Genomic DNA, 72,089 nt, shown 5'->3' on the forward strand with positions numbered 1-72,089 from the left:
ATTTTGTTTTGTCTTGACTTATGGCCTCTAATCAACTTAAATTTCTATCCTGGAATGTCCGGGGGCTGAACGATAAAGTCAAGCATTCATTAGTGCTTCGTCACTTTAAACAATATGGTGCAGATATTATTTGCCTCATGGAGACCCATCTGGTGGGGACAAAAGTCCTGGCTCTTAAGAAACCCTGGGTGGGCTGGGCATACCACTCCATCCATACGTCGCATTCGCGGGGTGTGTCAATTCTAGTTCGAAGGTCGGTCCCGTTTGTCCTTGATCAGGTCCAATTGGACCAGTGGGGCAGATATGTTTTTCTAAATGTCAAGTTTATTCTATGTCTTTGCTTATCCTGGCTGTTTATATACCGCCCCCTTATTCCCCGGAGGTTCTCAGAAAGGCAGCCGAGTTTATTATGCTATATCCAAATGTTGCTATAGTTTGTCTTGGTGACTTTACTAACGTCATCGACCATGCTTTAGATAGAACTAGATGGTCCCCTGATGCTCCTGTGGTGCGCAGGAGGGACTTTGCACTGCTGGTGGACAGTCTGGGCTTGGTCGATGCGTGGAGGGTCCGTCATCCTGGCATACGACGTGTGTACATGCTTTTCTCCTACCTACTTATCCTTCTCCAGGATAGATTTGGCCCTCACCTCTAAAGGCTTGCTGCCAAGGTTGGTTGATGTTCAGTATGCTACCAGGGGCATATCAGATCATTCCCCGGTAATTCTCTGTTTAGACATGGGAGATGTTAGGGGGGCACGGTTTTGGAGATTTAATTCCTTTTGGCTGACTCAGATGGGCACCGGTGCGGAGTTGGTGGAGATGTGGGAGGCCTTTTTGCTGGAAAATCAGGGCTCGGTGTCTGACACAGTTTTATGGGATGCCTTTAAGGCATATGTCCGTGGCATCCTGATCAAAACAGTGGCTGTCTAGAAATCTGGTTATGCCCAGGGTGAGCGTGACCTTGAGGTAGGATGTAGGAGGCTGGAGCTTCAGTATATGGCCGATGGTCTTGACACTACGAGGGAGAGGTGGTTGCTTGCGCAGGCTGAATGGTGTGATTGCTTGGCTGATAAGGCTGAGTACCATCTACTTTATGCTTAACACACGTACTATGCAACGGGTGATGGGCCTGGTAGCTTAAGGTAACATTGGCGGGTGCGGACAGGGCATCTAATACGGTACCTGCAATTTGTACTAATGATAATGTGACTCATTTTAATACTCCCGATATTGTGGGGGACTTTGTATATTACTATAGATGGCTGTATAGTTCTAGGCTGACTCACACTGAGACGGAAATAGAGATGTACTTAGCTGATATTCCATTACCCATGCTGTCCCAGGATGCTATAACGTTTTTGGACTCCCCCTTAACGCTGACTGAGGTGGAATCCGCTGTTAACTCTTTTCTTGGAGGGAAGACCCCGGGTCTTGATGGAATGCCCCTGGAACTTTATAAAAAGCACTTACCTTTTTATGGCCCTAAACTCCTTGATATATATAATAATTTATTTGTGTAGGGTAGGTTGCCTGACTCTATGGCAGAGGCCCTAATTATAGTTCTCCTTAAGCCGGATAAAGACCCAACACGAGTCGAATCTTATCGTCCAATTTCCTTGTTAACAACTGAAGTTAAGATTTTAGCTAAAATACTAGCAACAAGGCTTAGCGCTGTGATTCTACAATTGATACATGAGGACCAATCAGGGTTCATGCCGGGCCGGTCCACTTTACCTAATCTACGTAGACTCTATACGCATCTCCAGGACCCTCGCGAGGGGTCCTGCTCCTCAGCTATAGTTTCCCTGGATGCTGCTAAGGCATTTGATTCTGTGGAGTGGGGCTTCTTGTGGGGAACATTGGACGGATATGGTATTGGACCTATTTTTAAAAAGTGGGTCCAGCTGCTTTATTCTGCACCCCGGGCTAGGGTTTCTGTTAACGGCCACATATCCTCCACTTTCTCTCTACAGAGAGGGACGAGACAGGGTTGTCCGTTGTCCCAGATCCTATTTGCTTTGGCCATAGAGCCTTTGGCCTGTATTGTTAGATCCTCCTCGCGGGTGGCGGGCTTCCGGTTGGGTGGCAGGACAGACAAAATTGCTATTTATGCAGTTGATAATAGGATTTTAATACCTACCGGTAAATCCCTTTCTCTAGTCCGTAGAGGATGCTGGGGACTCCAAAAGGACCATGGGGTATAGACAGGATCCGCAGGAGCTTGGGCACACTATAAAGACTTAAACTGGGTGTGAACTGGCTCCTCCCTCTATGCCCCTCCTCCATACCTCAATTATAGGAACTGTGCCCAGGAGAGACGGACATTTCGAGGAAAGGATTTTTGTTTAAACAAAGGGCGAGAAACATACCAGCCCACACCACAACATACCGTACAACTGGATTAGTATAAAACCAGATAACCGTATGAATTAACAACAGCAACAAGCTGAATAAACTAATATACAACCCATGTGTAAACAAATACAACAAGTAATACTACAACAGCAAGTAACAGTCCACACTGGGATGGGCGCCCAGCATCCTCTACGGACTAGGAGAAAAGGATTTACCGGTAGGTATTAAAATCCTATTTTCTCTTACGTCCTAGAGGATGCTGGGGACTCCAAAAGAACCATGGGGTCTATACCAAAGCTCCAGACCGGGCGGGAGAGTGTGGATGACTCTGCAGCACCGATTGAGCAAACATGAGGTCCTCATCAGCCAGGGTTTCAAACTTGTAAAACTTCGCAAAGGTGTTTGAACCCGACCACGTAGCGGCTTGGCAAAGTTGTAATGCCGAGACCCCCCGGGCAGCCGCCCAGGATGAGCCCACCTTTCTGGTAGAATGGGCCTTCACCGATTTCGGTAACGGCAATCCAGCCGTAGAATGAGCCTGCTGAATCGTATGACAGATCCAGCGCGCAATAGTCTGCTTGGAAGCAGGAGCCCCAATTTTGTTGTGAGCATACAGGACAAACAGAGCCTCCATTTTCCTAAACTGAGCCGTTCTGGCCACATAAATTTTCAAAGCTCTGACTACGTCGAGAAACTTCGATTCCAGTAAGGCGTCAGTAGCCACTGGCACCACAATAGGTTGGTTCAAGTGGAACGACTAAACCACTTACGGCAGAAACTGCTGACGAGTCCTCAACTCTGCTCTATCTTCATGGAAGATCAAACAAGGGCTCTTGTGAGACAGGGCCGCCAATTCAGACACCCGCCTGGCGGATGCCAAGTCCAACAGCATGACCACTTTCCAAGTGAGGAATTTCAACTCCACCTTTTGTAAAGGTTCAAACCAACGAGATTGAAGGAATTGCAACACCACGTTAAGATCCCACGGTGCCACAGGGGGCACAAAGGGAGGTTGGATGTGCAACATGCCTTTCACAAAAGTCTGAACTTCTGGAAGGGAGGCCAATTGTTTTTGGAAGAAAACCGATAAGGCTGAAATTTGTACTTTAATGGAGCCCAACTTTAGGCCCGCATCCACACCGGCTTGTAGAAAATGGAGAAAACGTCCTAACTGAAATTCTTCCGTTGGAGCCTTCTTGGATTCACACCAAGACACGTATTTTCTCCAAATACGGTGGTAATGTTTAGACGTTACTCCTTTCCTGGCCTGAATAAGAGTGGGGATGACTTCCTTGGGAATACCCTTTCAGGCTAGGATCCGGCGTTCAACCTCCAAGCCGTCAAACGAAGTCGCGGTAAGTCTTGGAACACGCGCGGCCCCTGCTGTAACAGATCCTCCCTCAGAGGAAGAGGCCAGGGATCTCCTATGAGTAATTCTTGAAGATCTGGATACCAAGCCCTCCTTGGCCAGTCTGGAACAAAGAGGATCGCTTGAACCTTTGTTCTTCTTATGATCTTTATCACTTTTGGAATGAGTGGAAGCGGGGGAAACACGTACACCGACTGAAACACCCACGGTGTCACTGGGGCGTCCACTGCTATTGCTTGAGGGTCTCTCGACCTGGAACAATATCTCTGAAGTTTCTTGTTGAGAATCTTGTCCGTCAATAGAATGGGGAAATTATTGATCAAGACCTTTTTTATTTTCCCAGAGGCACTATTATACTTAGAAAAGAAATGTGGTAAATCTTCTCTAAATGATGTGTTCCCAACCTTATAGCTGAGAAGCTGGGCCCGATCAAGTTTATTAACTTTTTCCAAAGCGGAATTAATTAGATCTAAGGGGTAACCTCTATCTCTAAGTGCACTTGTGAGTTTGAGAGCTTGTGTATTGAAATCCTCCTGGTTACTACAATTCCGCTGCAGTCGGCGCAATTGTCCTAATGGGGTTTGAAATGCATGCTTTCAAAATGGAGGAAGTTATAATTATCCACTTCCTTCCTAAAAGTCTTGGTTACTATGTTATCTTCCAATATGGAAATGGAAATATCGAGAAAGGAAACGGACTTCCTGTCCACTGTGCCCGTGAACTGTAAATTAAACGCGTTATTGTTGAGAAGTGAAGTGAAATTTGTGTATTGTGAGTAATCCCCGTCAAAAATAAAAAAACAAATCATCTATGTAACGGCCATAGAAGACAAGGTCCGCACCCAAGTCCCGCCCCCACACATGGGCGTCTTCAAAGGCGCCCATGTATAGGTTGGCGAAGCTGGGCGCAAACCTCGTCCCCATGGCCGTCCCCAGTGTCTGTAAATAATAAGTGTTGTCAAAGAAAAAATAATTGTGAGACAAAATAAACGTTATTGAATCCACAATAAATTTTTTGCAACCTTTCTGACAAGAAATCTGATTTATTCAAATATTGCTCAATAATGGCAACCCCCTTAGCATGGGGAATATTAGAATAAAGTGCACTAACGTCACATGTGACAAAAAAATATGTGTTTTTCCACTTGATTTTTGAAATTGAATTAAAAAAAGAAGTGGTATCTTTGATGTGAGAACGTAGTGAAGTGGCCTGTGATTGCAAAAAGAAATCAACAAAATGTGATAAATTAGCTGTGAGGGACCCAACACCTGAAATAATTGGTCTACCAGGGGGAGTGATAAGTGATTTGTGAATTTTGGGAAGGTGATAATAAGTGGGTGTGATGGGGTGTGAAGGAATCAAATAGTTTGTTTCCTCTCTCGTTAAAACACCATCATTGAATGCCAGGGCCGTAACTACGTGTGTGCCAAGTGGGCTTGGCACACAGCGCAGTTGCCCTGAGGGCGCACGGCCAACGGCATGTAATGAGTCAAATTGACTCATTACATGCCACCTCTGCTGTGTGCGCCGTGCGCCGCGCTGTGCAGGGAGGAGAGCTACAGCGCCGGGCAGGTGAGGAGGAGGAGGGAGGGGGACTGGAGCCGCAGCAGCGCTATGTCATTGGTAGTAAGCGCCGCTGCAGCATCCCCCTCTCCTTCCGTATTGGCTCCCCGGCGCTGCTGTGGATGCTGGGATGCGGTTCCTCCATCCCAGCATCCACAGCAGCGCCGGGCAGCCAATACGGAAGGAGAGGGGGATGCTGCAGCGGCGCTTACTACCAATGACATAGCGCTGCTGCGGCTGCACTCCCCCTCCCTCCTCCTCCTTCTCACCTGCCTGCACTGAGGGACTCGGAGATGCCAGCACGAGGAGCCTGTCAGCGGGGAGAAGGTAAGTATATCCCTCTCTCTCTCTCTCTCTCTCTCTCTCTCTTTCTCTCTCTCTCTCTCTCTCTGGGGGACACCGTCTGCCATAATGTGTAAAAAGGGGGCCTGGCTGCCGCAATGTGTAAAAAGGGTGCCTGGCTGCCACAATGTGTAAAAAGGGGGCCTGGCTGCCGCAATGTGTAAAAAGGGTGCCTGGCTGCCGCAATGTGTAAAAAGGGGGACTGGCTGCCGCAATGTGTAAAAAGGGGGACTGGCTGCCGCAATGTGTAAAAAGGGGGACTGGCTGCCGCAATGTGTAAAAAGGGGGCCTGGCTGCCGCAATGTGTAAAAAGGGGTCCTGGCTGCCGCAATGTGTAAAAAGGGGTCCTGGCTGCTGCAATGTGTTAAAAGGGGGCCTGGCTTCTGCAATGTGTAAAAAGGGGGACTGGCTGCCGCAATGTGTAAAAAGGGGGACTGTCTGCTGTAATGTATAAAAAGGGGGACGCTGTCAGCTGTAATGTATAAAAGGGGCTCTACCTGGTGTAGTGGCGCTACTGTGCAGCGTAATTTGAATAATGGAGACTGCTGTGCACCGTAGTATGAATTGCTATTATTTCTCTAACGTCCTAAGTGGATGCTGGGGACTCCGTAAGGACCATGGGGAATAGCGGCTCCGCAGGAGACTGGGCACAAAAGTAAAGCTTTAGAACTACCTGGTGTGCACTGGCTCCTCCCCCTATGACCCTCCTCCAAGCCTCAGTTAGATTTTTGTGCCCGAACGAGAAGGGTGCACACTAGGTGAATCTCCTGAGCTGCTTAGTGAAAAATTTAGTTTTCCTATGAAGCAATCCCATGCGGCAGATTCCACGCAAGAACTTTCCAGTGGGACCTGCTGGACAAATGGTCTGGCTCGCATCTTCAGATGCATCAGCGGATAACACTGTCACCAAGCACAAGGGTGTCTCTCCTGTGGTGGTTGCAGAGTGCTCATCTTCTAGAGGGCCGCACATTCAGGACTGGGTCCTGGTGACCACGGATGCCAGCCTGCGAGGCTGGGGAGCAGTCACACAGGGAAGGAATTTCCAGAGCTTATGGTCAAGCCTGGAGACATCACTTCACATAAATATCCTGAAGCTAAGGGCCATTTACAATGCTCTAAGCTCAGCAAGACCTCTGCTTCAAGGTCACCCAGAGTTGATCCATTCGGACAACATCACGGCAGTCACCCACGTAAACAGACAGGGTGACACAAGAAGCAGAAGGGCAATGGCAGAAGCTGCAAGGATTCTTCGCTGGGCGGAAAATCATGTGATAGCACTGTCAGCAGTATTCATTCCGGGAGTGGACAACTGGGAAGCAGACTTCCTCAGCAGACACGACCTCCACCCGGGAGAGTGGGGACTTCACCCAGAAGTCTTCCACATGTTTATAAAACTCGACAAGTATTGCGCCAGGTCAAGGGACCCTCAGGCAATAGCTGTAGACGCTCTGGTAACACAGTGGGTGTACCAGTCAGTGTATGTGTTCCGTCCTCTGCCTCTCATAACCAAGGTACTGAGAATTATAAGATGGAGAGGAGTAAGCACTATATTCGTGGCTCCGGATTGGCCAAGAAGGACTTGGTAACCGGAACTTCAAGAGATGCTCACGGAGGATCCGTGGCCTCTACCTCTAAGAAGGGACCTGCTCCAGCAAGGACCCTGTCTGTTCCAAGACTTACCGCGGCTGCGTTTAACGGCAGGGCGGTTGAACGCCGGATCCTGAAGGAAAAAGGCATTCCGGATGAAGTCATCCCTATCCTGATCAAAGCCAGGAAAGATATAACCGCAAAACATTATCACCGCATTTGGCGAAAATATGTTGCATGGTGCGAGGCCAGTAAGGCCCCGACGGAGGAATTTTCAACTAGGTCGATTCCTACATTTCCTGCAAACAGGAGTGTCTATGGGCCTGAAATGGGGGTCCATTAAGGTTCAAATTTCGGCCCTGTCAATTTTTCCCCAAATAGAACTAGCTTCAGTCCCTGAAGTTCAGACGTTTGTGAAAGGGGTACTGTATATACAGCCTCCTTTTGTGCCTCCAGTGGCACTTTGGGATCTAAATGTAGTTTTTGGGTTCCAAAAGTCACATTGGTTTGAACCACTTAAATATGTGGAGTTAAAATATCTCACATGGAAAGTGGTCATGCTGTTGGCCCTGGCCTGGGCCAGGTGCGTGTCAGAATTGGCGGCTTTATCCTGTAAAAGCCCTCATCTGATTTTCCATTCGGACAGGGCGGAATTAAGGACTTGTCCTCAGTTTCTCCCTAAGGTGGTTTTCAGCGTTTCACCTGAATCAACCTATTGTGGTGCCTGCGGCTACTAGGGACTTGGAGGACTCCAAGTTGCTAGACGTTGTCAGAGCCCTGGAAATATAGGTTTCCAGGACGGCTGGAGTCAGAAAATCTGACTCGTTGTTTATTCTGTATGCACCCAACAAGCTGGGTGCTCCTGCTTCTAAGCAGACTATTGCTCGTTGGATTTGTAGTACAATTCAGCTTGCACATTCTGTGGCAGGCCTGCCACAGCCAAAATCTGTAAAAGCCCATTCCACAAGGAAGGTGGGCTCATCTTGGGCGGCTGCCCGAGGGGTCTCGGCTTTACAACTTTGCCGAGCAGCTACTTGGTCAGGAGCAAATACGTTTGTAAAATTCTACAAATTTGATACCCTGGCTGAGGAGGACCGGGAGTTCTCTCATTTGGTGCTGCAGAGTCATCCGCACTCTCCCGCCCGTTTGGGAGCTTTGGTATAATCCCCATGGTCCTTACGGAGTCCCCAGCATCCACTTAGGACGTTAGAGAAAATAAGAATTTACTTACCGATAATTCTATTTCTCGTAGTCCGTAGTGGATGCTGGGCGCCCATCCCAAGTGCGGATTGTCTGCAATACTGGTACATAGTTATTGTTACCAAAAAAATCAGGTTATTGCTGTAGTGAGCCATCTTTTCTAGAGGCTCCTCTGTTATCATGCTGTTAACTGGGTTTAGATCACAAGTCATATGGTGTGATTGGTGTGGCTGGTATGAGTCTTACCCGGGATTCAAAATCCTTCCTTATTGTGTACGCTCGTCCGGGCACAGTATCCTGAGGCTTGGAGGAGGGTCATAGGGGGAGGAGCCAGTGCACACCAGGTAGTTCTAAAGCTTTACTTTTGTGCCCAGTCTCCTGCGGAGCCGCTATTCCCCATGGTCCTTACGGAGTCCCCAGCATCCACTGCGGACTACGAGAAATAGAATTATCGGTAAGTAAATTCTTATTTTGTGGCCACGCCCCTTCCCCATGAAGCCACGCCCCTATATATTTTTTGCGCGCCTACGGCACGCACTGACCCTATCTTGCAAGCGCTGGGGGGGGGGCAATGTCATTTCTTGCACACAGCGCTAAAATGCCTAGTTACGGCATTGTTGAATGCATCCTGTACCAATGTGGTAAGAGAGGCCAAATAGGCCTTAGTGGGGTTACCCGTCAATTTGGTGTAAAAGTTAGTGTCGCCCAATTGTCTATTGGCCTCTAAAAGATAATCAGCTGTATTCTGAATGACGATACCCCCTCCCTTGTCAGCTGGCTTAATGACAAGGGAGGGGTCTCTCATTAATTTCTGTAGTGACTTTCTTTCCCTTCTTTCCCTTCTGTTTGTATTTGACAATCTTCGCTTCCATAGAGGGGTTCACTACGGCTGGCCGGCGGTCGGGCTCCCGGCGACCAGCATCCCGGCGCCGGGAGCCCGACCGCCGGCTTACCGACAGCGTGGCGAGCGCAAATGAGCCCCTTGCGGGCTCGCTGCGCTCGCCGCGCTACGCGCGCCACACTATTTTATTCTCCCTCTATGGGGGTCGTGGACCCCCACGAGGGAAAATAAGTGTCGGTATGCCGGCTGTCGGGCTCCCGGCGCCGGTATACTGAGCGCCGGGAGCCCGACCGCCGGCATACAGAAGACCACCCCCATAGAGCATATATTATAAAAATCGTCTAAAGTCGGGGACGCTCGGGTTCACCAGCCCACATGGAGAGGTAATTTCTTTCACATACAACCTACATATGCCGATTATCCGCATTGAAGTTGCACATTTCAAACGTGCAGTAACTGTGTCTCACTCAGGAATTACATTCAGCAGCTGTGGCAACAGTGTTTCCCAAGGATTGTAACATATTGTTACATTTGAACTTTCAATCAGCCAGTTCAGTGAAGTTCTATCGTTATAACAATTATTGCAATAGCTTAGATAATTCATGTGTTTTTAAATTTATGCATGTGGTAAATCAGAAAGCTACGATTAATATTACCTATGAATTGTCTTTATTAAATGGTATTTTTATTAGATCATTGTGAATATTAAATACATATACTTTTTACAAATTCATTTGACTCTTTGGTTGTTATAGAACCTGTGAAATTATGGTGTTCGGATTTCATGAGCGCTTCTATTAATTTCTCTAGCTGGTTATGTTGATAGGAGTATCGCACAACTCCTTATAGTGGCGAACGTGCTCCTTACACTATCAGTTCCAGGTTCGTTTTATTTAGATTGATCAGTTAATAATTGTTAAACACAGGCGCAGCAAAAGATTTATTCTCTTTTTTGTTTGGTGGATGGAGATCGTGTCTGCTGAGGAAGTCTGCTTACCAGTTGTCCACTCCTGGAATGAAGATCGCTGACAGAGCGCTTGTATGCCTTTCCACCTAACGGAGAACCTTTGTGGCATCTGCCATAGCCGCTCTGCTCTTTGTTCCGCCCTGGTGGTTTATGTACGCTACTGCTGTTATGCTGTCCGACTGAATCAAGATGGACTGATTGCGAAGATGTTCCGCTTGCAGAAGGCCGTTGTGAATAGCCCTTAACTCCAGAACGTTTATGTGTAGACACATTTCCTGGCTTGACCATCTTCCCTGGATGCTTACCCCCTGCGTGACTGCTCTCCAGCCTTGGAGACTCGCATCTGTGGTCACTAAGATCCAGTCCTGGATCCCGAACCTGCGTCCCTCTAGGAGGTGAGAGCTGTGCAGCCACCACAGGTGTGAGATTCTGGTCTTGGAAGACAGGATTATCCTTCGGTGCATGTGCAGATGGGACCCGGACCACTTGTCCAACATGTCCCACTGAAACACTCTGGCATGGAATCTGCCAAACTGAATGGCCTCGTAGGCCGCCACCATCTTCCCCAGCAACCGAGTGCATTGATGGATCGATACTCTTGGCGGTTTCAGGATTTGTTTGACCAGGTTCTGAATTTCCAGAGCCTTTTCCACTGGAAGAAAAACTCTCTGTACTTCTGTGTCCAGAATCATTCCCAAAAATGACAGCTGTCTCGTCGGAACCAACTGTGATTTTGGCAAGTTTAGGAGCCAACCATGTTGCTGCAGAATTGTCATGGATAGCGTAATGTTCTGCAGCAATTGTTCCCTGGATCTTGCCTTTATCAGGAGATCGTCCAAGTACGGGATAATTGTGACTCCTTGTTTGCGCAGGAGAACCATCATTTCGGCCATTACCTTGGTGAAAACCCTCGGAGCCGTGGACAGACCAAACAGCAACTTCTGAAATTGGTAATGACAATTCTGAACTGCAAACCTCAGGTAAGCCTGATGTGGAGGATAAATGGGAACATGTAAGTAGGCATCCTTTATGTCTACCGACACCATAAAATCCCCCTCCTCCAGACTGGAGATCACTGCCCAGAGAGATTCCATCTTGAATTTGAATTTCTTTAGGTAGAAATTGAGGAATTTGAGGTTCAGGATTGGTCTGACTGAGCCGTCTGGCTTCGGGACCACGAACAGGCTCGAATAAAAGCCTTCTCCCTGTTGCGACGGGGGAACCCTGACAATGACTTGATTGAGACACAATTTTTGTATTGCGGCGCATACCACCTCCCTGTCCGGAAGAGAAGCTGGTAAGGCCGATTTGAAAAATCGGCGAGGGGGAACATCTTGAAACTCCAGTTTGTACCCCTGGGACACTATTTCTAAAACCCATGGGTCCAGGGCCGAACGAGCCCAGAACTAACTGAAGAACCTGAGACGTGCCCCCACCGGTGCGGACTTCCGCAGAGGAGCCCCAGCGTCATGCTGTGGATTTGGCAGAAGTCGGGGAGGACTTCTGCTCCTGGGAACCGGCCACGGCCGGTGACCGTTTACCTTTTCCCTTTCCTCTAGTAGCAAGGAAGGAAGACTGTCACGTTTAAATACAGAAAGGAGGATCACAAATTATATGTGATCTACGGTGTGGTGATTACCTGCAGGAATAATCACCAATAATGTTTTCAAGTGACTGTATATATATTATTTTGTATTATTTCAGCCTAGATGTGACAAAATGGCTGACATGCAATGTCCTGCACTTAACCTCAATCCATCCAGGCTGGGGGAGATCTGCAGACCATAAAGTTTGAGATGACATGTGCAAGGACCAGACCAGAGGTTATAAATACTGATAAGAGGGAGATGGCCAGATCAATTACCTGATGGAAGTAAAAGGAGTCCACATGTTTAGATAACGGAGCCGAAACTTCCTGGCTAGTCATAAAGCTGTCCAGGGTTGACAAGGTACAAATCCTCCCAGACCTCACTCTCTTTGAAGGAGATTTCAATGCCGTTGGGCTACACCCCCTCCTCCTCTCCTGTGCTTCTTTCTATCACCAACAAAATGTAAACCTGGTGTAGGTGTTTTGTCCAGCAGGAAAGTAGTTAAAAATACCAAGGGAGGGGGCCTGATGAAGCTGGAGACTATATCTGTCCCTCTCAGTGGTGATCTCTTGGGGACACAGCTAGTATATGCTGGAGATGACCTGAGTTATTCTGTGAAGTCCCCCATGGCAGAAATATCCAATATTCGTTAGCGTAAGTGAATTAGGGTTTCTGTAAGTTTTTTATTTCCTTTTCATTTATTGAGATTGCTGTATTCTGTGTGTTTTTAAAATATAATTAATAATCTTTGTAACCTTTTTGTAACCAAAGCTCTAGAGTATTCTTGAAATTAAAATCCTAATTTTAGTCCTGATTCTGTTGTTCTTATGCCTGTGTATGGCTCACGCCTACCTATTTTTCTAAGTATTGCAGTGTGTGTGTGACAGGTAAAGCTAAAGACGCCTGCAACGTCCGTAATACATTGAAAAGTCTTTGCTGGTGGCAGCTGAAAGTATTTACGTAATCCCATGTGTCAAAAGTGACCCCGTACGGCGCATGTGGCAGCTCTCAAATTGGCGTATTTGTGGAATTGGCCGGCAGTGTCGTCACAAAGCATTTTCTGTATTTATTGGACAGAAAGGACTGCATCTGATAGTGGTGTTTCTTTTGTGGTGCAGGCACATAAGGTAAAAATGATGACTTACCCGCAGTAGCCGTAGATACCAAATCAGCGAGGCCGTCACCAAACAATACATCACCTTCATACGGTAGAGACTCCATAGCTTTCTTAGAGTCAGCATCAGCGTTCCATTGATGAATCCACAATGCTCTCCTAGCTGAGACTGCCATGGCATTGGCCCTTGATCCCAAGAGGCCAATATCCCTTGCAGCTTCCTTTAGGTAGACTGCAGCATCCCTGATATAACCTAGTGTCAAAAGAACGCTATCCCTATCCAGGGTATCTATTTCAGATGACAAGTTATCTGCCCATCTTTCGATAGCACTACTCACCCACTCAGATGCAATGGCTGGTCTGAGTAGCGTACCCATGGTGATATAAATGGATTTCAATGTATTATCCTGCCTACGATCCGCAGGATCCTTTAGGGCTGCCGTGTCAGGGGACGGAAGAGCCACCTTTTTGGACAGCCGTGATAGAGCTTTGTCCACAATGAGGGGTGACTCCCATTTTTCCCTATCCCCAGAGGGAAACGGATACGCCACTGGAATCCTTTTGGGAATCTGAAACTTTTTGTCAGGATTTTCCCAACCTTTTCACAAAGCGCGTTCAGTTCATGAGAGGGAGGAAACGTTACCTCAGGTTTCTTTCCTTTATACATACAGACCCTAGTATCGGAACAGTTGGGTCCTCGGTGATATGTAATACGTCTTTTATAGCCACAATCATGTACTGAATGCTCTTTGCCAGTTTGGGATCTAATCTGGCATCACTATAGTCGACACTTGAGTCAGTGTCCATGTCGGTATCCGTGTCTGCCAGCTAGGTAAATGAACGTTTTTGTGACCCCGAGGGGGTCTGGACTTGTAATAACACATCCTCTACGGATTTCTTCCAAGCCTGGTTCTGAGACTCAGATTTATCCAATCTCTTATTTATCAGAGCCACATTAGCATTCAGAGCACTCAAAACATTCACCCAATCAGGTGTCGGCGGTGCCGACAGGGTCACTCCGACATCCGTTTGTGTCCCTAACATCATCTCCTCCCGAGAAGAGCCTTCAGCCTCAGACATGCCGACACACATGCACGCAGCACACTCAGACACACTGGGCATATAGGGGACAGACCCACAATAAAGCCTGTCAGAGAGACACAGAGGGAGTTTGCCAGCTCATACCCAGCGCTTATCCTGGTTCTGACGCAGTTACAGAATGTCCCAGACTTGCAGCGCTTTTATAATAACTTATATCGCACCAAAATTCACTGTGCCCCCCCCCCCCCGTTTTGCACCCTGTTACTTGTACAGCAGTGTGAGGAAGGACCAGCATCTCTGCAGCTTCTGTGAAGAGAAAATGGCGCTGATGTGAGCTGTGAGGACTAAGCCCCACCCCCAGAATGGCGCACTTCAGACCCGCTATTTTTCCAAAATCTTTATACTGGCGGGGGTTTGGACGGAGGTTTGGCACCTTGTCCCCTCTTGCCAGTCACTTTTTTAGAGGTTAACATGCTACCCCATCCCCCCCCCCGTGCCCTGCACTCTGTAGTGCCGCTGAGTGTGGGAGCATGGCGCGCAGCGCGCCTGCTGTGCGGTACCTCAGAAGCCGTCACTGAAGTCTTCTTTTCTTCTTCTACTCACCTTTCTTCTGACTTCTGGCTCTGCAAGGGGGATGACGGTGGGCTCTGGGAACGAGCATCTAGATCAGACCCTCAGGGGCTAATGGTGTCCTGTAGCCAAAGAAGCAGGGCCTTTAAACTCACAGAAGTAGGTCTGACTTCTCTCCCCTAAGTCCCACGAAGCAGGAAGACTGTTGCCAGCAGTCTCCCGGAAAATAAAAAACCTAACATAAGTCTTTTTCAGAGAAACTCACTAGAGCTCCTCAGAGTGCATCCAGTCTCACTGGGCACAGATTCTAAACTGGAGTCTGGAGGAGGGGCATAGAGGGAGGAGCCAGTTCACACCCCTTTGAAAGTCTTAAAGTGCCCATGTCTCCTGCGGATCCCGTCTTTACCCCATGGTTCTTGAAGTGACCCCAGCATCCTCTAGGACGTATGAGAAACAAGAGATGAGCGGGTTTGGTTTTAATTGGATTTACCAGAATCTCCTTATTAGCTATCGGACGTCACGTGTTTTTGTTAGCCAATAAGAAAAATCCAGAAAATAAGAAATGGCGATAATTCTGGCGTAAAGAACCGAGTAAAACCGAACCCGCTCATCTCTAATAAAAACCTGCTCCAGATCGCTCTTGACCTCAGACTGAGGCGACGGTTCTTCTTTCAGCAGGACAATGACCCTAAGCACACAGCCAATATATCAAAGGAGTGGCTTCAGGACAACTCTGTGAATGTCCTTGAGTGGCCCAGCCAGAGCCCAGACTTGAATCCAATTGAACATCTCTGGAGAGATCTGAAAATGGCTGTGCACCGACGCTTCCCATCCAACCTGATAGAGCTTGAGAGGTACTGCAAAGAGGAATGGACGAAACTGCCCGAAAATAGGTGTGCCAAGCTTGTGGCATCATATCCAAAAAGAATTGAGGCTCTAATTGCTGCCAAAGGTGCATCAACACAGTATTGAGCAAAGGTTGCGAATATTTATGTACATGTGATTTCTTAGTTTTTTTATTTTTAATAAATTTGCAAAAATCTCAAAAACACTTTTTTCACGTTGTAATTATGGGGTATTGTGTGAAGCATTTTAAGGGAAGAAAATTAATTTATTCCAGTTTGGAATAAGGCTGTGACAACAAAATGTGGAAAAAGTGAAGCGCTGTGAATACTTTCCGGATGCATCTCCTAAGCGCCTGGCATCAGCACACATAGGCCCTCATTCTGAATTGATCGCTCGCTAGCTACTTTTTGCAGCCGTGCAAACGCATAGTCCCCGCCAACAGGGGAGTGTATTTTCGCTTTGCAAGTGTGCGGTCGCCTGTGCAGCCGAGCGGTACAAAAACATTTTGTGCAAAACAAGACCAGCCCTGTAGTTACTTATCCTGTGCGATGATCCTAGCGACGGAGGTCCCAGAATTGACGTCAGATACCCGCCCTGCAAACGCCTGGTCACGCCTGCGTTTTTCCTACCACTCCCAGAAAATGGTCAGTTGACACCCATAAACGCCCTCTTCCTGTCAATCTCCTTGTGATCGGCTGTGCGAATGGAATCGTCGCTAGAAGCATTGCACAGCAACAATGCTGTTTGTACCCGTACGATGCATGTGCGAATTGCGGTGCATACGCAGTTTTTTTACCTGATCGCTGTGCTGCGAAAATCAGCAGCGAGCGATCAACTCGGAATGACCCCCATAGCTCTAAGAGTTTTGTTTGTGTATCTTCTATTCCTAGCAGAGTATAATACACTAGGTGATTCATCGTGCCCTACAGGCGCTCTTTACACCGTCGGAAGGGGCTACGCCCCCTTAACCCTTGCACTCCCTTTATTATATGGAGTATTGCCTCCAATCATAATTGTGTGAGTGGTTAAATATTGCAAGGACAAAGGGCGTGCAATGGTTAAGGGGTCGAAGGCCCTTGCAATGGGGTGAACAGCGCACGCAGGGCCTGATGAATCACCTAGTAGGTGCTTTGGTTGGCGGAGTGGCAGGTGCGGGGAGGACGCGGATGGGATCCGGGGTGCCACGGGAGGGGGAGGAGCGGTTGTGGTGGTGCCACAGGTGGGGGAGGGGCTGGTGCGGTGGTGCAGCAGGTGGGGATCCAGAGCCACTGCGGGTGGGGGAGGAGCAGTTGCGGGCGTATCCCGGGTGGGGGAGGGGTGGATGCAGTGGTGCAGCGGGAGGGGCGGGTGCGGGGTTGCTGCGGGTAGAGGAGGGGATCCGGAGCTACCGCGGGTGCTGGAGGGGGTGTGTGGGGGTGCCGCGGATGGGGCCCGGAGGTACTGCGAGTGGGGGAGGGGTGGGTAATTCTTCTCCTGCTTTTCCTCCTGTCAGCACCTAAGCTGCTGTCCTCCCTTTGGCAGTGGCTCTCCCAGAGACTCGCACAGCAGCCAGTCACTATTGTTAACGCCGGTGTCCCAACGTGCTGCATTACAGGGAAGAAGATGTACGCAATAAACTACAGCTCCCAGCAGCCCTAAGGGGCGTAATGCTTCGGCGCTAAGGGCTGCTGGGAGCTGTAGTTTATGTAGTGCGTCTACTTCCCTATAATGCGGCGCGTTGGGACACCGGCGCTAACAATAGTGACTGGTTGGCAGAAGTGAATGACAGGCTGAATCGGTGTAAAAGGTGACAGTGCTGTGTAGTGTCAGTGACACTGCACACAGGCCCCCCGCTAGCTGCTCAGCAAAGGGATGCAGTGCAGGGAGACACCAGGAAGGAGAGGCGTTCTCCCTGTTGCTGCTATCCCTGCTGCTGCTGCCGGCTGCTGTCACACATGCAGCGGCGCCAGCAGCACAAAACCTCCTCTCCCCCTTGGCGCCGGCAGCACAAAGCCTCCTCTTCCCCTCCCCTCCCCTGTGTGACATTCAGTGGCCGGGCGGGAGCCAAAGGGGGCGGAGCTAGATGGAAATAAGAGGTGGAGCTAGACGGGACCATGCTGCAGCAGGAGGATGAGCTGCTACAGCTTTGGCCAGCCAGACTTCATTAGGTAAGTGTCTGGAAAGAGAGTGAGTGTGTGTGTATATAGAGTGTCTGTGTATACTGTATATATGTGTGACTGTGTATGTGTGTAATGTATGTACAGTATGTATGTGTGTGTTTGTATATATATATATATATATATATATATGTGTCTGTTGTGTGTGTATGTGTGACTGCTGCATAACGTGTGTAAGCATCACTGGTACAGGGGGGGTTACGTGTGTAAGCGACACTGGTACAGGGGGCATTACGTGTGTAAGCGTCACTGCTACAGGGGGTGTTACGTGTGTAAGCGGCACTGCTACAGGGGGTGTTACGTGTGTAAGCGGCACTGCTACAGGGGGCATTACGTGTGTAAGCGTCACTGGTACAGGGGGGCGTTACGTGTCTAAGTGGCACTGGTACAGGGGGGACGTTACGTGTGTAAGAGTCACTGGTACAGGGGGGCGTTACGTGTGTAAGCGGCACTGCTACAGGGGGTGTTACGTGTGTAAGCGGCACTGCTACAGGGGGCGTTACGTGTCTAAGTGGCACTGCTACAGGGGACATTATGTGTGTAAGCGTCACTGGTACAGGGGGGCATTACGTGTGTAAGCGTCACTGCTACAGGGGGCATTACGTGTGTAAGCGTCACCGCTACAGGGGGCGTAAGTGTGTAAGCGTCACTGGTACAGGGGGCGTTACGTGTGTAAGCGTCACTGGTACAGGGGGGCGTTACGTGTGTAAGCGTCACTGGTACAGGGGGGGCGTTACGTGTCTAAGCGGCACTGGTACAGGGGGGCGTTACGTGTCTAAGCGGCACTGGTACAGGGGGCGTTACGTGTGTAAGCGTCACTGGTACAGGGGGGCGTTACATCTGTAAGCGTCAATAGTACAGGGGGGTGTTACGTGTGTAAGCGGCACTGGTACAGGGGGCGTTAGGTGTGTAAGCATCACCGGTACAGGGAGCGTTAGGTGTGTAAGCGTCACCGGTACAGGGAGCGTTACGTGTGTAAGCGACACTGGTACAGGGGGCATTACGTGTGTAAGCGTCACTGCTACAGGGGGTGTTACGTGTGTAAGCGGCACTGCTACAGGGGGTGTTACGTGTGTAAGCGGCACTGCTACAGGGGGCATTACGTGTGTAAGCGTCACTGGTACAGGGGGGCGTTACGTGTCTAAGTGGCACTGCTACAGGGGACATTATGTGTGTAAGCGTCACTGGTACAGGGGGGCATTACGTGTGTAAGCGTCACTGCTACAGGGGGCATTACGTGTGTAAGCGTCACCGCTACAGGGGGCGTAAGTGTGTAAGCGTCACTGGTACAGGGGGCGTTACGTGTGTAAGCGTCACTGGTACAGGGGGGCGTTACGTGTGTAAGCGTCACTGGTACAGGGGGGGCGTTACGTGTGTAAGCGTCACTGGTACAGGGGGGCGTTACGTGTGTAAGCGTCACTGGTACAGGGGGGCGTTACGTGTGTAAGCGACACTGGTACAGGGGGCATTACGTGTGTAAGCGGCACTGCTACAGGGGGTGTTACGTGTGTAAGCGGCACTGCTACAGGGGGCATTACGTGTCTAAGTGGCACTGCTACAGGGGACATTATGTGTGTAAGCGTCACTGGTACAGGGGGGCATTACGTGTGTAAGCGTCACTGCTACAGGGGGCATTACGTGTGTAAGCGTCACCGCTACAGGGGGCGTAAGTGTGTAAGCGTCACTGGTACAGGGGGCGTTACGTGTGTAAGCGTCACTGGTACAGGGGGGCGTTACGTGTGTAAGCGTCACTGGTACAGGGGGGGCGTTACGTGTGTAAGCGGCACTGGTACAGGGGGGCGTTACGTGTCTAAGCGGCACTGGTACAGGGGGCGTTACGTGTGTAAGCGTCACTGGTACAGGGGGGCGTTACATCTGTAAGCGTCAATAGTACAGGGGGGTGTTACGTGTGTAAGCGGCACTGGTACAGGGGGCGTTAGGTGTGTAAGCATCACCGGTACAGGGAGCGTTAGGTGTGTAAGCGTCACCGGTACAGGGAGCGTTAGGTGTGTAAGCGTCACCGGTACAGGAGGCGTTACGTGTGTAAGCGTCACTGCTACAGGTGGTTACTTGTGTAAGTGGCACTGGTAGAGGGGGCGTTACGGGTGTAAGCGGCACTGGAACAGGGGGGCATTATGTGTGTAAGCGGTACTGGTACAGGGGGCGTTACGTGTGTAAGCGGCACTGGTACAGGGGGTGCTACGTGTGTAAGCGTCACTGCTACAGGGGGCGTTACTTGTATAAGCGGAACTGATACAGGGGGCGTTACGTTTGTAAGTGGCACTGGAATAGTGGGCGTTACGTGTGTAAGCGTCACTGATACAGGGGGGCGTTACGTGTGTAAGCGGCACTGGTAAAGGGTGTTACGTGTCTAAGCGGCACTGCTACAGGGGGCGTTACGTGTCTAAGCGGCACTGCTGCAGGGGGCGTTACGTGTCTAAGCATCACTGGTACAGGGGGGGCGTTACATGTGTAAGCATCACTGGTACAGGGGGGCGTTACATGTGTAAGCGTCAATGGTACAGGGGGCGTTAGGTGTGTAAGCGTCACTGGTACAGGGAGCGTTAGGTGTATAAGCATCACCGGTACAGGAGGCGTTACGTGTGTAAGCGTCACTGCTACAGGGGGTGTTACTTGTGTAAGCGTCACTGGTACAGGGGGTGTTACTTGTGTAAGCGTCACTGGTACAGGGGGGCATGACATGTGTAAGCGTCACTGGTTCAGGGGGCATTACATGTGTGTCTCTACTACAGGGGGTATTATGTGCGCTGTGCCTTTGTAAAGTATGCAAGGGTGCAAATTTATAGTTTGCAGGGGGGCGCTGAACACCCTAGCACCGGCCCAGACTGCACACCCACTGCACTGCACAGCACTGTCACCTTTTACACTGATTCAGCGTCCAGACATTACCCTCCGCGATATCATCCACTCTACATTAGCCATCTTGGGGCTTCCAGGCCGGCAGCCCAGGTGCTGTGTTGCGGAGTGAGGGCCTCTGGGGATCTGGGTGTGGTGGGGAGGCACTTCTGTGACATCACGCGAAGAGGAGGCTCCAGGGCTCAGAGAGTATGCGGCGCAGGGAGGGCTATGAAAGCCTTCCGCTGCACCGCTTTCATACACATCTATGCCGGTGGCCACAGCAGCTTTTGTTCCACCTGCGCTGTGGCTAGGGAGTGGGGATTGTTGATGCCGGAGGGGGCAGGCAGACTGGCAGCAGGACATAGGACCCTGCAGTAAAAGGATTTTTTCCCCCTATCTACAGCGCAGAGACTTGCTGCAGATGCAGTGGCATACCCTCCAGCTGTACCTTTTTTTTATGGTCTGTACTGATTTTCGACTCTCCAAGCTTCCATTGAAAGTATATGAAAAGGGGCGTGGCCACACACCCTTTTCGAATGTGTATCAATGTTTACGTGTACATTGTTGGAGGGTATGTTGCTGCAGATGCAGTGGGACTATAGTGGTGTGTGGGGCTGGAGCTGCAGCTCCATCAGTGCCATTGCTAATCCTGCTCTGTGAAAACACAGCAGGCAAAGGGCAGAGCCTCCCATTGGATGCAACCTGTGTGGGAGGGAGTTTCTCGCCGAATCAGCTGTGGACTGGGTGTGATAGACCTGCTGCTAACCCAATGGCCCTCATTCCGAGTTGTTCACTCACTAGCAGATTTTAGCAGCATTGCACACGCTAGGCCGCTGCCCTCTGGGAGTGTATCTTAGTATAGCAGAATTGCGAATAGAAAATTCTTAGTTTCTGAGTAGCTTGAGACTTACTCCTACACTGCGATCAGCTCAGCCCGTTTCGTTCCTGGTTTGACGTCACAAACACGCCCTGCGTTCGGCCAACCACTCCCCCGTTTCTCCAGACACTCCCGCGTTTTATCCTGGCACGCCTGTGTTTTTCCGCACACTCCCAGGAAACGGTCAGTTTCCGCCCAGAAACACCCACTTCCTGTCAATCACACTCCGTTCACTTCAACGATGAAAATTCTTAGTTCGGACGTGAGTAAATCTACTAAGTTTTGTGCTAAAATACTTAGCGCATGCGCACCATGCGCATTTTCGCCTTAATCGCTCCGTTGCAAAAATCGGCAACGAGCGAACAACTCGAAATGACCCCCAATGAGAGCTCCTAGCCACGCCCAGCGTTAGAGCTCCAGGCACAGAGTCACAGGGCTATTATATAGGAGATAAGAAAATGTCAATGCTTAAGTTGAAATTACATGGTCTCAGATGTTGTTCAATGTTTGTTCAACTGTGAGTAACTTTTCTATAAAAAGGTTCAATATTCTTGTCTCCTTTCTTCTTTTCCTCTATACTCTGATACTCCTTTTAAATTGCTTTTTGATATTATTTTAATACCGAGTTTAACATGTTTCTTTGGAAGACTATACAATCTGCTCAAGTGTTTGAGTTACTTCATTGTTGGGTTGTTACCAGTCACGGAAGCTGACAGAACCTGAATCAAATTTGACATATTGTTCCTTTGAAATAGCTGTTTACTTGAAAGACAATCTGGCATTGTAAACGCTTTATTGTCTTTTTTGTATATGTCTATTTCGTACTTGTTTCATGTTTCAATAAACATATTTTGCACTAAAAATGTTCACTTTCATTTCAACATCAGCCAACTGCCCCCTTAACTGAATGCAGAGATATAGTAAGTCTGATGAAGGCAGCCTACAGCTGAACTCAAAATGGACTTGTTTCTCTGCACAGCAAGTATAGCTGACCACCGCTCACCAACATCTCAAGTGATCTGACAGGTATAAAGGCTCTGTGGCTAGCAACTAGGCCAAGTTGCCCCATAAACGTACACACGACAGAGCAGTCTATTCTTTTACAGTGGAACTGGCTACGGTAACCCGCTGCAGCCATTTCCCACGTGGTGCAAACTAGAAACACAGAATTTGACGGCAGATAAGAACCACTTGGCCCATCTAGTCTGCCCCCTTTTTTTTTATCCTTTAGGCAATCTCAACCCTTTTTGAACCTTAATTCTTTGTAAGGATATTCATATGCCTATCCCAAGCATGTTTAAATTGCTCTACTGTCTTAGACTCTACCACCTCTGATGGGAGGCTACACCTCCTTGCTTCCCTGATCTCAGATGTGACACTGCAAGACCTCCATGTGTTGTGTGGAGGTCATGTCATGTGAAGGCTTTCTGCGACAGGCAAAGACTAAGGTCAGGTTATGTATTATTACCTGTTTTATGACCCTTATGAATATGATCGGGATCCATGGGAAAAGCTTTGCAGGGCATACCGCAGAGAATAAGAGGTAGGGCTGCCCAGTTACAAACAGGAAGGAGCTGGGGCCCACAGGGCCAAATCAATGCTGTAGTTTGATCCAGTAATGTAGGTTTACAGTTAATTTAAGCTAAATAAATACACAGGGCATTTAGATGATCTTCAGCCTCAGGATATGTTTAAAAAAAAAATAATAATAATTCCTGCCATTCCAGGGAACCCTGGTGATTTGATGAGCGGGAATTACTATATCAGACACTGGTAGCTGTAATAGTAAAGTTTTATAGCGGATTCCGGGAGCTCTGATCTCCGGGAACCACGAGCTGTAATGACGCATTATGTGTTATACAGGTGGGGGGGGGGGGGGTGGCGGACTGGTCCACATGCTGCAGGAGAGAGCTAAGGGGTGCCACAGGCATGGACTACGCCTTCATAGGTCTGAGTAAATGAATGGGACCTCTGGAGTGTCACCTGTGCTACTCTGTATTCTCTGCATAATAAAAGTGGTAAATCGCAACACCTACACCACTTACTTCAGTACAGTGCATTGTACTTCAACAACAAACACTGCCAAGTCCCTTTTAGGGCTCAGTGTAGTTCTATTTGATGTGCCACCAGGCATTGCTGCAATGCTCGGCTGTGCACGTATTTAGGAGTTACGTTAGGCACTGCAGGGCTTATTTTCCTACGCACCTCTAGTGGCGATGCAGCGATCCGCAATGTGCCAGCGCTATGTACAGCACACTGCGCTCATTGAACTTTCCCATAAATGTTTATTGGGAAATAAGTTAATAAATAAGAATCTTCTGGTCTTGATGCAATTGACTTCCACCACTGATTATGCTTTGGAAAATGTCCCCGAAAATAATAATCTTAGGGGGTTGATACTTTTCTTGATTAGAACGTATATCAACCATAGCAGATGGCAATAACAGTGGGAAGCGCTCAGTTGCCGGGGAAAGGCTGCCATGCACAGATGTAGACCCTAGGAAAGGAGGATTTTTACTGGTGGATCTACTGCCAATCCTTGGACAGATGCAATTGAATTAGTTGTGCTTGGTTTCTGCAGTACAATATCCCCCTTACATAAGGGAGTGGAAAAACTTGTAGGGCTCCACTAGCTGAAGAAAATCAATAGTTAATTGACCTTAGGCTAGGAGACCATTAATATATCTTCTACCCATACTCTTCTCCTGCCTACTGTCCTACCACAGTGTCACCGCCCTGCAACTGCCCACCAAAGCTACTGCTGGTCTTATGGGGGTTCCTGCGGCTAACTTCAACCTATTTCCCATTCTCCTATCTAATGGGTCCTTAGAAGAAGCTCTGTCCAACCACTTTATCCTAGAAGCAGCCTAGAGTATCACTGGACCTGGGAAGACACCAGAAGAGGCTGAGATGCCTGTACTGAAGAGGACACAGTCACTGACTCCATCTGCTTAGAAGAAGGAACAATATTAGTAGCTGTGTGGAATCCCGGAGTAATGATGTACCCCTTCCAAACCTGGTCCACCATCTGAGACTGGTGCCTACAACACTCACCGGTACTCTACAGTCACATACTTAATATCTTCCTTCATTTATCACTTCTAGCATCACTAAAGGATTTTTTTATTTGAGTCACTTACTTTATAATTAACTTTTAAAATCAAACATGGCGTATCGCACACCTGGACTCCTGACGCAATGGTTCGGAGAGGGAAACGCAAATATGAAATAAACATGACATCATAATGGATTATCTAGGACCACAGACTGAGGACAGGAAAACAGACGAATGAGTCGGGATGTCTTTGTCAGAACAACAGAAACGCGTAAACCCACTGGTGAACTGCCACCGGGATGACAGGCTACTGGGAAAAATTTTCCTGTCCTGCAGTTTCCAGTATTTGAAATAATTTTTATTCGCACCGTTCTGGAGTTGTTCTCCATTTGCTACATTTCCACCTTTTGAGGATTCTTCTGGAAATATATAAGTGAGAAAAAGACGACGGCATTATAAAAGTGTTGTTTTATTGTGGCGTTAACTAAACCACGCCCACTTCCCCACACGCCAGTATAAGAGGCAGAGGAAACAGCGGTGTAACATTACAGAATATGGAGCACAAACCTAGAGAAGTACAAATGTTTTTCCACCATTAATTTAGTGGGGATCTTGGTTCCCACATAAAGTGGAGACACCACCTGGTCAGGGTCAACACTTCTTGACTCACTCCATAGCATAGACGATCTGACACAGCGCCTCTACCGACTTTCAGTGAGAGCCACAGCGATGTCTCCAGCTGCAGGGAAAGCTTAGCTTAGGACAGGAGTTCTGGCTTCAGTTCAGTACCAGGGACCCTACTACAAACAGTGGAAGGTGGGGTCTCACTATAACGGGGAAGGGATTTCACACAATCGACTCTTAAAGTGATAAAACCCCTTTAAGGGAATATTTCATTTCCTCCGTATATATGGAACTTCCCCCAATAAGAATCTCAAGAGAAAGGTGATATAGCTGCCACATACAGGTTCCATGTGTCTTACTTTACTGCAGAGCAGGAAACCTTCCCTCTCTCTGCCGCTTGTGCTCCTACCAGCCTTCAATCCACATCAAAAATAGGATGGACGGTTTCTCATAGGCCTGCTCCCTAGAATCTAGGCTGTGTCACTATGTGCGGCTACCAGTATTACCATGCACTGGTACCAGCACAACGCAATAAAGGAGCATGGAAAATGCATCAACAAAACCACATCTGAAACAAGTTTTCATGGGTTTTACCCAGTTTCCCAAAGAATTAGCCCTAAAATGTTTATGAAAGGCAACAGGACAGAAAAAAAATAAGAATTTACTTACCGATAATTCTATTTCTCGGAGTCCGTAGTGGATGCTGAGGTTCCTGAAAGGACCATGGGGAATAGCGGCTCCGCAGGAGACAGGGCACAAAAAGTAAAGCTTTAGGATCAGGTGGTGTGCACTGGCTCCTCCCCCTATGACCCTCCTCCAAGCCTCAGTTAGGATACTGTGCCCGGACGAGCGCACACAATAAGGAAGGATTTTGAATCCCGGGTAAGACTCATACCAGCCACACCAATCACACTGTACAACCTGTGATCTGAACCCAGTTAACAGTATGATAACAGCGGAGCCTCTGAAAAGATGGCTCACAACAATAATAACCCGATTTTTGTAACTATGTACAAGTATTGCAGATAATCCGCACTTGGGATGGGCGCCCAGCATCCACTACGTACTCCGAGAAATAGAATTATCGGTAAGTAAATTCTTATTTTCTCTATCGTCCTAGTGGATGCTGGGGTTCCTGAAAGGACCATGGGGATAATACCAAAGCTCCCAAACGGGCGGGAGAGTGCGGATGACTCTGCAGCACCGAATGAGAGAACTCCAGGTCCTCCTTAGCCAGGGTATCAAATTTGTAGGATTTTACCAACGTGTTTGCCCCTGACTAAATAGCCGCTCGGCAAAGTTGTAAAGCCGAGACCCCTCGGGCAGCCGCCCAAGATAAGCCCACCTTCCTTGTGGAATGGGCATTTACATATTTTGGCTGTGGCAAAGCTGAATTGTATTACACATCCAACTAGCAATAGTCTGCTTAGAAACAAGAGCACCCAGTTTGTTGGGTGCATACAGGATAACAGCAAGTCAGTTTTCCTGACTCCAGCCGTCCTGGAACCTATATTTACAGGGCCCTGACAACATCTAGCAACCTGGAGTCCTCCAAGTCCCTAGTAGGCGCAAGGCACCAAAATAAGCTGGTTCAGGTGAAACACTGACACCACCTTAGGGAGAGAACTGGGGACGAGTCCGCAGCTCTGCCCTGTCCAAATGGACAACCAGATATGGGCTTTTTTGAGAAAAAAACCACCAATTTGACACTCGCCTGGTCCAGGCCAGGGCCAAGAGCATGGTCACTTTTCATGTGAGATGCTTCAAATCCACAGATTTGACTGGTTTTAAACCAATGTGATTTGAGGAATCCCAGAACTACGTTGAGATCCCACAGTGCCACTGGAGGCACAAAAGGGGGTTGTATATGCAATACTCCCTTGACAAACTTCTGGACTTCAGGAACTGAAGCCACTTCTTTCTGGAAGAAAATCGACAGGGCCGAAATTTGAACCTTAATGGACCCCAATTTGAGGCCCCTAGACACTCCTGTTTGCAGGAAATGCAGGAATCGACCGAGTTGAAATTTCTTCGTGGGGCCTTTCTGGCCTCACACCACGCAACATATTTTTGCCACATGTGGTGATAATGTTGTGCGGTCACCTCCTTTCTGGCTTTGACCAGGGTAGGGATGACCTCTTCCGGAATGCCTTTTTCCCTTAGGATCCGGCGTTCCACCGCCATGCCGTCAAACGCAGCTGCGGTAAGTCTTGGAACAGACATGGTACTTGCTGAAACAAGTCCCTTCTTAGCGGCAGAGGCCATAAGTCCTCTGTGAGCATCTCTTGAAGTTCCGGGTACCAAGTCCTTCTTGGCCAATCCGGAGCCATGAGTATAGTTCTTACTCCTCTACGTCTTATAAGTCTCAGTACCTTAGGTATGAGAAGCAGAGGATGGAACACATACACCGACTGGTACATCCATGGTGTTACCAGAACGTCCACAGCTATTGCCTGAGGGTCTCTTAACCTGGCGCAATACCTGTCCCGTTTTTTGTTCAGACGGGACGCCATCATGTCCACCTTTGGTATTTCCCAACGGTTTACAATCATGTGGAAAACTTCCCGATGAAGTTTCCACTCTGCCGGGTGGAGGTCGTGCCTGCTGAGGAAGTCTGCTTCCCAGTTTCCATTCCCGGAATGAAACACTGCTGACAGTGCTATCACATGATTTTCCGCCCAGCGAAAAGTCCTTGCAGTTTTTGCCATTGCCCTCCTGCTTCTTGTGTCGCCCTGTCTATTTACGTGGGCGACTGCCGTGATGTTTTTCCCACTGGATCAATACCGGCTGACCTTGAAGCAGAGGTCTTGCTAAGCTTAGAGCATTATAAATTTACCCTTAGCTCCAGTATATTTATGTGGAGAAAAGTCTCCAGACTTGATCACACTCCCTGGAAATTTTTTCCTTGTGTGACTGCTCCCCAGCCTCTCGGGCTGGCCTCCGTGGTCACCAGCATCCAATCCTGAATGCCGAATCTGCGGCCCTCTAGAAGATGAGCACTCTGTAACCACCACAGGAGAGACACCCTTGTCCTTGGATATAGGGTTTTCCGCTGATGCATCTGAAGATGCGATCCGGACCATTTGTCCAGCAGATCCCACTGAAAAATTCTTGCGTGAAATCTGCCGAATGGAATTGCTTCGTAGGAAGTCACCATCTTTACCAGGACCCTTGTGCAATGATGCACTGATTTTAGGAGGTTCCTGACTAGCTCGGATAACTCCCTGGCTTTCTCTTCCGGGAGAAACACCTTTTTCTGGACTGTGTCCAGAATCATCCCTAGGCACAGCAGACTTGTCGTCGGGATCAGCTGCGATTTTGGAGTATTTAGAATCCACCCGTGCTGTTGTAGCAGTATCCGAGATAGTGCTACTCCGACCTCCAACTGTTCCCTGGACTTTGCCCTTATCAGGAGATCGTCCAAGTAAGGGATAATTAAGACGCCTTTTCTTCGAAGAAGAATCATCATTTCGGCCATTACCTTGGTAAAGACCCGGGGTGCCGTGGACAATCCAAACGGCAGCGTCTGAAACTGATAGTGACAGTTCTGTACCACGAACCTGAGGTACCCTTAGTGAGAAGGGCAAATTTTGGACATGGAGGTAAGCATCCCTGATGTCTCGGGACACTATATAGTCCCCTTCTTCCTGGTTCGTTATCACTGCTCTGAGTGACTCCATCTTGATTTGAACCTTTGTAAGTGTTCAAATTTTTTTAGATTTAGAATAGGTCTCACCTAGCCTTCTGGCTTCAGTACCACAATATAATGTGGAATAATACCCCTTTTCTTGTTGTAGGAGGGGTAATTTGATTATCACCTGCTGGGAATACAGCTTGTGAATTGTTTCCCATACTGCCTCCTTGTCGGAGGGAGACCTTGGTAAACCAGACTTCAGGAGCCTGCGAAGGGGAAACGTCTCGACATTCCAATCTGTACCCCTGGGATACTACATGTAGGATCCAGGGGTCCTGTACGGTCCCAGCGTCATGCTGAGAGCTTGGCAGAAGCGGTGGAACGCTTCTGTTCCTGGGAATGGGCTGCCTGCTGCAGTCTTCTTCCCTTTCCTCTATCCCTGGGCAGATATGACTCTTATAGGGACGAAAGGACTGAGGCTGAAAAGACGGTGTCTTTTTCTGCAGAGATGTGACTTAGGGTAAAAACGGTGGATTTTCCAGCAGTTGCCGTGGCCACCAGGTCCGATGGACCGACCCCAAATAACTCCTCTTCCTTTATACGGCAATACACCTTTGTGCCGTTTGGAATCTGCATCACCTGACCACTGTCGTGTCCATAAACATCTTCTGGCAGATATGGACATCGCACTTACTCTTGATGCCAGAGTGCAAATATCCCTCTGTGCATCTCGCATATATAGAAAATGCATCCTTTAAATGTTCTATAGTCAATAAAATACTGTCCCTGTCAAGGGTATCAATATTTTTAGTCAGGGAATCCGACCAAGCCACCCCAGCTCTGCACATCCAGGCTGAGGCGATCGCTGGTCGCAGTATAACACCAGTATGTGTGTATATACTTTTTATGATATTTTCCAGCCTCCTGTCAGCTGGCTCCTTGAGGACGGCCCTATCTATAGACGGTACCGCCACTTGTTTTGATAAGCGTGTGAGCGCCTTATCCACCCTAAGGGGTGTTTCCCAACGCGCCCTAACTTCTGGCGGGAAAGGGTATACCGCCCATAATTTTCTATCGGGGGGAACCCACGCATCATCACACACTTCATTTAATTTATCTGATTCAGGAAAAACTACGGTAGTTTTTTCACATCCCACATAATACCCTCTTTTGTGGTACTTGTAGTATCAGAAATATGTAACACCTCCTTCATTGCCCTTAACGTGTGGCCCTAATAAGGAATACGTTTGTTTATTCACCGTCGACACTGGATTCAGTGTCCGTGTCTGTGTCGACCGACTAAAGTAAACGGGCGTTTTAAAACCCCTGACGGTGTTTCTGAGACGTCTGGACCGGTACTAATTGTTTGTCGGCCGTCTCATGTCGTCAACCGACCTTGCAGCGTGTTGACATTATCACGTAATTCCCTAAATAAGCCATCCATTCCGGTGTCGACTCCCTAGAGAGTGACATCACCATTACAGGCAATTGCTCCGCCTCCTCACCAACATCGTCCTCATACATGTCGACACACACGTACCGACACACAGCACACACACAGGGAATGCTCTGATAGAGGACAGGACCCACTAGCCCTTTGGAGAGACAGAGGGAGAGTTTGCCAGCACACACCAAAAACGCTATAATTATATAGGGACAACCTTATATAAGTGTTTTCCCTTATAGCATCTTTTATATATTTCTAACGCCAAATTAGTGCCCCCCCTCTCTGTTTTAACCCTGTTTCTGTAGTGCAGTGCAGGGGAGAGCCTGGGAGCCTTCCCTCCAGCCTTTCTGTGAGGGGAAAATGGCGCTGTGTGCTGAGGAGATAGGCCCCGCCCCTTTTTCGGCGGGCTCGTCTCCCGCTCTTTAATGGATTCTGGCAGGGGTTAAATATCTCCATATAGCCCCCGGAGGCTATATGTGAGGTATTTTTAGCCAAAAAAGGTTTTCATTTGCCTCCCAGGGCGCCCCCCTCCCAGCGCCCTGCACCCTCAGTGACTGCCGTGTGAAGTGTGCTGAGAGGAAATGGCGCACAGCTGCAGTGCTGTGCGCTACCTTAAGAAGACTGAGGAGTCTTCTGCCGCCGATTCTGGACCTCTTCTCGTTTCAGCATCTGCAAGGGGGCCGGCGGCGAGGCTCCGGTGACCATCCAGGCTGTACCTGTGATCGTCCCTCTGGAGCTAATGTCCAGTAGCCAAAGAAGCCAATCCATCCTGCACGCAGGTGAGTTCACTTCTTCTCCCCTAAGTCCCTCGTTGCAGTGATCCTGTTGCCAGCAGGACTCACTGTAAAATAAAAAACCTAAGCTAAACTTTTCTAAGCAGCTCTTTAGGAGAGCCACCTAGATTGCACCCTTCTCGGCCGGGCACAAAAATCTAACTGAGGCTTGGAGGAGGGTCATAGGGGGAGGAGCCAGTGCACACCACCTGATCCTAAAGCTTTACTTTTTGTGCCCTGTCTCCTGCGGAGCCGCTATTCCCCATGGTCCTTTCAGGAACCCCAGCATCCACTAGGACGATAGAGAAATTAAAAATAGCATTAATCTCCTTTAAATCGGATTGTGTTTTTGTTTGGAATAACAGAGAGGAGTCTGAATGGTGTCGACAAATGGAGAGTAGCGAACGTTTGATATACATATGGAGATAGGCAGCTCTCCACTGGGTCACATTTATTTAAAATATAAACGCCCATAAGTTCATGTATATAGTTGGCAGAGTAAAAGGGCCCTCAGTGCTACAGGTCTGCGTCAGAACTAGAGTCGGAGTAGTCAGGCACAAGGCAGGATGTAGAGGCCAGGTTTGTGGGGGCGACATCTTCACAGGTTGGTGCGTTTGTGCTACCAATAGTCTTTAGATCAACAATCCCCTCCGACCGTGTCTGCCCATCTCTGCTTGGACAGGTCTCCCCTCCAGGCTCCTCTGCGCTCCGTATTCCACCGTCAGGCTGGATTCCCGTCCGCTCTTCGTCTTTTTCCTCCTTTGATGCTCTCCGCACAACACCAAGAGCAAGAGCAGACGTTCCGGGGCTTGTTTGAGGCTTTGGCCGAATCATGAGTTTCTTTAAGGAGTTTCCAGTTATTTGTAGCTTGCTGTCACCTCCTGGGGAAAACCAGGAGCGGCTGGTAATCTCCGAACGTTTCTTCTGCTGCTTTTGGTCATAGGCTGTAAAGGGAAGAGAGAGCAGAACATGAGCCACCACTATAGTCTCCTTCCTATACCCCGTGTTCCGATCCCCGGTGCTCCTCTTCTGCTTACACCCCAGGCTGCGATATTTGAGCAGAGCTGCCAGTCTCTTGTCTTCTTCAGTCTCCGGAAGAAGTTTTATGTCCAAAGACGTTTTCTTGAGCAGAGCTTGATCCCGCTCCTCCTCTTCCCGAATCTGCTTTTTCTCCTCCTGTGGTGGGAAAATGGGATAAAATCAACAAAGAAAGAGAAAAACTACACCACGGGAGCCAGAGAGACTGGGAAAAGATAAACCACAGATAACCCAGCCGCTCACCCTAAACTTGTTGCGTAGGAGGCTGTTGATGGCGAAGTCGTCCCTCCAGGCGCTCTGCGTTTCCTGAAGCTCGGACAGCGATGGCGCCGCCCTCTGGAGCTTCTCCTTATCTTTGACTCCGTGCTCCAGCCGAAACATGGAATCCGTCTCCAGTTTCTGCTTCTCCTCGTGCTCTGCGGAAGCCAAGAAGGTACTGTGGAACTCAACACAACATCCACTGACCCTCCTTCTGTGATTATCACCCTACAGTGGGCGGGGCAAGCACCCCAGGACTGACCCGTTGTAAGTATTTGCTCATTTTCCTCCATGTCCCAGCGCTCTTCCTTCCTCTGTGCGCCACTTACAATCACGTAATCACACGACGCCGGGTCCGTCTGCATCTCAATGTAATTCACGCACAGGTGACACTTCATCCGGAACCTAGGGAGACACAGGGATTACTCCACGATTAATATATCTTATTCCTATTTAAAAATTAGGCAGCAAATAGTTTTTTTACAAACTTATTTTATCCTATATAATCACAATCTGGAGGTATTCTAACTGAATAAAAAAACATGTATAGAACAATTTCTAATGCATAGCTGCCAAAACATACAATTTATAATATAGAATATATATGATTGACACCTGCTGTAATACACAAATAACGAGTTCTTTTCCACTTTCAGGTTATATATTAGGTTTATAAGAATGTTCTCTTATTTCTTCAAATGCCCTGACAGTATAAGCTATCCAAACAAAGACTATACCTGCGGCAGCCACTCAGGGGACCAACAACCGCATTCCATTTATTTATTACACAGAAACAACATGATTGAGGATATAAATAAAAATAGCACATTTCCCCTTATACAGGGAGTTCAGAAAGTTCCTCCGCAGCTAGTGCTGTCTCTGGCTGTGGATCTCCTCTGCAGATGTGGGAGTCCAGAGAGGGACATCACTTAATGTATACGAGTACATAACAATTACTGTTTTATTTTATATATTACTTAGCACAGATTCTCTGCGGGGGAAACTTGCTTAGCTCACAGTCACTGCAGATGGACTTTTTGAACTCCCTGTACAAGCAACATAAATAATAGGATTTTGGTACTTACCGGTAAATCCTTTTCTCCTAGTTCGTAGAGGATGCTGGGGACTCCAAAAGGACCATGGGGTATAGACGGGATCCGCAGGAGCTTGGGCACACTGAAAAGACTTAAGACTGGGTGTGAACTGGCCCCTCCCTCTATGCCCCTCCTCCAGACCTCAGATATAGGAACTGTGCCCAGGAGAGACAGACATTTCAAGGAAAGGATTTTTGTGTAAACTAAGGGCTACAGACATACCGGCCCACACCACAACCATACCGTTCCGTACAACCGGAGTAACAAGAAACCAGATAACAGTATGAAAAAACTACAGCAACAAGCTGAAAACAGAAATACACAACCCGTGTATAAACTAAGCGAACCCACAAGAGAACACTGCAAGAAAATAGACCGCACTGGGACGGGTGCCCAGCATCCTCTACGGACTAGGAGAAAAGGATTTACCGGTAAGTACCAAAATCCTATTTTCTCATACGTCCTAGAGGATGCTGGGGACTCCAAAAGGACCATGGGGTTTATACCAAAGCTCCAGACCGGGCGGGAGAGTGCGGACAACTCTGCAGCACCAACTGAGCAAACGCAAGGTCCTCATCAGCCAGGGTATCAAACTTACAGAACTTGGCAAAAGTGTTTGAACCCGACCAAGTAGCTGCTCGGCAGAGCTGTAAAGCCAGACGCCCCGGGCAGCCGCCCAAGACGAGCCCACCTTCCTGGTAGAATGGGCTTTCACCGACTTCGGCACCGGTAATCCGGCCGAAGAATGAGCCTGCTGAATCGTACTACAAATCCAGCGTGCAATAGTCTGTTTTGAAGCAGGATGACCAATCTTGTTGGAAGCGTACAGGACAAACAGCGCCTCAGTTTTCCTGGCAACCGCCGTACGGGCGACGTAGATCTTCAAAGCCCTCACTACATCCAGAGACCTTGGAACTGCCCCAGCATCCCTGGCCACCGGTACCAAAATAGGTTGATTAATGTGAAACGAGGAGACCACCTTCGGTAAAAATTGTTGACGAGTCCTCAATTCTGCCCTATCCGAATGAAAGACCAAGTACGGGCTTTTATGAGATAAGGCCGCCAACTCAGACACCCGCCTGGCAGAAGCCAGCGCCAACAACATGACTACCTTCCAGGTGAGAAACTTCAACTCAACCTTACGCAAAGGCTCAAACCAGGAAGACATGAGAAACTGTAAGACCACGTCCAGATCCCATGGGGCCACAGGAGGCACAAACGGAGGATTGATATGCAAAACTCCTTTCACAAACGTCTGAACCTCTGGGAGGGCAGCCAATTCTCTTTGAAAGAAAATAGACAATGCCGAAATCTGCACCTTGATGGAGCCCAACTTCAGGCCTGCATCCACCCCAGCCTGCAAAAAGTGGAGAAAACGCCCCAAATTAAATTCTTCCGCAGGAGCCCTCTTAAACTCACACCAGGAAACATACTTCTTCCAAATACGGTGATAATGCTTCGCCGTAACCTCCTTCCTAGCCTTGAGGAGAGTAGGTATGACCTCTCCTGGAATACCTTTACGAGCTAAGATCTGGCGCTCAACTTCCATGCTGTCAAACGCAGCCGCGGTAAGTCGGGAAACACGCATGGACCCTGCAACAACAGGTCCTCTCTTAGAGGAAGCGGCCAAGGATCTTCCACTAGTAATTCCTGAAGATCCGGATACCAGGCCCTTCTTGGCCAATCTGGAACTACGAGAATCGCCTGAACCTTTGCTCGCCGAATGATCCCCAGTACCTTTGGAATGAGAGGAAGTGGAGGGAACACATACACCGACTTGAACACCCACGGAGACACCAGGGCATCGACCGCACTGGCTTGGGGGTCCCTTGACCTGGAACAATACCTCGGAAGCTTCTTGTTGAGATGAGACGCCATCATGTCTATCAGAGGGAGTCCCCAAAGCTTTGTCACTTCTGCAAACACTTCTTGATGAAGAGCCCACTCTCCCGGATGGAGATCGTGTCTGCTGAGGAAGTCTGCTTCCCAGTTGTCTACTCCCTGAAGGAGGACTGCTGACAGGGCGCTCAGGTGCTGTTCCGCCCAGCGAAGGATTCTTGTGGCCTCCGCCATTGCCGCTCTGCTCCTTGTGCCGCCTTGACGGTTGATATGTGCCACCGCTGTGATGTTGTCTGACTGTACCAGGACAGGTCGACCCTGAAGAAGGCTTCTTGCCTGTAGCAGGCCGTTGTAGATGGCTTTTAACTCGAGAACATTTATGTGGAGACCCGCTTCCTGGAACGACCATCTCCCCTGGAAGTTCCTGCCTTGGGTGACTGCACCCCAGCCCCGGAGACTCGCATCTGTCGTCAGAAGTACCCAATCCAAGATACCGAACCGGCGTCCCTCTAGGAGGTGAGACCCTTGTAGCCACCACAGGAGGGAAATTCTGGCCCTGGGAGATAGACTTATCTTCCGGTGCATGTGCAGGTGAGACCCGGACCATTTGCTCAGCAAGTCCCACTGAAACACCCGGGCATGAAACCTGCCGAACGGAATGGCTTCGTACGCCGCCACCATCTTCCCCAGAACGCGCGTACATTGATGGATGGACACAATCTTCGGCCTCAGAAGTTCCCTGACCAACTGCAGTTCTAGAGCCTTTTCTTGTGGAAAACTCTCTGTAACTCCGTGTCCAGAATCATGCCCAGAAAAGACAGCCGGGTGGTCGGAATCAACTGAGACTTTGGTAAATTTAGCACCCAACCGTGCTGTCGAAGCACCGACAGCACCAAATCTATACTCCTTAGCAACCTTTCCTTGGACCTCGCCTTTATCAGGAGATCGTCCAAGTACGGGATAATTGAAACCCCCTGCTTGCGAAGGAGAACTATCATTTCTGCCATGACCTTGGTGAAAACCCTCGGGGCCGTGGAAAGGCCAAACAGCAACGTCTGAAATTGGTAATGAGAGTCCTGTATCGCAAACCTGAGGAAGGCCTGATGCGAAGGAAATATCGGGACGTGTAAGTAGGCATCCTTTATGTTGACTGACGCCATACAATCCCCCCTTCTAGGCTGGAAATCACAGCTCGAAGAGATTCCATCTTGAACTTGAAAACTTTCAAGTATGGATTGAGGGATTTTAGATTCAGAATCGGTCTGACCGAACCGTCCGGTTTCGGCACCACAAATAGGCTCGAGTAGAACCCCTCCCCCCGTTGTGACGGAGGAACTGGAACAATGACCTACTGTTGACCCAATTTTTGTATCGCTGCCAACACCAGCTCCCTGTCCGGCAGAGACGCTGGTAAGGGCGAAACAAAAAACCGGTGAGGGGGCACCTCCCGAAACTCCAGCTTGTATCCCTGAGATACAATCTCCAGGACCCAAGGATCGAGGCCTGAAAGAATCCAGACCTGACTGAAGACTCAGAGACGGCTCCCCACCGGTCCGGACTCCCCCAGGGAAGCCCCAACGTCATGCGGTGGACTTGGTAGAGGCAGGGGAGGACTTTTGGTCCTGGGCGCCCGACACGGCAGGCGACTTCCTACCCCTTCCTTTACCCTTTGAAGCGAGGAAGGACGAACCCTTTCCACGCCTGTATTTATTAGGACGAAAGGACTGCATCTGCTGATGCGGTGCCTTTTTGTGCTGTGTGGGAACATAAGGAAGAAAAGAGGACTTACCCGCCGTCGCGGTAGAGACCAGGTCCGCCAAGCCGTCCCCAAACAAGACATTACCTTTGAAGGGTAAAGCTTCCATAGCTCTCTTGGAGTCGGCATCAGCATTCCATTGATGGATCCACAACGCCCTCCTTGCCGATATTGACATGGCATTGGCTCTTGATCCCAAGAGACAAACATCCCTCGCCGCATCCTTCAGGTAATCTGCAGCGTCCTTGATATAACCAAGAGTCAGAAGAACATTATCTTTTTCAAGGGTATCCATATCAGCAGCTAAATTCTCAGCCCAATTAGCAATAGCACTACTCACCCATACCGACGCCACCGCAGGTCTGAGCAATGCATGTATTAGCGAAAATGGACTTCAGGGACGTCTCCAGCTTGCGATCCGCTGGATCCTTGAGAGCTGCCGTGTCCGGAGACGGAAGCGCCACCTTCTTAGACAAACGAGATAGAGCTTTGTCAATATTCGGAGACGACTCCCATTTTTCCCTGTCATCAGAGGGGAAAGGATATGCCATGTAAATCCTCTTGGGAATCTACCACCTCTTATTCGGCGACTCCCAAGCATTTTCACAAAAAGTATTCATTTCATGAGAGGGGGGAGATTTCACTTCAGGTTTTTTCCCTTTGAACAAACAAATCCTTGTTTCCTGCACCGCAGGTTCATCAGAAATGTGTAAAACATCCTTTATAGCCACAATCATGTACTGAATACTCTTTACTAAACGCGGATGCAAAGCCGCCTCAGAAAAATCGACCTCAGAATCAGAGTCCGTGTCGGTATCAGTATCTACCACTTGAGTAAACGGCCACTTTTGCGAGCCCGATGGGGTCTGTACCTGAGACAAAGCCTCCTCTATGGACTTTTTCCACACCTGCGTCTGTGACTCAGACTTATCTAACCTCTTTGATAAAGAAGCTACATTCGTATTGATTGTACTTAATAACGTGAGTAAATCACAGACCCAAATCCAGACCCACAACTGCACCCCCCACAACCTCCTCCGGTGAATCACATTCAGCCTCAGACATGTCGACACGTCCAATTGACACAGCGACTCACACTCAGAACGTCTCAGCTAGGGGACAGGCCTACAGTGAAGCCCAGAGAGAGAGAGACCCAGAGGGAGTATGCCAGCTCACACCCCAGCGCCTATATATCCCTATAGGGGATATATATGACCAGCGCTGCTTAAAAATAAAATAATGCACCACTTACTTGCGAGGAGTGATCGGAGGTCCGCCCAGCGTCTCCTTCAGCCGCGTGGAGGAGAGAGAAGATGGCGCCGTGAGCCGCACGCTAAGCTCCGCCCCTTCCCGGCGGGCTTCAGCGCGCCCAATTTGAAAATGCCGGCGGGGGCCGAGGAACGGTGCCGAGGCACCGACAATGCTTCTGCCGGCTATCCGTACCCCAGTGACCTGCTGCCCAGGGCGCCCCCCCACAGCGCCCTGCACCCTGTGAGTGCCGTCAGTGATGTGTGTGGGAGCATGGAGCGCAGCGTCACCGCTGCGCTGTACCTGGTCACCGAAGTCTTCTGCCGTCCTGAAGTCTTCTGATCTTCTCATACTCACCCGACTTCTTTCTTCTAGCTTCTGTGAGGGGGTGACGGCGTGGCTCCGGGAACAAGCAGCTAGGCGCACCAAGTGATCGAACCCTCTGGAGCTAATGGTGTCCAGTAGCCGAGAAGCAGAGCCCTTAACTAAGAAGAAGTAGGTCTGCTTCTCTCCCCTCACTCCCACGCTGCAGGGAGCCTGTAGCCAGCAGGTCTCCCTGAAAATAAAAAACCTAACAAAAAGTATTTTCCAGAGAAACTCAGTAGAGCTTCCCTAGTGTGTGTCCAGTCTCTCCTGGGCACAGAATCTAAATGAGGTCTGGAGGAGGGGCATAGAGGGAGGGGCCAGTTCACACCCAGTCTTAAGTCTTTTCAGTGTGCCCAAGCTCCTGCGGATCCTGTCTATACCCCATGGTCCTTTTGGAGTCCCCAGCATCCTCTAGGACGTAAGAGAAATTTCCTTTAATACATCAGCAACACATACAATAGAAACTACATATGTATATAAGTGATCCGCAAGACACAACTGAAATGTCCATGAGAAGAATCAAAAACATTGAACATAAAAATATAAAATCCCAATATGGAGGAACTGCTGGAAGAGCAATCTCTTCCGAGACTTGGGGGGAAGGGATGACCACCTAGGCCAAGCCTTGCACAGAGGCGGTCAGCTCTTTGTCCAGGTCGGCTCCGCAGTGACGGTTGGGATGGTATGCTGGGACCCTGGTTCTGGAAGAGAATTGTTTGGTATCTGTAAAAGGGGCAGCGGGAGCGAGATCTCTGCTCTGTTCCCTTGAACAAATGTCTTAGAGAGCTCAGACACCATCTAGGTGAGAGCTCTAGCCCAAGTAGGCTTCACAGGGTCCATGGGAGAGGACTCTGGCCCTCTACTTTTCATATAGCACAGATGGCACTTGGGTCAGAACCTGAATCCTAGCATAGACAGATACCTTCACCCACCTCCTTATCAGGATGGACCCTTCTCAGACATTAAGAAACTACGGAAAAAGTAAAACTGAGATTTTAGTAGCAGTCCAAGAGAGGATGTGAACTGCCCAATGGCTGACAGAGTCGCAGAACACATCCAGTGACTGTAACCCTTCTGATATATTCAGAGATACACAAAGAGAAAATCACCTTAGCCCTCCTCAGGGTATAAATGAAGAAGCCAAAGGAGCCAGCACTCAGCAAAGTGCTGAGTAATTGTCAGCGCCAGTGTCTAAGGCGAATCCTTTAATGGTAAAAACTTCCCCTGTTACCCAGCACTCGGAGCCCTGCACCTGCCCCACTGAGGAAAGAGGACTACTATGGAAGAAGCCATCACCTCCCCACTTATCACCGTTGTCTTCAGTGAGCGGCCATAAGTTTGCAGATGCCCAATATAAGCAGAGGCTCTGCAGAGAGGATCCCAAAATGGGAGCGAGCTGCCGACGCGTGTGAATACACACGCTTCATCTGCTCGACCCGCTCCATGTGTGCCTAGTGGCTGCTGAAGGACACCGATGCCGTAAAAAACAGAAGCAGCGGGAAAGTAAAAAAAATACTTTGTGCATATAGCTAGGCATCCCTAGAAAGAATGCCTGGCTCCATCTGACATTCATAAAATACTAACTTGAGAAGCAGCCAATCGGAGCATAGAGGGGAGGAGCCAGAGTAAACTCCAGATATTAAAATGTCCAGGCTGCAACCACCATACTAACCCCCCCCCCCCCCCAGTGTCCCCCAAGGAAGGAGGGGAATTACACACAAAAAAAACACATACGGATGCAGCACAATAAAAATGGCTGAGTCTCTTGTAGGTTCAATTTAAACATTTCTGGCAGCTGGAAACTCAATGTACAGTATAAGCAGCTCAGAAACTGGTACGTACTATACAGAATACACAGGTAGCATTATGATCTTACCTGTATATAGGAGTCGTATAGTAATTGCCCACTTTCTTTTTCTCTGCATTATAACGCACACCTGAAACAGACATGAAGAGGAAGATTAGACTGGACAGTAATCGGGAGTCAGGAACTGTAGGCAGCAGGGTCAGGGTCTTACCCATCCCAATGTGATTCTTGCAGCCATCGCACCAGATGTTATACGGCATCTCAAACCTGGGGAGTGCAAAGAACCTGTCACTGTGGTGGTGCAAACAGATCACCTCCGTACCACGTTCCCCGGCATCGTCCTTACACGCACTGACCCACTAACACAGGAGGCCAGTCCCACATTTACCCCAATACCGCTACCCACGCACTGATCCACTAACACAGGAGGCCAGTCCCACATTTACCCCAATCCCGCTACCCACGCACTGATCCACTAACACAGGAGGCCACTCCCACACATACCCCAATCCCGCTACCCACGCACTGATCCACTAACACAGGAGGCCACTCCCACATTTACCCCAATCCCGCTACCCACGCACTGATCCACTAACACAGGAGGCCACTCCCACATTTACCCCAATCCCGCTACCCACGCACTGACCCACTAACAAAGGAGGCCACTCCCACATTTACCCCAATCCCGCTACCCACGCATTGACCCACTAACACAGGAGGCCACTCCCACATTTACCCCAATCCCGCTACCCACTAACACAGGGGGCCACTCCCACATTTACCCCAATCCCGCTACCCACGCACTGACCCACTAACACAGGAGGCCACTCCCACATTTACCGCAATCCCGTTACCCACGCACTAACCCACTAACACAGGAGGCCACTCCCACATTTACCCCAATCCCGCTACCCACGCACTGACCCACAAACACAGAAGGCCACTCCCACATTTACCCCAATCACGCTACCCACACACTGACCCACTAACACAGGGGGCCACTCCCACATTTACCCCAATCCCGCTACCCACGCACTGACCCACTAACACAGGGGGCCACTCACACATTTACCCCAATACCACTACCCACGCACTGATCCACTAACACAGGAGGCCACTCCCACATTTACCCCAATACCGCTACCCACGCACTGACCCACTAACACAGGAGGCCACTCCCACATTTACCCCAATACCACTACCCACGCACTGATCCACTAACACAGGAGGCCACTCCCACATTTACCCCAATACCGCTACCCACGCACTGACCCACTAACACAGTAGGGGGTCTATACTGTATTGTGGCTCCAGTATGTGTAGCTGTCACCCCACTGGTTCCCCTGCAGTCACAGTTACCTGATGATGAGGATGCCCTGGGACAGCTTCCGTGCCCGTTCCCGCAGCGGGTGGCTGTTCCTGTAGCGGTTGAGAGAACCATGCTGGGAGGGGTAGAAGAGGACGTGTATACGTTATATGGGAATAACAAAGGTTACATTTGTAATAACTTACATGTACATACAGAAACACACAACACAGAATACGTCTCTCCATGTATTACACTCACACACAACTCAGCAGCATGTCTGATAAATGCTCACATCAAACCAAGAGAATTATACAGATACATCACCGCAAATAATGAGAAGTATAGCTACAAGTTATAATAGTCTATAAATAACAGCAGATCTGTAATAGTCTATCTGGAATTACCTGCAAAAACAACATGTGAAAAACATAAAAACAGCGCTAATAAAGAAACTAAAAAACAGGTGTTTCCTTAAAAAGCATTGTATACGTTTTAATAATACATATAAAATAAAAGAGAAACTCTCATGAATATACACCATAAAATGATGGAGCCTCTAGAACCAGTCTCTGACTATCTGGAATTACCTATTTGTACACTGTAATAATCTATCCAGGTCAGTGCCTCTACGTATATAGACTATAGTATCCGATCCAGAACAACCTGAAGAATGTAATAGTTTATCCAGAACAAGGTCTTTACATAGCCTATAATAGTTTATCCAGAACAAGGTCTCTACATAGCCTATAATAGTTTATCCAGAACAAGGTCTCTACATAGCCTATAATAGTTTATCCAGAACAAGGTCTCTATATAGCCTATAATAGTTTATCCAGAACAAGGTCTCTATATAGCCTATAATAGTTTATCCAGAACAAGGTCTCTATATAGCCTATAATAGTTTATCCAGTGTCAAAGTCAGAAAAATATCTCTATGCACACTGCCATATTTGCACCTCACACTGGTCCGCGCTGCGCATGCGTGCGCTTTCCCGTGATAGCGCATACCCGCTGATGCGTGCACCCGCTCGCATCGGTATGCGTATTTACGGTAAGGAGTATGTAGTCGTAGCGTGCGACCCAATCGTTACATATTTCCACAATTAACGTAGTTTATAGATCATGGTCCCTTTGATAGATTCTGAAAGTTTGGTTAATATAGAATGTCCCTGAACGGAGGAATCCCTCTTTGTATTGTAGGAAGGGTCTAACAGGAGTCATACAGTAGTGTTTGGTACCCATCGGAAGAGTATTTAAATAGCAATATTCCGGTGTTGGTTTGGAGCGTATTAATCGCTCGTGCGAATAGTTATGGACATAAGGAGTTTATGTCCATTACTATTATTTACTCTTACTCAGGTATGCGGCGGGAAACCCAGTTTCCCACCCACCTGAGCTGTTTGAAATCGTCACAGCCCACCTGTATGAATCACCCTATGACCTTTTGTTATAATGCGAAGCCGAATTCCTGTGTCCAATGGACGATAAGATTGTAGGGACCATTGGATTGCATTGTGTGTGGAGCATAAAAGACGGGTCTTTGGCATCCAGCGTTCACTTCTCATCAAACGGTTCTCATTGCTGATAATCGGGAAGCTGGATGTCCAGAAGCGCTTGCGATCGTTACCCTTGTGCGTAAGTTTCTCTCCGTGATCATATTGTCTTACTGTGAGCCATTTCTCTCATCTCATCTCTCATCTCTCTCTCTCTCTCTCTACTCTTTCTCTCATATTTTCCTTAAAGTATCTTGAATTGTTTTGTATTCATAGTGTAGTTATTTGGTTAGGAAGTCTCTGTTATATTGTAGTGTATCATTTGTATTGTGATTCCTTTTTATATTAGTTATAATACATTTAATAGGCTTTGGACCCTAAACAAGTATCTGTGTATTTTCTCATAGTGTTAAGTGTTCACAGAGCGTCGGTGACGCTCAAGCAGCTTTGTAGTTAATCAGGTTACACCAGGTTGCACTTACACATTGTCTCTACACTAAGGTATACTGTGTATCTCATTGTTAAAGGTATAGATATCAAGGTATAGCGTTGTGAGCGTCTGCGCCGCTGGTGATCTCCTCGTGGTCACGAGCGTCCGCTACGCCATAGCGAATCATTTCGTTTGTCTGTAGCCAATAGTGTGCCAGTCTGTGATCTCTGGGCCGTGAGCGAACGCGACGCTTGAGTGTCTCGCCTATGGCTGAGCGATCGTTACGCAAGTAGCGTACCCTTACGGTACTTCTTACGTAGTCAGCGTACAGTGTTCTTAGACCTCTTAAAGGGTAATTTATACGATAAATAGATTCAGCTTTATCAATTGGCGGCTCGTCCTGTCCTTCACATATCTGCACTAGGTAGATCAGCAGACATTATCCCCCAGCAAAGGGTGGGAGGTTGTCTCGCAGTGCTGACGGGATAAGCGTCTGCTTCGCTTAGATAAAGAGTGCTGAAGGAATCCGGGAACCGGAGGTAAGAACAAAACGCTTGTGTCTTTTAAAACTGTTTATTTGTCTTCTGTCTTGCGTACACACGCACGCATACATATCTGCATTTCTTTTTCATTTTCGTATAGCACTATCCTGTTTGCCAATTTTATAGTTGATAGAAAAGTGCTAAAAGAGACTTGCTGTTATTTTATAGTTTAAGAATAGAGGTAATAGTTAAAAGTGTAGAGAAACACACAGGTTTGCCTGGGAGATAAGGCAAAGCCAGTGGGGTACGCGGTAGATGATCAGGGATCGTCTACATTGATAAAAGTATATTGTGTTACGGTGGATCTTTGCATTGCGTACACGTGTCTCTAACAAAGACTAGCGTACGCAATCCAAAGGCCGACGCACGCAGCGTACATTACGCAACGGAGCGTCCGGTTACGCCCACGTAGCTCAAATCACGAAAAGTTGAAATTTTAGCGCAAAGCGATAAATTAACGCAAAGGCGATAGTTAGCGCTAAGCGGTAAATAGCGCAAGAGGCGATAAATAACGCAAGTCTATTTTTGGAAAATCTGAAATTTAGTTTAACAGATCCTGCTCCTAATTGGTAACACAGCTGGGCTAAAGAAAATTTCTGCGCAGAAATAGATATAGAAACGAAAGTGTACATGTGTTGAGTGAGTGTGTTTTTATCACATAAGAGGTTGAACCAAAAAGAAATCGGGTACTCGTAAGGGACATACGTGTAAGTGACATATACGGTGGCTAGGGAGGCATCCTTGGTTAAACATAATATTTGAGCATTAGAGTATAGCGGACCAGTATAGAACAAGACCAGGAGGTCAGACCAGGAGGTCGTACAGACAAGACCAGGAGGTCATAAGGAGACAAAGAAGTCCGCTATAAAGGTAAGAGGCACAACCCCGGGGGTTGGTGCAGAACCCATATAGGCCGTATAAGCTCTGGCTGAAGGAATTCGCAGCCGAAATTTTCGATTCCACTGATCTCTCAGTACATAACAGGTAGTGCTTATGTACTGAACGATTGTACCGCACGTCATTGTGTGCATTAGTAAACCTGACTAGTATCATTTTACGTACAAAAGTCATAAACGCTAGTTGTACATTCTGACGTGATTTGTGTAATTTTTTATTTTTAAAGGGAAGTTCGCTGGTCACTCAGGAACTATCTAGCAACCCCACCTTTACTGGAAAGAGTAAGTGTCCTGCGGGTAACCCTCATATGTTCCAGTAAACAGAAGGTTTTTGGTAGGGCCCTGTATCGAGTACGCCAGCACCATATCGGTGTGATCAGGTCGTATTGGTCGAGGTGGGCGAGTGAGTGGGGTACTCGGTAAACCGCCACCGCCGGCCTATTTTGAATAATTTGGTTTGCTGTAAGGGTTCGCTGAAGACCGTGATATAAAGATCAAAGGAGTAGTAAGCAACACCTGCAGATTATGGGGGCCAGTTGTTCAGGTAGGGGGCGATCAACCTCGGTTCGGGTTGATTCAGAGAACCGACCAGTCGGGTCGGCAAGGTACATCATGTGTGAGAAATACGGAAGTCACACAGAGGTTTTATGTGATGAATGGGAGAGAATGACTGTACAAGACAGGGAGAAATTCCCAAGAATAGGTAGCTTCAGTCCAGAAGTGTTACAAAATTTAAGGAGGAGGATATGTCTCATAAAATCAACAAAGAGACGAATCCAGCATCATGATTATTTACAGTTATGGCAACAGGAAGGTGAGATACAGAGAGGTTTGGCTCTGGCGGCGGGATCTGGGGCAGTCAGGAAACTGATAGCCACAGCCCCGCCTCCACCATACATTGCAGGAGAGAAGTTGATTGCGGAGAAAAACGCACTGGGGTGTAAAACACAAACTCTTAGCAACCCTGTAAATGTTAATGATGTTAACCAAGTAACCCATGCAATTATTGACCCGTGCAAGTTGTACCCTGTTCTATACTTTCCTCAGGAGTGTGATCAAGAAGACGATTCGGCAACAATTTCAGCTCTCTCTCTAGCGGCCACCATATCAGAAACCACAGTAGGAACTGCACCACTCACGAGATTAGTGAAGGCCCCTAGCGGAGGGATAGGTGAGGTCGTGTCAACGGGTAAGTACGGCACCATGCATTATACCGAAACAATTTCACCACAAGTTGTAGAATCTACACAGAATGAGGTTGTTAGAGTTAACCCTGTTAGAGTAATAGCAGTTCCCAATGGGAAAACAGATGTATCAGGAGCCACTCCCATAAGGAACATTGCCATGTACACACCATTTTCCCGAATGGAATTAAGAACCATAGTGTCCGAATTTCCTGACCCCAGAAAAGACTTAGTTGCTAGCCAAAAATACATCAGGGATCTAGGGAACACTGTAGAGCCCAACAACAAAGATTGGCAGATACTGCTAAGAGCTTGTTTACCTTCAAATGTCGACTCAGTTCAATTCTTGGCTGATTGTGGACTAGATAAAGATGTACCGCTTTCAGATGTGTACAACAAAGATAACGTAAAAAGGATAAATTTACAGTTAAAGGAGTATTTCCCAGCCGTTGTTAAATGGAACAAAATATTCTCCATTAGACAAAAAGAGTCCGAAACGGCAGCAGAATATTTTCACCGGGCACTATTAGAAATGGAAAAATACACTGGTATAGAAGACATTAGGACCAACCCAAACCATCAAGAAGTAGCAGTATCTGTACTGATGGATGGCTTAAAGGAAACATTAAAGGCTAGGGTACAGACCACGCAACCATGTTGGCGAGGTCTGTCAGTGTCCACTTTGAGAGAGGCTGCTATTGATCACGACAGAAACATCACCAGGCACAGAGAATCGCAAAGTGATAAGTTAATGTCAGTAAGTATACAGGCGCTGACCACAAAGCAGCCTGCGTATGTACCATCGAATCCTGTAAGTAAGTCAACTGAAATAACTTGTTATTCCTGTAACAGACAGGGACACTATGCACGAGACTGTAGAATAAAGAGTGTACAAAGATCTTTTCAACCCCCTAGACAACGACACAACACAAGACATTGGGAGCAGGGTCCAAAGAGGCGGAGTTTTGAGCCACTTACAGGGGAAACAAAAAGATACCCCCCGAACAGAGATTGGCATGCCTCTGGTAGTTCCCAGCTAACTCCCTCACAAGTAGTTGCTGCCAACGGGATTCAGGGAGGTCAGCATACCCAATAGGGGTGTGGCCATACCTGTAATCTGCAGCCAGTTAAATTGATTGCCAGTCTTGGAAGTGAACCAGAGATTGCAATCAATGTAGCTGGTAAAACTTTAAACTTTCTTGTAGACACAGGGGCGGCCAAGTCAGTGATAAATTCGACAGTGGGCATGAGAACCACTGGTAGGACAATTCCAGCCATGGGAGTAACAGGAGTAGTCCAGCACTACCCTGTTAGCAAACCAGCCGAGATTACAATAGGGCCTTTACATACCAAGCATTCCTTTTTGCTGGCTGCATCGGCACCGACCAATCTCCTGGGAAGAGACTTACTGTGTAAAATGGGGTGCGTCATTTATTGTACTCCTGAAGGTGTATTCTTGGACATACCTGAGAATCACGCTCAGGAAGTACGAGACATGTTAGACTCCCCGTCAAAATTAATGTCACATACCACTATGACAAATAGGACTCCCTCCCAAGTAGAAGAGATGACATCTCAAATACCAGAGTCACTTTGGACAAAAGACGGACAGGACACTGGATTAATGGCAAACGTAGCTCCAGTAGTTGTACAAGTAAAAGATGGTAGGATAGCTCCAAAAATCCCACAGTATCCTCTGAAGCCAGAGGTGGAGTTAGGAGTTTACCCAGTAATAGAGCGCTTGCTACAACAGGGCATTCTGGTAAGAACGTCCAGCGCTGCCAATAGTCCCATCTTCCCTGTGAAAAAGAGTGGGGGGAGGGGTTACCGGCTAGTGCAGGATCTAAGGGGGATTAACAAAATAGTTGAGAGTCAGTTCCCCGTAGTGCCAAATCCAGCTGTCATCCTAATGCAAATTCCTCCCACTGCGAAATTTTTCACTGTTATTGACCTCTGCTCCGCTTTCTTTTCGGTACCTCTGCACCCTGACAGCCAATATTTGTTTGCATTCACATACAGAGGAGTCCAATACACGTGGACTCGATTACCCCAAGGTTTCATAGATAGTCCAAGTATATTTTCTCAGGCTTTGCATGATTGTTTACAGTCTTTCCAACCAGAGAGTGGATCAGTATTGATACAGTATGTGGATGATTTACTACTGTGTTCTGATTCATTGGAAGCATCCCTGAAGGATACGAAACAGCTCCTGTTTCATCTTTCAGACACAGGACACAAGGTTTCCAAAGACAAGTTGCAATTATGCCAAACTAAGGTAAAATATTTGGGACACTGTCTAACACAAGGACTGAGACACCTGACCGCTGATAGAATCCAAGCAATTAGAGACATGACACTGCCACAAACCCAGCAACAGATCAGAACGTTTTTAGGAATGTGTGGGTATTGCCGTAATTGGATCCCAGGGTTTTCCATATTGGCGCTACCTTTGCAGGAAATGGTCTCCTCAAACAAACCTGATAGGATTTCGCATACCGACGAATCCGAAACAGCATTTGAGAGACTCAAACAGTGCCTAACGCAGGCGCCAGCACTAGGTATGCCAGACTATGGGAAACCCTTTGAACTATACGGAACAGAAAGTGCTGGTTGCGCAGCAGGTGTACTAACCCAAAAACACGGTGATGCCAGCAGGCCAGTTGCATACTACAGCGCTCAGCTAGACACGGTAGCGCGATCCCTCCCCACATGCTTGCGAAGCGTTGCTGCAATAGCATTGCTAGTAACAAAAAGCGAAGATGTTGTGCTAGGCCACAACCTCACAATCCATACACCACATGCAGCGTCAGCCTTATTGAATTCTGCCCAAACCAGACACGTCTCATCAGCGAGGTTTACAAGATGGGAATTGGCGCTAATGGCCCCAGTAAACATCACCATAAGGAGATGCAGTGCATTAAATCCTGCAACATATCTCCCAGGTGTGTCTGGTCAGGCACAAAGGGTGGAAGGTGAGAGTGCTGGGGAAGGAGGATTTAATACAAAGGAAGATACACATGATTGTATGGAATATTTGACCCAAAATTTTACCGCAAGGCCTGACATCAGTGACAATCCACTGGAAGATGCAGAACTCACGTTCTACACGGACGGTAGTTGTCACAGACAGTCAGACTCGGGAGACTTGTGTACTGGATACGCAGTCGTAGATGACCAAGACACCATAGAAGCGGAACCGCTAGGCCCACCTCACTCAGCCCAGGTTGCCGAACTGGTCGCCCTAACCAGAGCATGTGAATTGGCTATGGGTAAGTCAGCCAATATCTACACCGATTCTAGATACGCATTCGGGGTAGTCCATGATTTCGGAGCCCTATGGCGCCTCAGAAATTTCATGACGGCAGCTGGTACACCGATAGCGCATGCAGCTCACATAAAAAGGCTTCTAACAGCGATACAGGAACCCGACAGAGTGGCTGTTATCAAATGTAAAGCACACACATATAGTCAAGACCCAGTATCACTTGGTAACAGCCGAGCAGACGAAGCTGCTAAGTTAGCAGCTGCTACCCCCATACCGACAGACACCACACAACTGATGGTATTCAATACCATCAACACACAGAAGTTGTGTGAAATGCAGAATTTGTGTTCCGCACAGGAAAGAGCAGTCTGGAAGGCAAAGGGATATGGCCAGGAGTCCTCAGGGCTCTGGACGGATGGACATGGTAAACCAGTGGCCCCCAGGACATATCTTCCATGTCTGGCTGAAGCAGCTCACGGGCTGACTCATCTAGGCAAGGAGGGGATGTGCAAATTGGTAAGAGCATACTGGTGCGCCCCAGGATTCTCCTCTCATGCGAGTAAAAGAGCAATGTCATGCCTTACCTGTCTGAGAAAGAATATTGGAAAGGCAATACCTACAGAACCATCCCATATCCCACCTGCCGGCGGCCCTTTTCAGGTAATACAAATTGACTTCATTCAATTACCCCCATGTCGGAATTTGAAATATGTACTTGTTTGTATAGATGTTTTCTCGAATTGGGTCGAAGCATTTCCAGCGGCTACAAATACCGCTATGTTTACAGCTAAGAAAATTGTGCAGGAATTTGTATGTAGATATGGTATCCCTAGAATAATCGAAAGTGATAGGGGTACCCATTTTACAGGTGATGTCTTTCAAGGAATGTGTAAATTGATGGGAATTGATAGCAAGCTGCACACTCCGTACCGTCCACAGGCGAGTGCGAAGGTCGAAAGAGTGAACAGCACGATTAAAAATAAATTGAGTAAAGTAATGGCAGAGACAGGATTGACGTGGCCAGAAGCTTTACCCATTGTTTTGTATAGCATCAGAACCACTCCCAGGTCCCCTCTTAATCTGTCCCCTTTTGAAATCTTGTTTGGTCGACAACCGCATGTCATGATTAACCCTCAGGATGATTTGAAATGTAACAATGAAGTAACTGTAAAGTACTTAATTAACATGAGTAAACAGTTGAGGAACCAAAATGAAAATCTGAAGTTGGTGATTCCTGATCTACCTGATAGTAATTGTCATGACATTGAACCTGGGGATTATGTAATGATACGAAATTTTCTACGCTCAGGTTGTCTTATTGATAGATGGGAAGGACCATACCAGGTCTTATTGACTAGCACCACAGCATTGAAGGTTGCTGAGAGAGAGACTTGGGTCCATTCATCCCACTGCAAAAAGGTTGCTGATCCAGAGAAGTCCCGTGATAAGGAACAGACGGTAGAGGTTGTATCACTGGAGTGTCTGTTCCAGGAGGACTGAGGCGGCACCTGAGCCTTGAAGACCGAAAGCAGTTGTCGACTCCCCAATCCCTTTTATTGTTTTTCTCCACTTCCCATCCCCTCTCCCTTGAAATTTCTTTTTCCCCCTTCTCATTCTTCTCCATTTCCTCCTCAAAGATGGACTTGCCCCAAGAGACTGTGATCCGGATTTTCCTGTTAACCATGATGTTGACTAGAGCAGTCTGTTCCGGCGAGAGTACCACGGAGGTCGAGAGAGGTTCTGGAATGGGTTCCGATTATGATGATGGAGGCGTAGTTTTCCAAGATCAACCTAACCAACAAGCAAAGGCGAGTATCAGAAAACGATCCGATAGAAGAAATTGTGATGGATTGTTAGCTGAAGAAAACTGTATCTGTAGGCTCTGTGACAATTTGGTTGAGGATGGGTGCATAAAGAAATGCCAATCCAGTTTTAATATCCATATGGACCGGCATCCATTGAGTGACTATCACTCCTTAGTGGGTAATGTGTTAAACAAAACAGATTGTTGGGTATGCTCTCAAGTACCTCAGGGTCATAGCAAATCAGGGCTAGTACCATTTCCTTTAACGATAGGGGAGGTACTTGAGTTAAATGGTGGGAGACCGGTGGACAGGAGATTTAACATCTCCAGCCCTCCTAGCTTGAAGCTCCACCAATACCATGTGGATAGGTCCCTCTTATGTTTTAACATCTCCAATCCCCGACAGCCGGGAAATTGGGAAGTGTCATGGAGCAACCTGACCATGACCTTCTCGCATAGAGCAGATAGAATGCCTACAGATACAGAGCTTGTACGCCACATAGCCAGTAGAGGAAAATCTTTCAGGTATAGATATACCTTAGGAAATAGGATTACTAGAGTTGGAGAAGTATCACCAGGATACTGTGCACATATCGTACAACCTGATACGTGCATTAAGCAGATGGAAGAATTAGGGCTAGGAGATTTTACCTGGAAGGTATGTAATATGGTAATGTCCTACTCCGTCCCATATGTTCTCCCCGATGATGCATATTTCATATGCGGGAGAAAGGCGTACAAGTGGCTTGCCCCAAACTCTGAAGGATTGTGTTATATTGGAAAAGTATTGCCTGAAGTGATGACTGTAACACATGATAAAATGAAAGACATACACCGTGGTGCCCAAGCTCCTTATACTCACACTCATTACGAGCACCTCGTTAAAAGACAACTGTCAGAAAGGTTAGAGCATCCGGCCTCTGATCTGATCCATGAATCCACCGGGATTCAGGTTCTGGTGGCGTTAGATTTCACTCGCACCGCTCGAGGAGTGATGAATTATAGATACATTTCCGCACTCGCCAATTTGTTAGATAATATCACTGAAATGTATGATGACACGTTTAGATACACTGGAAGAGAACTCCAAGCTTATAAAACAGAACTGGTACAGCATAGAATGGTTCTTAATTACCTCACAGCAGTGACAGGCGGATATTGTGTTACATTGGCAACACAGTACGGCGTGAAGTGTTGCACGTACATCACGAATAGCACCGAGGATCCGGTAGAGGTCATAGACCAAAAGATGGACGATATTCTCCAATTGAAGTGGGAATTTCGCCGAAAACACAATCTCACTCTTGCTGCTGTAGGTAATGAGCTGACTGGTTGGGTGTCATGGTTGAACCCGCGAAATTGGTTCTCCGGTTTGGGAGACTGGGCTCAAGGAGTCATAATGGATGTTGGAAAGTTTCTCCTATGTATTTTAGGTGTTGTTATATCTATTGGATTGATATTTAGATGCGGGCAGGCTTTAATGAGGTGCAAACAAAGTACAAGAGTGATGAGTTTGAGGAGTGAGGAAACTATAATTAACCTGGATTTGATTTATGACCCAATGATAGAAACCAGGATGTGATGAAAATGCGATTATACGGTCCGTTTCTTTCACCTGTTTTTCTGCTTTTCTCCAAGATAAAAAAGACCCCCTTGGACGAGGAAGTTGACGAGACGCTATACAGACAACGGATGGACCAAAGAAAGAGTTTTGACCACTTGAGAAATGGACACTTGATGAACTTTGCCATGGATCCCCAGTTTCCCTAGTATTTTTAAACTCACGCTAGCCCAACATTTTTTGTAAATCTGATGGCACTGACAAAGCTTGTTGCTCATGCCTAAGGAGCAAAACAGCGCAAAGAAGACGACTTTCAACTGATACCGAACAAAACTTCGACGACAGATGTACATTTACCTGACATAGAATATCATTGCATTTTCCATAAGTGTTCTTCACCTTCATCTCTACAACCCTCAGGTAATAACACACATAGTATAGGGAATACAGGCACAGATATCAGCAATCACATATTCCCCCATTCATGTATCATCAACCAAAATGTGCTCCCCATTTTGTTAAAAAAAAAAACAAACAAACCGAAAAGAGCTCGGTAAAGTTTGACAGCCCATCCACAGACCTGTACCGCAGGATAAGAAGGAATTCAAATGTATACTTCGCAATACCTCGAAGCTTGATTTACAACACGTACGGCACGATGATACATGACCCCCCAAACATGGACTCATACACACATGCTTCTGCTATCTCACTAGGTCATACCCTCTTCACACCTACTCCTCTCTCCTCCCCTACCCAACCATGGAAATGAATTAACCCCTGACATATATTTTTCTCCTTTTGAAATGTTTTAGAAGGTGGCAGTTATTATTGACTGCCAAAGGGTGGACTGTCAAAGTCAGAAAAATATCTCTATGCACACTGCCATATTTGCACCTCACACTGGTCCGCGCTGCGCATGCGTGCGCTTTCCCGTGATAGCGCATACCCGCTGATGCGTGCACCCGCTCGCATCGGTATGCGTATTTACGGTAAGGAGTATGTAGTCGTAGCGTGCGACCCAATCGTTACATATTTCCACAATTAACGTAGTTTATAGATCATGGTCCCTTTGATAGATTCTGAAAGTTTGGTTAATATAGAATGTCCCTGAACGGAGGAATCCCTCTTTGTATTGTAGGAAGGGTCTAACAGGAGTCATACAGTAGTGTTTGGTACCCATCGGAAGAGTATTTAAATAGCAATATTCCGGTGTTGGTTTGGAGCGTATTAATCGCTCGTGCGAATAGTTATGGACATAAGGAGTTTATGTCCATTACTATTATTTACTCTTACTCAGGTATGCGGCGGGAAACCCAGTTTCCCACCCACCTGAGCTGTTTGAAATCGTCACAGCCCACCTGTATGAATCACCCTATGACCTTTTGTTATAATGCGAAGCCGAATTCCTGTGTCCAATGGACGATAAGATTGTAGGGACCATAGGATTGCATTGTGTGTGGAGCATAAAAGACGGGTCTTTGGCATCCAGCGTTCACTTCTCATCAAACGGTTCTCATTGCTGATAATCGGGAAGCTGGATGTCCAGAAGCGCTTGCGATCGTTACCCTTGTGCGTAAGTTTTTCTCCGTGATCATATTGTCTTACTGTGAGCCATTTCTCTCATCTCATATCTCTCTCTCTCTCTCTCTACTCTTTCTCTCATATTTTCCTTAAAGTATCTTGAATTGTTTTGTATTCATAGTGTAGTTATTTGGTTAGGAAGTCTCTGTTATATTGTAGTGTATCATTTGTATTGTGATTCCTTTTTATATTAGTTATAATACATTTAATAGGCTTTGGACCCTAAACAAGTATCTGTGTATTTTCTCATAGTGTTAAGTGTTCACAGAGCGTCGGTGACGCTCAAGCAGCTTTGTAGTTAATCAGGTTACACCAGGTTGCACTTACACATTGTCTCTACACTAAGGTATACTGTGTATCTCATTGTTAAAGGTATAGATATCAAGGTATAGCGTTGTGAGCGTCTGCGCCGCTGGTGATCTCCTCGTGGTCACGAGCGTCCGCTACGCCATAGCGAATCATTTCGTTTGTCTGTAGCCAATAGTGTGCCAGTCTGTGATCTCTGGGCCGTGAGCGAACGCGACGCTTGAGTGTCTCGCCTATGGCTGAGCGATCGTTACGCAAGTAGCGTACCCTTACGGTACTTCTTACGTAGTCAGCGTACAGTGTTCTTAGACCTCTTAAAGGGTAATTTATACGATAAATAGATTCAGCTTTATCACCAGAACAAGGTCTCTATATAGCCTATAATAGTTTATCCAGAACAAGGTCTCTATATAGCCTATAATAGTTTATCCAGAACAAGGTCTCTATATAGCCTATAATAGTTTATCCAGAACAAGGTCTCTATATAGCCTATAATAGTTTATCCAGAACAAGGTCTCTATATAGCCTATAATAGTTTATCCAGAACAAGGTCTCTATATAGCCTATAATAGTTTATCCAGAACAAGGTCTCTATATAGCCTATAATAGTTTATCCAGAACAAGGTCTCTATATAGCCTATAATAGTTTATCCAGAACAAGGTCTCTATATAGCCTATAATAGTTTATCCAGAACAAGGTCTCTATATAGCCTATAATAGTTTATCCAGAACAAGGTCTCTATATAGCCTATAATAGTTTATCCAGAACAAGGTCTCTATATAGCCTATAATAGTTTATCCAGAACAAGGTCTCTATATAGCCTATAATAGTTTATCCAGAACAAGGTCTCTATATAGCCTATAATAGTTTATCCAGAACAAGGTCTCTATATAGCCTATAATAGTTTATCCAGAACAAGGTCTCTATATAGCCTATAATAGTTTATCCAGAACAAGGTCTCTATATAGCCTATAATAGTTTATCGAGAACAAAGTCTCTACATAGCCTATAACAGTTTATCGAGAACAAGGTCTCTATATAGCCTATAACAGTTTATCCAGAACAAAGTCTCTACATAGCCTATAATAGTTTATCGAGAACAAGGTCTCTATATAGCCTATAATAGTTTATCCAGAACAAGGTCTGTATATAGCCTATAATAGTTTATCCAGAACAAGGTCTGTATATAGCCTATAATAGTTTATCCAGAACAAGGTCTGTATATATACTACAATAGTTTATCCAAAACAAGGTCTGTATATATACTACAATAGTTTATCCAAAACAAGGTCTGTATATAGACTACAATAGTTTATCCAAAACAAGGTCTGTATATAGACTACAATAGTTTATCCAAAACAAGGTCTGTATATAGACTACAATAGTTTATCCAAAACAAGGTCTGTATATACACTATAATAATTTATCTAGAACAAGGTCTCTATATACAGTATAACACTCTATCCGGAACAATGTCTCTATAACAACGGTTCCCACATTTTTTTAAATCCAGAGGCAGAGTTTTTAGTCAAAAGTTTCTTATTGCGAAATTAAGAAAAACAGATGAAATTAAGTAAATTATGTTTATATGTAATCCTACAGTTTAGTCATGTAGTGAGGGGCAGGGTTGCTTCTGTTTATCCCTATATTTTATGACTGGCAGCCACAAGAACTGGTTTTGCCTATTACATTGACCATAAATAATATTAATTGGTCCTGGACCAACAACCCAGGGCACCCCTGCAAGTGTCCGGAGGCACCCAGTTTGGGAAACAATGCTCTATATAGATTATAATAATGTATCCAGAACAGTGTCTCTATATAGATTATAATATTTTATCCAGAACAGTGTCTCTATATAGATTATAATATTTTATCCAGAACAGTGTCTCTATATAGATTATAATATTTTATCCAGAACAGTGTCTCTATATAGATTATAATATTTTATCCAGAACAGTGTCTCTATATAGATTATAATATTTTATCCAGAACAGTGTCTCTATATAGATTATAATATTTTATCCAGAACAGTGTCTCTATATAGATTATAATATTTTATCCAGAACAGTGTCTCTATATAGATTATAATATTTTATCCAGAACAGTGTCTCTATATAGATTATAATATTTTATCCAGAACAGTGTCTCTATATAGATTATAATATTTTATCCAGAACAGTGTCTCTATATAGATTATAATATTTTATCCAGAACAGTGTCTCTATATAGATTATAATATTTTATCCAGAACAGTGTCTCTATATAGATTATAATATTTTATCCAGAACAGTGTCTCTATATAGATTATAATATTTTATCCAGAACAGTGTCTCTATATAGATTATAAAAACCTATACAGAACAACCTGAAGACTATAATAATATAGACACCAACAGCCTATCCAGAATATTATTATCTCTATATGGACTATAATAATGTGTCCAAAACAGTGCCTCTATATGGACACCAAAACAGCCTATCCAGAACAAGCACAGGAGGAAGAAGTGGCGTATATATATCATTATACAGAATGCAGTCAGAGGGCTGATGGGTGTGTGTGTGTGTGTGTGTGTGTGTGTGTGGGGGGGGTTATTCCCCCGATACCAGTCCCTGTGTCACCCGGGCACATTGTACCCACAGTACCGGACTCACCTTGGCAGGGTCAAAGTCTGGTGGATAATACTTATTGGTTCCTTTTCTCTCCCCCTAAATAAAAAAGGAACAGTTACATCCATCATTAATTTTTTATCAGTTTCTTATACAGCGCAGTATATTGCGTTGCGCTTTACAATTAGAACAACAGTAATAGAACAAAATTGGGTGACAACAGACAGACATAGAGGTAGGAAGGCCCTGCTCACAAGCTTACAATCTATAGCAGGCTTTTTCAACCAGTGTGCCGTGGCACACTAGTGTGCCGCGACCAGTTGCAAGGTGTGCCGCGGAGCCAAAGCAGCTTTCTGCACCTTCAGAGTTGAACTGTTGGCCTGGGCTCCACTTAGAGGATCAGTCGTGCTCCGGTCATGACCTATGTCCTGAAAATGATGTGATATCACCCGCCTGTATACACATCTTCCAGTTCCCGCCTACATACACAGCGTTCCTTGCCCACCCACATCCACACTTGCCCAACCCCTGCTGCTCAGTATTCGCAGAACTCCACTATGAACAACCCCCGCCACTGAGGGACAGGGAGGAGGACAGCTGATATTTGTAATTTTATTTCTCCTGTGGGGAACAATAGGATTTCAATAGAATTTATGTGGGGAGAATAAGGATTTATGGGGGGAACAATGTGAATAATTCATGTGGGGAGAAATTATTTATGTGGGGAGAAATGTGATTGTTTTTCTGTGTAGGCCAATGTATGTGTGGAGGTTTTTTTTTTTTTAATTATTGTGAGGGCCAATGTGTGTGTTTTGTTTTTTTCTGTGGGGAACGGATGGTGTGCCTTGGCAATTTTAAAATATTGTTCGGTGTGCCATGAGTAAAAAAGGTTGAAAATCACTGATCTATAGGGAAATAGGTACTGATACCCGAGGATAGATACTACCTATTGCATAATGGTCCAGCCAGATTGCTAGGTTCTTGGTGGGCTGTATTATATAGTCACCTAGCGATGTTGGTCCGAGGTCAGGAGGATGGGAATGTGAAGAAAGATAAAATATGTGAGAATGGGATCAGTATGATATCCCGGCGGACAGGAGACCGACGCCGGAATCCAGACAGCCGGGTTACCGGCGGCGAGTGCAGCGTGTCCCCTCCCCTCGCAGGCTCACCACGCCTCGGGCCCGATGGCAACCTTTGGTTGCCACAGGGTTATAACCCCCCTCGGGTGGTGGCGTGGACCCTGACTGCCGGTATTTCACCAGGTGTCGGGATTCCAGCCAGGATCCCAACAGTCGGAAAATTGAATGCCACCAAAGAGGATATGTGTAAACTGTACAGTGGGGATGTAATCAGATAGGGAGGCATTGAAGGTAATTTAGGCGGTTCTGGAATTTTATAAGAGGTGAGTTTTCAGGGAATGCTTGAAAGTTTGGAGACTACATAATTTACTTACACGGCATCACATAGGGGATATCCAATCGGGAACGAAAAACTCGAGTTTTTTTGTGATTTTTCACGATGTTTCACCAAGTATTTTTTATGAGGTATCCAATTAGATCTCCCGTGAATGACCTGAAAAGGCAGCGCTCATCTGGGATTTTGTTTCACCTGCCCCGATAAGCCGCAGCGACCCATCCAGTCAGTGCCCCACACCCGTCACCGCAGCAGCTGGGGACGGCACAGAGGGCGCCTGTGAGCCAGCACTCAGCCCCAAGACCCACATCCATCCCTCTTTCCCCGCCCAAACAGGGGTCATGTGACGGGGAGCCGAAGCTGTCTGAGGAGTAGCAGCAGTCAGGGGAGCTGATGCCTAGTGCTGAGACAGGCGACACAACCCTGATAAGCCGCGGCTCATGCCGGCTTATCTGGGCTAATAGGATACCCCCGGCCGATATCATTATCCGCAGTAATGTTTCATGGGGATATCCCACATTGTCTGACACACATTACAGACATGATAGCAGTAGCATAACGGGACACATAAACCAGTAAGCCACAGGCTGGGAGATGTAGTCACACCACAGCTGTAAACTCACATGCTGCTGGGAGTTGTAGTCCCACCGCAGCTGTATAGCACCGATTTCTGGGAGATGTAGTCCCACCACATCTATAAAGCACAGGTTGCGGGGAATTGTAGTCCCACCACATCTGTAAGGCCACAGGTTGCTGGGAGCTGTAGTCCCACCACACTGTAAGGCCACAGGTTGCTGGAAGTTGTAGTCCCACCATACTATAAGGACACAGGTTGCTGGGAGGTGTAGTCCCACCACCACTGTAAGGCCACAGGTTGCTGGGAGCTGTAGTCCAGGATAGCATGGTGCATCAGTATACTGCACTCACCATTGTCTCAGTGTCCTCCCGTCAGCGCTCCGAGCTCCTGTCGGTCACCAGCTCCCGTTGCTCTATCCCGGACCTATGCTAGGCTGTTATTGCGACGAACTACACAGGCGCCGCCATGATGGAGCCCTGAGCGCCAGGCACTGACTGAGAGGAACCTCATGTCCCCATAGTAGGATCAGCTGTTGCCGAGAACCTGTATAAGGCTCCATAGGCGATTGGTCTTCAAGAAAATGGCCGCCAGCGTGAACCTAAACGTCGTCCAGGAAACTTTACGGCGGCTCTTCAGGGACAAAATAACGTAGTGGCAAACTCTGGTGCTCATTTTACTATAGAATTGTGTGCATTAAGTGTACTGTATTTCCAGTTACAAATAACATATTAGACAACTATTATTAAACATATTGTACAGAAGAAATGGGTAATGGATGTCAGTATCAATCCTGGGGGGGAACTGCCAGGGGCTCCTCCTGACCTGTTATTGGGTGTAATGTGAGAATAATAAGAATCCAATAATTCCCTATTCCTTTCCCATAATCACCATGGTCTCCAGGCTCAGCGTTCTGCCATTCCTGTATATACCGCCTGCAAGACTGGTTACTGGGGGCTAATTTTACATCTGATTACACTGTTGGTATATAGGGGTAAGTGATAATACATACAGTATAGAGGCCTAGTTTTGCCTTACAAAAGAATGGCCTCTTTAAATCCGATGGCACGAAAAAAGGCTGATAGTCGTCATTTTGCACAAATAGCTGTTTATTACATTCCCCAGCAAGAGTGAATCTGTTACTGCGCTCATAGCGGTTAGATACAAAGCAAATTATTTAATTTCTATTTCCCCCCCTCAAATTACTCCATTTTAGTTAGACTGACCATATTATCCCTTTAACCTGGGACGCTCATGAATTACACAGGTTCTGTGGCTGGCTGGCTACAAGTTTGCATTTCACCTGGTTTTAAGCAGCCACAGAACCTGTGTAATTCATGAGTGTCCCAGGTTAAAGGGATAATATGGTCAGCCTGTCTTAGGGGGTGATTCAGATCTGCTTGCTGGGCTGCTAAATTTGTTGTCCTGCGAACAGATAGTCCCCGCCCAAGGGGAGTGTATATTCGCCGTGCAAGTGTGCGACCGCTTCTGTGCGCCGAGGTGCAAAAAAATCAGCGGACAGCTGCAAATCCGTTTGCACCTCACTCACCATTGAATGATTTGTCCTGTGGTTGCAGTCTGTGCGCAGCCCAGAACTTATTCCTACAGTGCAGTGAGAACAGGCTGATCGGGGCCGGAAGAACTGACGTCACACACCCTGCCTGAAAACGCTTGGACACGCCTGCGTTTTCCCTGACACTCCCAGAAAACGGTCAGTTACCACCCACAAATGGCCTCTTCCTGCCAATCAGCATGTGAATGGCTGTGCGACTGTAATTTTCGCACCAGCCTGTCGCTGTCCGGCGATGCCTGCTGTTGTTTTCCAAGGTGCATGCACATTGCGGTGCATACACATGCGCAGTCTATTGCTGATCACTCGCTGTGCGAAAATGCACAGTAGCGATCAGATCTGAATCGCCCCCTTACTCTTTTAGAGAGTAAGGCGACATCAGGGCTTGTATTATATCCCATGTGCATACACGTTTTACTACACTGCTTGGAGAATGTCCTCTGCCGATGTGAAATATTAAAGTCCATTCAATTATTGTTCGCGTCCCAGAGACGCCAGCTCAGAACAGGTACACAACTGGAGTCATTGACAGTCCCCCTCTACAGACAGGACAACCTCTGAAGTTGGGCCCCTTAATTCGTTCATTCACAACACTCCGCCATCTTGTTCAGCATTGTTGCATTAATATATAAATAAAGAGCTGTTTGTGCTTTAGAACCAAGTAGTCGGAAAGACGGCAGTTTCCAACAGATTTCGGTCGGAAGGGGTTCCAACCTATTCAATATGGGCAGTTTTTTTCCGACAAGTTGGGAATTCCAGACGTCAGAAAACACGTGGATCAGCGGAATAGCCGCCGATCCGCGTGCTTCTGTTGGAAACGGGGCCAAATACTCCAGGTTTTGGCTCTCTTTCCGACAATCTCAATCCGACTTTAAAAAAAGTCGTAATGAAGTGAGGAGATGGGGAGTGGTGCAGCGGGCTACGGGGAGCGGGGCTGTCAGGTACCTTGACGGGCGTCCCCCGGCCAGGCACCACTCTCCCTGTAGTGTGGCACTGGGCGGCCGTAATGTGCGGCCCCAGCAGCTCCCTGTGTTCTCACACACGGGGAGCCGCTGACAGCCGCACGGACACCGGCCAAATCCGACAGTCAGATTTGGCCACTCTATTGAATTGGGGTTGTCGGATCCATTCAGACAAATGCATGTCGGAATGGATCAGACTATTATTGAATATACCCCTATAGCGGATTGTGTCCATGCATGATGTCACTACGCACAAGCGCTTTCTGATCTTTTTTAGACATGGATATTTTTATCACACCTGGCCGGACAGCTCCAATATGCACCTGCCAGCTGGAGCTGTATGGGCCATATCAGAGCATTGTTGCGTTATGTTTGTGTCATTGATTCCCCCACTCCACAACAACGGTATCGTCACACAACAGGACCAGTCGTCCCTTTACACTTGGCTACTCCAGACAGGCCCAGGGTCCTACAGCTCTGATGCAGCGTCTATTTAGGAATGTATCATTTTGTTGCTTTTGTAATTTAATCCTGCTCAGGGCCACTTAGTGTAATTCAGTGGTTCTCAAACTCGGTCCTCAAGACCCCACACGGTTCACGTTTTCCATGTCACCCGGCAGCTGCACTGTGTATCACCAACTGTCACATTTTAAAAATCTACAGGTGACCTGGAAAACATGAACCATGTGGGGTCCTGAGGACCGAGTTTGAGAACCTGTGGTGTAAATTATACAGATTGGTCTGATGCGGAATTGAATGCAAGTCTATCCTTGGACTGTGGGGCTGATGTATGAAGCCTGGAGAAGCGATAAGGTGGAAGGTGGCAACGCACCAGCCAGTCAGCTCCTGTGTCATTTTTCAAACCCAGCCTGCAGTGCCGTAACTAGGTATTTTGGTGCCTCCTCTCCCACCATATTTAAAATAAGCACAGTGCGCGCTGAAGGCAGATGGCAAAAATACAGGGGCATGGCCTTATGGGGAAGGGGCGTGGCCACATAATAGCACCAATTTACATTCCACGGCACAGTAGTACCCTTATACACATTACGCCACAGTATGTCATACAGAGCCCCTGATGCAGAGAGAGAGAGTGTGTGTGTGTGTGTGTGTGTGTGTTCCCCACTCCCCAAAGCACACATACTCACCTATCACACACTACAGCTACAGCAGCCGGGAGGGGCGGAGCATACAGACAGAAAGCTGCAGCACTGTCCGACTACCACTCCATGTAACCCTGTGACAAGTAGCCAGACGCTACTAGTTACCTAGCGGCAGCATCACAAACCTTCTGCATTGTGGGCCTGCGGGTGTTGCCGATGGTTCTGTGCCCACAGTGCATATGCGATATGTGCCAGGTACCGCTGGTCTAGACATACTGTAGTTACGGCCCTGCCAGCTTGTAACCCGACAGTCAACGCACCAGCCAGTCGGCTCTTATCACCTTACACTTTAGCACTTCTCCAGGTTTAATACATCTGCCCCACAGTTCTTGGGCGACTTTTCTGTACAGACGGGTCATAAGCGAACTGAATGTGTCTCCACTGGCAACTGTATGAGCGGGTCACAGGATGTGTCCATGTAGGGACAGCTTAGCGAGGGTGGTGTGATGGAGCTATGGGCTGTAGAGTTGTTTTCAGATGGTTCATTCGTGTCTAGTACAGGACAGATATCAGTGCGTGGGAATCAAACCAAGGGGTAGATTTACCATCAGTCGGGTTTACAATGCCGCCCATGATTGTCACAGCGCAAAGGGGCATATGAAATAATGCTAAACCATGCAGATTTAGAATTACTTTTGCCCTTTGAAAGCCATGGGGCAAAGGCTTCGACCACAGGCAGTTTTGCAATATCCACGGATAGTAAATCTGCCCCCAAGTGAAAAATTTGATCGCACAGGCATTCGCAAGGTGATTGACAGGAATAGGCCGTCTGTGGGTGGTAACTGACAGTTTACTGGGAGTGTTCGGGAAAACGCAGGCGTGCCCAAGCGTTCTCAGGGAAGGTGTCTGAGGTCAGCTCCGGCCCCGATCAGCCTCTTCTCATCACACTGTAGGAGTAAGTTCTGGGCTGCGCAGAGACTGCACAAAATTAATTTTTGCAGCTCAGCTACACATGCGATTGCACAGCGAATTTACACTCCCCCTGTAGGTGGCGACTATCCGATCACATGACAGCAAAAAACGCAGCCCAGCGATCACATCTGAATTAGGCCCATGACCCGTGACTCTAGGATATGCAGGATTTGTCTCGGTGCACCATCTACTGGATTGACATGTATACCGCAACTTCATGAGTAAGAAGCTTGATTAGTGATTTATACAGTCGGACATATATTACCGTTTGCGTTCATGGTGTGCAATATACATATATTTATATACATATAATCATTTTGGACTTGAGGAGCCGGTTCAAATTCGGATAAAAAAAGATTGGTCTCCCTAGTTCATAAACAGTCCCTAGAAGAATATTTGTCCCCCAAAATTATACTTTTGGGTGTGGTATGGAAGGTAGATAGTAACTAGGTCGACAGTGTCTAGGTCAACCACTATTAGTCGACAGTAACTAGGTCGACAGGGTTTCTAGGTCAACAGTTCAAAAGGTAGACAAGAGTTTATGTTTTTTTGGTGTCGGTTTCTTCGTAGAGTGACCGGAAACCCATTAGTGCACCGCTTCGCTCGCCATGCTTCGGGCAAGGTGCGTCGCTTCGCTCGGCACAGATTACCTTTCAAATCGTAGTCCACGTGGACCATATGAAAAGCTTCAAAAAAAGAAAAAAGAAAAACTAATGAAAAACTCATGTCGACCTTTTGAACTGTCGACCTGGAAACCCTGTCGACCTAATTACTGTCAACCAATAGTCGTCGACCTAGACACTGTCGACCTAGAGACCGGATCCCATATTTTTATACATATAGTCCTTTTTGGACTTGAGGAGCCAGCACACTAGCCGCGCCCTACCAGCGGCTAATGGTGTGAAGTCCTGTAGAATAATCAGAGAACTGCAGCATACGTGAAGCTAGTGAGTTGGGCCCTCATAGTAGCCTCCTGCATGTTGCAGGCAAGGGAGCTTTTTCGGCCAGCCACCCAGCAGATATAAGTCAGGTGGGTTTTTTTCTTTAAAACTTCCGCTTTAATTCTACAGGCGAACTTCCCAAAATCGCTACAGTGTCTGGATATGCAGGCTATCACATAAGGGCCTTTGTGTTCCCCACCATGAATGTATCATTATACAGCGCTGTTCCACCAGTAAGCAAGTCACAAAGGAATAGGACAACCCTGTACGGTCACTCTGAAAATAGTCATTTATTTAAAAAAAAAAAAAAAAAAAAAAAAAAAGTTTATACAAATATTCATGATACAATAAAATGTTTCTCTCTTTTGCTGATTCCAACACTTCTCGCTGTGCTCCCAACTCACACGTCAGAGTCAGGGGTTGGTGGCACTTGGAGGACATTTTCCAGTGATGCTGTTCCTCCCACAGAGATGGGCCCAACTACAAAACCTATTCATGCAGGTAGGTAGTGTTACTGGCGGACGTATGGGGAGTACTGTGACAAAGATACAAGGTCAGCAGCCAGGGAATTGTGAGGGGGAGGTATGGTCTTATGGTCCAATATGGGCAAAGCCCGGTTATATGGGAATTCAGCGCACATCAGAGGCACCACTTCATTTCAAGGAAATATGGTAATAATGTCCCTTCCAGTAACGGCGATAAATAGTATTGTAATACCTGCAAAGTTCCCGCACTGAATGGAACATTCCATGTTCAGGGCTATCCCAGGCGAAGCTCCCCCCACCCCCCCAACGAATGGAATATTCCAGTCAGATATGCTCAGACAAATTGCATGAACCGTGCGTAGACTGGAGTAAAGCTATAGATGTGAGGGGAATTATATAAGATGTGTCCGTGTGTTTGTGAGGGCAGGTCACCACTTCTTCTTATGTTCATCCATAGAGACCCCACCGGGTCCCAGCGCAACGACTAGCAGAAGTCCTCCCATGACGGACAGGGTCTGGAAGAAGTCGTACTTCAGGAAGTCGTGGAGGGGGCGGTACGATGGCACAGTCCAGAAAGCATTCTGGACCACGTTGATTACCATTAACCACAGAACCAGGGTTAGGGCTGCTAGCTTCGTCTTAAAGCCAATTGTTACCAGGATGATAAGGGTCAGCCCAAAGATGTCTTGGAAAATCTGAAAAGGATATATAAAGAATTAGTGAGGAGAACATTGCAAACAAGAAGTTTAGTAATAGGAAAAATGCCCAGGCCCGTGCCCCAACAGTCACGCATCAGTATCGGAACACAGCCAGTGCCCTACCACTTGCGCCACAGTACCGGGACCCAGCCAGTGCTCCAACACTCACATCTCAGTACCGTGACCCAGTCACTGTCCCACCACTCGCGTCTCCGTACCGGAACCCAGCCAGTGCCCCAACACTCACGTCTCAGTACCGGAACCCAGCCAGTGCCTCACCACTCGCGTCTCAGTACCGGTACCCAGCCAGTGCCCCAACACTCACGTCTCAGTACCGGAACACAGCCAGTGCCTCACCATTCACGTCTCAGTACCGGAACACAGCCAGTGCCCCAACACAGCCAGTGCCCCAACACTCACGTCTCAGTACCAGAACCCAGCCAGTGCCTCACCACTCGCGTCTCAGTACCGGTACCCAGCCAGTGCCCCAACACTCACGTCTCAGTACCGGAACACAGCCAGTGCCTCACCATTCACGTCTCAGTACCGGAACACAGCCAGTGCCTCACCACTCGCGTCTCAGTACTGGTACCCAGCCAGTGCCCCAACACTCACGTCTCAGTACCGGAACACAGCCAGTGCCTCACCATTCACGCCTCAGTACCGGAACCCAGCCAGTGCCCCAACACTCGCGTCTCAGTACAGGGCCTGGTCAATGTTACTCTCCTCAATATATGGCTGCATCTGAACTGCAGACTCCACTTATTTCTAAAACATATACAGAGGTCACCAGTGCATCACCCTCATACCGACCTAATCCTTAGCATACACCTGTATATGGAATCCAGCATTGTAGAACCACCTACAGATCACCAGAGACAGACCGTTTTCCAGCACATATACAGAACCCCCATGTCCCTCACACCAGCGTTTACTCACAGTGAAAGCGCTGGCATTGAAGTGGAGCAGGGTCATGAACATAAGGATGAGCAGCACGCGGCCTCCCAGCTGCATGTACTGACGCGGCGACGTAACCCCGACAGTGGGCACTCCAGCAAACATGGACTTCCCTTCAGAGCGGGACTCAGCCAGCAGCAGCAGGAGGCCCCCACCCAGAGCCATGTTCCTGTAAGAGAAGAGAACCAGTGACTTCTGTCTGCACCCTGGCCATCACATGAGAGAGAAGGAGAATGGAGGGAAGTAGGAGGGCAGAGAAAGAAACAGGGTTCATTAAAGGCAATCCTGGTCCAGGTATACTGGGGCCATTAAATAATGAACATGGCCCCAACCCCATTAGAGAGAGCCTCACTGGATTATTGGTGACCACTCCTAGTTCCTTCATAACCTCAGTCCAGTCACTACACCTGGAGGCTTTGTACTATGCGGTCACACTATAAGCATATGATAAGTTATGCCAGGGGACAGCCAGGAAAGTCAGGACTCTGACTGAGGCACAGTATAACCCCTTCCTGCCGTGACCTGGGAACAGCGCTGCCGGCAGAGAGGCGGTCACACTGACTGAGGCACAGTATAACCTCTTCCTGACGTGACCTGGAAACACCGCAGCCAGCAGGGAGGTGGTCACACTGACAGAGGCACAGTATAACTTCATTCTGCCGTGACCTGGGAACAGCGCAGCCAGCAGAGAGGCGGTTACACTGACAGAGGCACAGTATAACCTCTTCCTGCAGTGACCTGGAAACAGCGCAGCCAGCAGGGAGGTGGTCACACTGACAAAGGGCACAGTATAACCTCTTCCTGCCGTGACCTGGGAACAGCGTAGCCAGCAGAGCTGTGGTCACACTGACAGAGGCACAGTATAACTTCTTCCTGCCGTGACCTGGGAACAGCACAGCCAGCAGAGACGCAGTCAATCTGACAGAGGCACAGTATAACCTCTTCCTGGCGTGACCTGGGAACAGCGCAGCTGGCAGAGCAGCAGTCAGACTTAGAGGCGAGTACGGATAGTCTCTAACACTAGATTACACCACTCTCTAGTAATCAGCTAGGGGGAAACAATCACATGTATATTTACAAGGGAAACTAGCGGAAGTATCTATCATATTATACCTTTCTACTGCACGGCAGTCCCCTTTGTACAAGGCCCTTCATCCGCCCAAGGCGCGGCAATGAGGTTGTGGTGATCTGCATCAGACGTATTATACAGAGCTGTCTGCCATGGATAAGGCACATGCCAGAACAGGACTGCCGCAGTGAGGATTGGGGGAGGTGTGAGTATACAGGTCTGAATTAAGTTATAGGTTATATAGGAATATGTGATTCTGAGTCGCATCCTGCTGTGACCGCTTCTGTCATACTCACTCCTGTGACTTTATGCTAATGATGGCATCAGCCCTTATCTGGTGGATGAGCGTGCTGGAACTGAGACACAACACCACTTCCTTGTGGTTGCAACATTGAAAGCTGCCTCGTCACAGTATGTGGCCCTATGTGAGCGATTAAGCGTCTGCGTATGCAATCAGTTCACTGACAAGGCCGCAGCACTAACCTAAACACGCCCAGAAGACGGACCATCTCCATGTGCATTGTCCATTAAATTGCTGATACCGCCCATCTCAATCGCAGATGCGCCTCTGTGAGCACACGGTGTAGCGCATGCAGCGTTAAAGCATTTAGGATTATATCACTCAAGCGCATTGTGTGCAACTTAATCAGGCCCAGAGACCTCGGTATCTATGAAACAGACATAAGTGTCCTGTTTGTGACGCCAACAATGAACTGACGGGTAAGGAGAGGACAATAGGTGATCGCCAGGGAGACAGGAGAAGGGAGAGTAATAGGGAGGAGAAAGTACAGAGGGGTACATCACGCAGGCACACTTCTTATACTGACCTCATGAGAAACTTAACATCCCACAGGATGTTGTATACGATGGTCTGAAAAGAACAAAACCTCAGTTTAATATCAAAAAATTAATATAAAAGTAATTGTTAATGATCTCACAGAATCGGGCATTGAAAGAGCCTTGTTATTCCATTACATTAATACCCCTTTTCCACTAGCTCAAAAAACACGGGTAAATGCACGGGGGCTCGCATTTACCCTTGTTTTTTGCTAGTGGAGACGGCTCCCTCTGCAAAAACCCGGATCAAGCGATCCAGGAATCCTACCCGGGTAGCTTACCGGGTTGAACACGAGTTCAACCTGGTAAGCTGTGCAGTGTAAACACAAGCAGTGTCGATGCGACACGGCTCCTGTTCACAGTGTATGGAAGGGCGGCGCTGTGAGATCATGTGATCTCCCAGCGCCGTCCCCGCCGCGTCACCAGCCCGGCAATATGCCGGGTTGGTGAGTGCAGTGGGAAAGGGGACTCTGATGCGGGTCGCAGCCGAGTAGCACCCGTGTCAGGCTCCCGGCTGCGACCCGCATCACTAGTGGAAAAGGGGTATTAGTTACGTAGAGATTAACATACATTTATTTCCTATTATAGTGCGTATAGTCTTACATCATTCTTTTTTTGTAATGTTAAGTATTTAACTGGACCAGAGACATTGCGTGGTGTATAAAACATGAACTTTAGAAAATATCGTCCATAATTACAGTTCTGCCCAAAGCTTCCGCCACAAGGTGGCACTATAAGCCCTTTAATAATATATTGTGGCATCCCATTATACGCTCGGAATTTGCAGTGTCCCATAACAGAAGTTACCACGTGGTTATTTAAGGTTACTGCAGCAGGGCGGTATTTTGTCACTTTTTACTTGTTGAAGTAATTATTATACACCACCAATATATACAGAAGGAAATAATATGGAGAGACATAAAGAGATATACAGGGGGAGAAGATGCAACACATCGGGGATTGGTGGAGAGGAACAGGCGACAGTAAGCTGTATACCATCTTGGTATACATCCACTTACCTGCAGGAAGATGATTATGAAGAGTCCCAGGCAAGCGTATGGTACAAACTTCCGCGTCAGGACCAGAACACAGCCCACTGAGCGGAGAGAAACATTATGTTCTAGTACCAGGCAATAAGATAATATACATCACACATGACACTATGGGGCAGATGTATTAAGCCTGGAGAAGTGATAAAGCAGTGATAAGTGGAAGGTGATAACGCATCAGCCAATCATTACGGGTTTGAAAAAATGACAGTTAGGAGCTGATTGGTTGGTGCATTATCACTTATCACTGCTTTATCATTTCTCCAGGCTTAATACATCGGTCCCAGAGCTCCCTAATAGGGAGAAACCCTGCATCTACTATGAGGACAGCTGTGCCCCGTGGCACTTCCATGCATCCTTGGCACACCAATCCTGACCTGCCTTCTGCTACTTGCTAGGAAAAGCTGAATAAGTCTTCTGCTAATGAGATGCAGGCACATTATGCTGTTGGAGACTACAGGACCATTCCCTTCTGCATGTACTCCTGTGCTGTTCTAATACAACGCTGCCCGGCATATATCCCCATACAGGACCTGTATTCCACATTAGTCCTATGTCACCTACAGTGTGAGCTGCACTAAGCTAGTGGCTGAGATCAAATCAAGCTTGGCGGAGACAAGCCATGGGTACAGCGTATAACATGCAAGATTACAAAGACCCCATTCCAGTAGCAGCTCCTTTACTCCATCACCACCCAGAGCTTGTGAGTGAGAGAGAGAATACATACAATTAGGAAAGGAAGTAACTCCACAATAAAATCCCTTTTTCTCTTACATCCAAATTAGGGACATGGGAGCAGATGTATTAACCTGGAGAAGGCATAAGGAAGTGATAAACCAGTGATATGTGCAAGGTGATAAAGACACCAGCCAATCGGCTCCAATATGTAAATTAACAGTTAGGATCTGATTGGCTGGTGCCTTTATCACCTTGCACATATCACTGGTTTATCACTTCCTTATGCCTTCTCCTGGTTAATACATCTTCCCCATGATGAGGACATCCCAAAGCTGCCCCAAGTAGAGGGTACACCCAGAAGTTTCGTCCAAACCCGGAACCTCTGGTGGCAAAACTGTTGTCTCTGTTAAACCAGGTGGACGTGATGAGGATAAGGAGAGGTACTAGTCAGCGCTCCCCAGCTCCAAACCTCTCCGGGCTGCGGAGATAGATAATAGGAAGCCTTCCATGGGAGAAACCTTAGCTCCACCAAATCCAATGGTTCTAAGGGAGATAAAAGCTGACGGGATCCGTCACATGGTCAACAGTTACCATGGCGACAGGCAATATGTCAACATCCTCAGAATGTTGGCATGTTCACAATGTTGACATTCTCAGATTGGATACTGTAAGGCACCACCAGGAAGGGTTAGGGTCAGGCTGCGGAGTGAAGGTTAGGGTTAGGCATCAGAAGAAGGAGGGTTAGGGACAGGGGTAAAATACTCGGGATCTGGTCTCTAGGTCGACAGGGTTTCTAGGTCAACATGTTCTAGGTCGATAGGTCAAAACCTCGACATGAGTTTTTCACGATTTTTTTTTTTTTTTTAAACATTTTCATACTTAACGATCCACGTGGACTACGATTGGAATGGTAACCTGTGCCAAGCGGAGCGAGGCACCTTGCCCGAAGCATGGTGAGCAAAGCAAGCCATGCAAGGGGACACGGTGCACTAATTGGGGTTCCCGGTCACTCTACGAAGAAAACGACACAAAAAAAAAACCTCATGTCGACCTTTTGACCTGTCGACCTAGAGCCTGTCGACCTAAAGACCCTGTCCTAGTTACTGTCGACCAATAGTGGTCGACCTAGACACTGTCGACCAATAGTGGTCGACCTAGTTACTATCTACCTTCCATTCCACACCCAAATACTCACTCAATATTCTCATGTCAGCATGAAAACTACTGACCTAACATAGCACACCCAGAGCAGACTGATCCCCAGGAGCGACTGGGGATGTAAGGACGCCATGTGTGCACCACTCTGTGAACTCTGAAAAAGTGCAAGTTTCCTTTGAAATAAAACAGAGAAGACACGAACCTGCACAGAGCATGGGGGTAATTCCGAGTTGATCGCTCGCTAGCAGTTTTTAGCAGCCGTACAAACGCTATTCCGCATCCCACTGGGAGTGTATTTTAGCTTAGCAGAAGTGTGAACGGTTGTATCGCAGAGCGCCTGCAAATTTTTTAGTGTAGTTTCAGAGTAGCTCAAAACCTACCTCAGCGCTTGCGATCACTTCAGACTATTCAGTTTCGGATT

The 72,089-nt window shown here is 47.5% G+C and overlaps 2 protein-coding genes across 2 annotated transcripts in view; both read right to left on the reverse strand.

Annotated features, from left to right (window-relative positions):
• Nucleotides 1-31,218: 31,218 nt before the first annotated feature.
• YJU2B (YJU2 splicing factor homolog B) lies at nt 31,219-59,750 on the reverse strand. The gene is made up of 9 exons (XM_063930175.1): nt 59,546-59,750; nt 57,248-57,301; nt 41,577-41,659; nt 40,429-40,484; nt 40,287-40,347; nt 32,370-32,512; nt 32,093-32,265; nt 31,849-31,987; nt 31,219-31,755 (listed from the first exon to the last, which is right to left on the reverse strand). Exons 1-9 carry the CDS (start codon nt 59,546-59,548, stop codon nt 31,328-31,330), a joined length of 1,140 nt encoding a protein of 379 aa, XP_063786245.1. The 5' UTR covers nt 59,549-59,750; the 3' UTR covers nt 31,219-31,327.
• Nucleotides 59,751-65,041: 5,291 nt separating this feature from the next.
• Nucleotides 65,042-72,089, reverse strand: part of SURF4 (surfeit 4) — a 64,766-nt gene continuing 57,718 nt past the window's right edge. Inside the window, exons 2-5 of the mRNA XM_063931142.1 lie at nt 69,803-69,879; nt 68,774-68,817; nt 66,860-67,046; nt 65,042-65,917 (exon numbers count right to left, since the gene is read on the reverse strand). Coding sequence (XP_063787212.1) covers nt 65,651-65,917; nt 66,860-67,046; nt 68,774-68,778 — 459 coding nt within the window. The 5' untranslated portion in view covers nt 68,779-68,817; nt 69,803-69,879 and the 3' untranslated portion in view covers nt 65,042-65,650. The remainder of the gene's footprint in view (nt 65,918-66,859; nt 67,047-68,773; nt 68,818-69,802; nt 69,880-72,089) is intronic.

The sequence above is a fragment of the Pseudophryne corroboree genome, chromosome 6 (assembly GCF_028390025.1).
Source record: "Pseudophryne corroboree isolate aPseCor3 chromosome 6, aPseCor3.hap2, whole genome shotgun sequence".
NCBI lineage: Eukaryota > Metazoa > Chordata > Amphibia > Anura > Myobatrachidae > Pseudophryne > Pseudophryne corroboree.

What these genes read in the sequence shown, in the direction of transcription:
- YJU2B (XM_063930175.1), bottom strand. An exon ending in CAAGAATCACATTGGGATGG is followed by an intron (nt 40,348 to 40,428) that starts GTAAGACCCTGA and finishes TGTCTGTTTCAG; the next exon opens with GTGTGCGTTATAATGCAGAG. An exon ending in TATACGACTCCTATATACAG is followed by an intron (nt 32,513 to 40,286) that starts GTAAGATCATAA and finishes GTGTCTCCCTAG; the next exon opens with GTTCCGGATGAAGTGTCACC.